Source organism: Papaver somniferum, chromosome 8 (assembly GCF_003573695.1).
Source record: "Papaver somniferum cultivar HN1 chromosome 8, ASM357369v1, whole genome shotgun sequence".
Classification (NCBI taxonomy): Eukaryota; Viridiplantae; Streptophyta; class Magnoliopsida; order Ranunculales; family Papaveraceae; genus Papaver; species Papaver somniferum.
Window position 1 is genome coordinate 10,646,557 of NC_039365.1, and position 72,089 is coordinate 10,718,645.

Below are 72,089 nucleotides of genomic sequence, written 5' to 3' on the forward strand. Positions count from 1 at the left end.
TTCTTTCATTCGAACTACATACTTGCATAAATCATAAGAAACCCAGAAAAATTCTACCAAAATTTAGAGAGAAATCAATAAACAAGAATCTCAAAACGCCAGAAAATGTATCAAAAATACAACGAAAGAATGACCTGGACTCTGTAAATCGAGATTGATACCTGAAGCGAACAAGGAGATGTGAGACTCCTTCTTCACATAGTCTCTAGACTCTCTCCTCCATCTGTTGAAGTGAAGAAGCACCAAAGTTGAGAATCGCATATTTCAGTCTCATGGTCCTATATAGGTTCCAAGATAACGCTTCAAAAAAAAAAAAAATAAAAAAAAATAAAAAGAATTTTAAACGCTAGAAACAGGGATGGAACCAGTTGACCTTGTGGTTAACAGCCACACGCTCTAACCAGCTGAGCTATTCCAGCTTTGTCGTACCGTTTGGACGGTGGAGATACATTTTAACCAAACAACACCGGGTTACAGTCCGATGTAACTTTTTCTACTGTCAGCTGTAACTACATTTCAATGTAAATATGTTACCATTTGGGTGTGCCAAATGGCAATGTCATTCATCTGCCATCAGATACAGATAATCTGGTTGATCATAGCTAGACTACATATTGATATTCATGCCGAGTCTGAGAATGAGAGCCATTGTCCGATTATTTTTGCCAAATCTAACATAATGGATAACAAACTAAAAACATTGTGATTCCGTGCAATTTCGCTAAATTAATCCCCAATCAGAAAGAAATGTATGCCATCCTCTATTCCTGTTTAACTTGTCCTAACTAAATTGTGCAAAACGGATGCAACTAGCAACTCTTGACCAATGAAGATACATGAAATACCATGGATAAGTATCTACGAAGAAGCTTTAGAATCAAAAAAATATTAAAGTGAACTCATCTGGATGTATATTTTTGCTCAGTGACCGAGCCGATGTGATATATTTTATTCAGTGAATTCATTTGGATGTATTGTTTCCTGTTCTACAGGCTTTAAAAGGTAACAGACAAGTGGCCACAACTCAATTTTCTGATTGACCTTCATCAAGTGGGGTAATTTCGTTAGTGCGAGCCTTCTTACTCACGGAGAGTGGCAAATGACAGGTGGTAACCCTTGTTTGCTGGAAACTGATGGAATAGATACCATTACTCCTCCATTGATGAAGAAGGGGATAATGCTGAAACAGAAGCAACGAACCAGATCACATTAAAAGGTGAATAAACACAAGTTGAGAGATTAATTGGAGTAGAAAAGGAGCTAGAAACGAATTATCACTGATGCACGCCACAGTGCATGCATAAACCAAATGCCAAACTGATGTAGGACATCCGAATTAATATTTGTTTTCTTATTATTTTTAGAATTTAATTATTTTAGAGTAGTATTTCAAATTTTTAGAATTACTTATTTCTAAAAGTTATTTAATTCTATAACGCCATTTATTTTAGGGATTTCTTATTTTCCAAGTTTGACTATTAGAGTTATATAAATAGGGAACAAGTCCCTTGTATTACAATATTTTCAATCAATATTGAGTTTTCTCAACTATTCTTTTACCTTACTACCAAAATTCTTTATTCACGCTTAGTACAAGAATTCTTTATAAACTAACAAAATTCTTTTACCTTACTACCAAAATTCTTTATAAACTAACAAAAGCAAACATAAAACCAGTAAAGTAGATGCAGATGGGACAAAAGTTCACAAATGTATTCGTCAATCAAGCAAGGATTAGAAGCAACAAGGATTATTACTTAGTACAAGAATTTTGGTAGACGTGAGATCTAGGGTTTAGTCGCGCCTCTCACATTTCGGTAAATTCTACCTCACAATAGCTAATTCAAAATTTTCTTCTTCTGCTTAAACACATAATTCACCGAGCTTTTTTTGAATTTCTTTCTGAAAGCTTTTAAATCTCGGTCATGTAACGACCGTCGGCGGCAGTATTATTGCTAACGTTGTAACTGACTGAAATCTTGAAGGTATTAGTTCCATCCATAACTCAAGACATCAAGAGACTCACTTGGGGTTTTAAAGATGATCTGGAAAACCTTAAGAAGAAATTTATCTACATTCAGGCAGTATTGAAGGAATCTGAGAATATCCAAATAACTGAGACTGTGCAAGTTTGGTTAGAAGATCTCAGAGATATTGTTTATGATCATCTCATGCGCAAAGAAACAATCAAAGGCTTTAAAAACAAGGTTCGTGATTCCTTTTCAGTATCATCCAGCAATAACCCGGTACGTTTGCGTTTTAAGATTTCTGGCAAAATTCTAGCTATCAATGAAAGATTAAAAGTAATTCTTCAAAATAAGAAAATGTTTAAGCTCCCAAATAATACTGCTTCTACTAGTACAACTCAGCAAAGGAAAAGTAGTGCCGACATTCGAAAAACTACCTGCTTTGTTGAACTTGCCGATGCATCAAACTTCGTCGGGAGAAACAGAGACAGGTTTAGAATTGTACAAATATTAACGAGCTCGTCGTCTCAATCTGAAAAGCTTCCAGTCTTGCCCATAGTTGGCATGGGAGGGACTGGGAAGACAACTCTGGCACAGTTTGTCTGTAAAGACGAGTTAGTTGTGAAATGCTTTGAACTAATAATTTGGGTCTATGTATCTGAAAACTTTGATGTCGATAGGATTGTTAAAGAAATTCTTGATCAAGTAACAATAAATAACAAGAAGTCCGATAGTTCATCCAGCAGGGAACTGATGGGACGTGAATTATGTGAGAGTCTAAGCGGCAAGAAGTTCTTACTGGTACTAGACGATTTGTGGAATGAGGACAAACATAAATGGAGACGCTTAAAACTGCGTTATCTGTTGGTGCAAATGGAAGCAAAATCTTAGTCACTACTCGTAACGACACAGTTGTATCAACGGTTCGTGGGACGATTGATTGCTACTCTTTAGCTCAGCTAACTAAGCAAGAGTGTTGGTCTATCATCATGAAGAAAGCATTTGCTGCAGGTGGTGCAAAAGAGACTCCGCCGATGGTTGAAATTGGAAAACAAATAGCGAAAAAATGTGGTGGTTTACCACTTGTTGCAAGAACTCTTGGAAGTCTTATGTACACAAAGAATGCAATAGGTGATTGGGAGTCGATCAAGGCAAATGAAGTATTCAAGATGACCGATGATGAAAGTAAAATTAAATTGATACTGAAGCTCAGTTATGATAATCTACCCTCACATATCAAGCGATGCTTTTCCTATTGCTGAATGTTCCCTAAAGGTTTTGAGATTATGGATGGCAGAGGGATTCCTCCAACAGTCTGACGAAGGAAATGGAAACACAATGGAGTATATTGGAAATGAATGTTTCAACCATTTGGTGCAGAACTCTTTATTTCAAGATTTAAAAGAGTATTCTTTCAGTTGGCCAACTGTGACATTCAAGGTGCACGATTTAATGCATGATCTTGCAAGGATGGTCCTCGATACTTCTGAATGCTCAGTTTGGAAGACAAATGAGAAAAACTATAATTCAAAAGTACGTCGTGTACAAGTGGCTCTTGATGATAAGGAGTGGGTTGAAATGTTTACCGGAAGAAATTGGACCTCTCAAACATCTAAAATGTCTTGACCTTGGTAGTACCGCAATTTTGGAATTACCAGAGTGGATCACAGATTGCTGTCATTTCGAATTTCTGAATCTTATGAGTTGCATGCATTTAGAGTTCTTCCAAGAAATATCGGTGATCTGAAATATCTAAAGCATCTTGATTTATCTGGTACATGTATAAAAGATCTACCAGTCTCTATCTGTAATTTCGTTAATCTGACCTGGTTGAAACTCAAACACTGTCTTTCTGTTAGAGAAAAGGAAAGTTAAGCTATTCATGGTGCCCTTTCCCTGTTGTATTCAATCTTTCCTTTTTCTATTAGCTTTTGTTTTGTAAATTACTTGTAACCCAAGAGTGGTTTCTTGTATAAATAAATCGTTTCTCCTTTGGTTTTCTCAAGTCGAGAAACCAAGCATTCACTGAATTCTCTCTTGGTATCATCTTGGTCGACCTCATTAGGACCTGATTAGGGTTTCCAGATTTATCTTTATATATATTTTTTTTCAATTCATCTTTTACTTTGTCATTATGTCAACCGAATCCACCCTTTCTTCGTCAACCTCATCATTGACTTCTTCTACATCATCTACTATTGGTTCTCCTAGCATCATGGCTTCTTTATCTTCTTTCCAGGTACCGTTTGAGCGGTTACATGGTGCTGTAACGGAGAAACTTGCTGGTCACAATTTTTTGTTATGGAAGGCTCAATTTACGCCTTATTTGCAGGGTTATGATTTGGAAAAATTTATTGATGGTACCTACCAGTGTCCACCGGCTTTTGTTAATGAAGCCCCTAATCCATTATTTTCATCTTGGCGACGCACAGATAAACTCTTACTTGGATGGATCATGTCTTCTCTTACTTCCCCAGTTCTTGCCAAAGTCAAATCTTGTGAAACATCTCATTCTATCTGGACGAAACTAGATGGTCTTTTTGCATCTAGGACTGATGCATATCTTATACATCTGAAAGAGTCCCTTTCTTCAATTAAGAAGGGAAACTCAACTATGTCTGATTATATACAGTCGGTTAAAAATATCGTCGATTCGCTGACTGCCAGCGCAATAGAAGTTTCTGACAGGGAATTTCGTCATTACGTCATTAAGGGTCTTGATTCTGCATATGAGTCGATTGTTAGCTCTTTAATTACTACTATGGGTGTCATCAACTCGGATGAGTTTGAAGCTATGTTATTATCTTATGATCTTCGCGTGGCTTCCCAAAATTAGATTATTGCCTCTCAACCACAAGCTAATGCTGTCTCTACGAGTCGTGGTCGTGATGTTCCTCTCACAAGGGACGGGAAACCAGCTATCATCTGTCAAATATGTGAGAAGCCGTTTCACCAGGCTAGGGATTGCCGTAAAAGATTTGATACGGTAGACTACCCTTCCCGTGATCAGCGTAAACCAGTTAAGGGTAATAACAACAATAACAAGGGTGCTAAGTTTTCGTCGTGCACTAACTCATCTCCTCCTACTGCCTATGCTACGAATCATCACCAACCAAACTACACCTATGATTGACTTGCTGATAGTGGGCCGAACAACCATATGACGAATAATCTTAATAATTTGCAGAGTTATTATGAGTACACGGGACCTGATCAAGTCCGCACCGCTGCTGGATCTAACATGACAATATCTCATATTGGTAATGCTATCTTGCCAACTCCACCCCGTAAGTTCCTTCTTTCTAATGTCCTTCATGTCCCACATATTTCTAATAATCTTCTTTCCGTCTCTCAATTCTGTCATGGTAATAATGTGCTATTTGAATTTCATGATAATGGTTGTCTTGTGAAGGAACGTCGCACGGGGAAGGTAGTACTTGTGGGAACACTTAAGGATAGACTTTATACCCTTTCTCCTGCCTCATCTATCCGTGCATATGTTGGAGAACGCACATCTCTTCAAAACTGGCACCACCGTTTAGGGTATCCTACACTTAAAACAGTCAAAGCAATTGTTTCGAAATATCATCTACCTGTTTCTACTTCTAGTTTTTCTATGTGTCAGTCGTATTTAGCAAATAAGAGTCATAAACTTCAATTTCATTCCATTACTACTGTCTATGACAGTCCCTTAGATTTGATTGTTTCAGACGTTTGGGGTCTGACTCATATTTTATCTAATGAAGGTTTTCGGTATTATATAATTTTTGTTGACGTGTATAGTCGACTTACTTGGATATATCCTATGCATGTCAAATCAGATGCTGTGTCTATTTTTGAAATATTCTACAATCATCTTCATAACCTTTTTAGTCGGAAAATTAAAATTTTTCAATCACATAATGGCACTGAATATTGTAAATTCACCAAAATCCTTGAACTCAATGGCACACATCATCGTTTTACCTGCCCCCACACATCTGCACAAAACGGCCTTGCGGAACGACGACACCGTCACATTGTTGAAACAGGTCTTACTCTTCTCTCAATGGCTTCCATTCTTTCTAGTTTTTGGTATGATGCATTTTTTACCGCAACCTTTCTTATGAATCGAGTTCCTTCCGTCCCTACTGGTGCTCGTTCTCCATATGAGATATTATTCAACAAAATTCCTGATTATTTGTCTCTTCGAAATTTTGGATGTCTTGGTTTTCCTCATCTTCGAGATTATCGGACAAATAAACTGGAATCTCGGTCTTCTCCATATGTCTTTCTAGGATATTGTGCAAATCGAAAGGGTTATAAATGTTTTCATATACCGTCAGGCCGTGTTTACTAGTCACGTCACGTTGTTTTCGACGAATCTACATTTCCTTTTGCAGCTGCACCCCCCGTACTACCCCCTCCGTCGACGCCTTCATAGGTAATTTCTTATCCCTCTTTTATATCTTCACTGCCTATTTCATCTCCATCTCATAATTCCGCTGCCTCCTCGACCACTTTTCCTTCTCTGAGCAACCATGAGTCCACCTCTTACTCAATCCCAGTAACCCCACCTTCAAGTCCACTTTCTACAGGATCAATACCCACAACGTCATCATCCACCTCAAGTTCACTTTCCAATAAACTACCCACAATGTCATCACCTACTTCAAGTCCACTTTCTAATACACCAATTGCAACATCTTCACCTACTTCCTCCTCCATGTCAGACTCTACTCAATCCCATATATTGGATACCGCTCCAATTCCTTTTGAGTTACCTCCAATTGATCCTCTTCGTGCACTTCTCCCTGCTGTTCCTACAACACCTAGAACTGATCTACCAACTGTTCCTAATCCTCACCCAGCAACTATCAATTTTCCTAACCCAGTAGTTCATAATGATCATGCTATGGTCACTAGGGGAAAGGATGGTATTATCCAGAAAAAGGTGTTGTTAGCATCTAAACATACAAAAAATACTGATTCTTTGTTTGAGTCTACTTGTTACTCAGTCGCAAAGAACAATCCTAATTGGCGCAAACCTATGGATGAAGAGCATTATGCTCTGCTTAAGAATGGCACTTGGTCTTACGTTCCGAGGACTCCTAATATGAATTTGGTAGGTTGCAAGTGGGTGTTCCGTAAAAAATGACGTGCGGATGGAACTGTTGAGCGGCGTAAAGCACGTCTTGTGGATAAAGGTTTTAATCAGCAAGAAGGTATTGACTACGGAGGAACCTTTAGTCCGGTTATTAAGCCATGCACAATTCGGGTTGTTCTAACTTTAGCACTCTCATATTCTTGACCAATTCGTCAATTGGATATTCAAAATGCTTTCCTCAATGGTTTTCTTACGGAAGAAGTCTATATGAAACAGCCCCTGGCTACACTGATCCTCAATTTCCAGATCATGTTTGTCGCTTAAATAAATTCCTATATGGACTAAAACAAGCACCCAGGGCTTGGTATACTCATTTGAATGTTTTTCTTCAAAAACTTGGATTTGTTATTTCTCGGGATGATTCCTCCCTATTTATGCGTCGTACATCTGATGGTGTTATTCACTTGCTTGTCTATGTAGACGATATTATTTTAACAGACTCCAACTTAGGATGCTTGCAAAATTTGATTGCCACTCTCCATAAAGAATTTGCTCTAAAAGATCTTGCTGAATTATCATTCTTCCTTGGTGTCACACGAACTCCTGCTGGCTTGTTTCTCTCCCAGCGACGCTATATTGAAGACTTGTTAGAACGTGCTAATATGCATGGTGCAAAGCCTGTGAGTACCCCTTTTACAACTTCTACTGGATTGAACCCAGTGGGTGGAACTCCTTTATCGAACCCTACTGTTTATAGAAGTCTCGTCGGCGGTTTACAATATTTGTTGATCACACGCCCAGAGCTTGCATTTGCTGTCAACAAGGTTTGCGAATTTATGCAAAACCCAACGGACAAGAATTTACTTCTTGTCAAGCGAATTTTGCGTTATCTACAAGGTACTTTCTGTTATGGTATTACTCTTCGTGGTTCTCCGACATTGAAGCTAAACTTTCAAGCATATACAGATGCCGACTGGGCTGGTGATCAAACTGATAGACGTTCTACGAGTGGATATTGTGTTTTCTTGGGATCAAATATCATTTCTTGGAGTGCTCGGAAGCACAAAACAGTTTCGAAATCAAGTACCGAAGCCGAATATAGAGGTCTTGCGATTGCTACTGCTGAACTTATGTGGATTGAATCTTTGCTGAAAGAACTCCAGGTTCAAGTTTGCACTCCACCAGTTTTATGGTGTGATAATCTCGGTGATACTTATCTAACTATGAACCCCGTTTTTCATGGTCGTACAAAACATATAAAGATTGATTACCACTTTATACGAGAACGAGTTCAACGTGGCCAGTTGGATGTCAGATTTGTCTCTTCTCAAGACCAAATTGCTGATATATTTACTAAGAGAACACCGAAACAACGTTTCACTTCTCTTCGCTCTAAGCTTACTGTCTCCGACCACCCGCTTAGATCGAGGGGGAGTGTTAGAGAAAAAGAAAGTTAAGCTATTCATGGTGCCCTTTCCCTGTTGTATTCAATCTTTCCTTTTTCTATTAGCTTTTGTTTTGTAAATTACTTGTAACCCAAGAGTGGTTTCTTATATAAATAAATCGTTTCTCCTTTGGTTTTCTCAAGTCGAGAAACCAAGCATTCACTGAATTCTCTCTCTTTCGCTTAATAAACTGCCGACTGCCTCCGAATCTTAAATAGACTAAGATGCTTGGATTTCTCTTCCACAAAAATCAATGAATTACCAGAGTCCTGCTATAACGGCTTCCATAGCTTGGAAACATTGGTGGTAACTAGAGATTGTGTGTTTTCCAAAGAAGATAAGAATTGGATCAGTTTGAAACATCTCACATCAGCGGATTCATATTATAATATTGGGAAAATTGGGAAAATGCCCCAATTTGGAATGCAATGTTGGAAATCGCCCCAACATTTAAAAGTTTGGAAAAATGCCCGTTTCGTTAAAACCCAGTGAAATCACATGTGTGAGCCAACCTGTTCAGAATTCAGGGTGCAGGGTTCAAAATTCTAGATTCGGGGTTTAGGTTCAGGTTTTAAGGTTCAGATGGTGGATGCTGCGGTTTGGTGGTGATTCTGGTGGCGACGGTGGCGTTACACATGTTACTTAACTGAGTTGGATGGCAAAGATAACGGAATGAGGCATTTTTCCAACTATTTTTAACGTTGGGCAGATCTCCAACATGGCACCCCGTATTGGGGCATTTCTTTTTTTTTCTTTTTTGTTTTTGATCAGTAAAAAGTTTGGTGCTGGCCAGTTTCAAACTCAGGTCATTGGTATCATCACCCAGTAACTTTACCATTATACTGCAATGACACCGGCATAATATTAGAGGCATTAGAAGACTTACTTCTCCTTAGAACCCTGGAGATATATTGCGTGGGGGAAAACAGAGGTAATGATGATGATGATGAAGGCAACCGTATTGGAGATTTGAGAGAGCTCAATCTCCTCCGAGGAGTGCTAGAAATTCGAGATATACAAAATTTGGGAGGTGGAATAAAAGAAGCCCGGCAAGCAAATCTACAACTGAAGAAAAACATCAGCCATTTGAAGCTACATTGGTGTAAGAGAGTAATAAAAGATGCTTTGATTGATAGAATCACTGAGATAGAGGAAGAGCATGAGTGTTCGAGGGTCGAAGAGGGTGAGGTGCTGAGGGACGAAGAGGTGTTAGAAGGACTGCAACCTCACATTAATTTGAGAGAGTTGTTGAAAACTTCTTAGGTAAAAAGCTCCCTTCATGGCTGATGAGTAATGATGTTCTCCTGTCCCTTCCATTTGGTGGACATCCGGCTTTATGATTGTTCAAGATGTGAACAAATTTTAGGGTTTGGGTTACTTCCTTGCTTAAAAGTACTCACTCTACGGGGATTGGAGAAGTTAGAAAAATGAATAGAGCCATCGCAGACAGCAGACTCACAGGGAACTTGTTTATACCCTCGTCTCCAGCGATTGGAAATCATGTTTTGCCAGAACTTGCCAGTGGTACCGTCTTCTTCGATGTTTCCTTCTCTTACTTACTTGTTTGTTCACGACATAAATGCCATTGGGTTGAGTTCATTGCTGCGGAACAACTTAACCTCTCTCACCGTGGTTGAGGTTTGTGCCATTCCTGGCCTCAAGTTTTTTCCAGTAGAGATGTTTCAACCTAGTCTCAAATTGCTGCAGATTGCCTCGTGCCGTGAGCTTCAAGGTTTTGTTTCGGACGAAGAAAAGCATGGCTTAGACTTTAGTAAAATGACTTCCCTTTCCAAAGTGGTGATTGGGTATTCCGAAAAATGGAAGCCCTTGTTGGATCTTCAACGTCTTCCCAACCTCAAGCACATGGATCTTTATTGTCAAAGTGGTACAAATGATTCATCCGTAGCAGTGGCCAGGGCCGGCCTCCAAGGGGAATCAGGGAAAGGCCCACTTTGGGGCAGCAAGGCCCAGGGGGCAGCAAAAGCCTTGTTTGATATTGGGGGTATTCGTAAAAAAATAGTATACTTAGGGACTTATTTGAGAAACTGCATAAATATTTGGGGCAAACATTTCAATTAATTTAAATATGGACTTAATGATGAATATTGGTTAATCTCGTCAAAAATTTTCGACTTCTTCAGAGAGAACTCTTTTTCACTTTTGCCTTTTCTTTTTGAGCCTAAAACGAAAAGAGCAAGGTAATTATATGTCCTTTTGTATTCTATGAGTCTTAAATCATTGATTGAGAATCATATGATCTGATTATTCAATAATATGATTTCATTTTCCCTTTATCTGATTCTAAAACACATATAAATAGAGAAAGTTAGGGTTTATAAAAGATGTTGGTTTTTTTTTTGAATCTGATGGATCTAATTATATTGACACGCTTAATTCAACAATTATTTAGTGCTTGGCTTTATTGAGGGTGTTCAATAGTTGATTCCAGTGTTGTTGTTTTTTTGTTTGAAATTGTTAAACCTAGGGTTTTGAAATTTGGGGGTTTTGGTATAATTGTAATTTAATTTTATGATTAATTGATTTCGGTTGTTTGAATTAGGGTCTGCACCATAATTATGATTGATTTTATATTTTTACTGTCCATTTTTTCTCATGGTTATTGCACCATATTCAGTAGCTATTACCTGTATTCAAATTGCAAGCACAACTAAGTTGTATTCTTTCATTTATAAGGAAATTCATTAATCTTGGTTCTTTCATTTATAATTTAATAATTATCTTTCATTGTTACAGTTGTGTACAAAAAATAAATAAATTGGGGGGCATAAATTTTTTTTTTTGCTTCGGGGCAAAAAAAGTTCAGGAACGGCCCTGCAGTGGCACCACCATCAGAAAACGAAGCAGATCTAGAGGGTATCCAACACCTCATCTCTCTTTGTGATTTAAATATTTTTGGATGGTCCAAGCCTTCTCTGCCTCACCGACTTCAGAACCTCACAAATTTAAAAGGCTTATGGATAGTAGAGTTTGATGGTTTGGAGGATTTTCCTGAGTGGCTGGGAAACTTTTCATCTCTTCGAGTGTTGTGCATTTCTAAGTGCAAGAACCTTAGGCGACTGCCTTTCAAGGAAGCCTTCCCCAAACTCACTTCACTTACTCTATGCCTTTCATTGCCCTCCCCTGGTGGAAGGATATGCAGACAAGGAAGGGGAAGAGTTTCAAAAGATATCTCATATCAATACCATGCAAGTAAATGCTACCTATTTATTTACTTCTATATTTTATCACTTGCTGCTTAGAGCATCTCCAATGGCACATCCGCGTCCTTAATGTGTGGATGGGCTAGTTTACTCCTTTTTACTAATTTTTTCCTTTGTTTAGGAAGTTCATGAATTTCATCTCCAACCGTAAACAATGTGAAGAAGTAAAATTTACGGTTGTCATATATTGACTGGTTGAGAGCTTTTTTCCCTAAATTTTAGGGATTAAATACATATGAAATCCTCTAAGAAATCCTCTGAAATCAGAGGATGGGTTAGAGGATGTGAATACAATCGTCTTTCACATAAACTTCACATCCTCTCTTAATGTTCCCGTTGGAGATGATTTTTTTAGAAAAAGTACCATAATCCATTAAAAGAGATCATCACATCCTCCCATTGGAGATGCTCCTAGTATTGATAGGTTGGACTTTGGATTTTCTTTTTTTAGAAAAAGTACCATAATCCATTAAAAGAGATCATCACATCCTCCCATTGGAGATGCTCCTAGTATTGATAGGTTGGACTTTGGATTTTCTTTTAACCTTATGATTGCTTTCTTCCACCCACGTTGTTTGTACTGTACATATATATATGACAAGATTTGTATTGATAGAAGAGAAGTCTAAACATCTTTGTCTTCTTCATTCATTGATGTGTTATTGTTTCAGTGCTGGCTTGGGTGGAAGACAAGACTGGAGATGGTGGCATCCACATGAGCCATGGTGTCTATGCTATTATTGTACCTCTACCGTGCGCGACTTGGAGTTGACTGAAATCTAAGATATGATATCTTAACGCTTAACCTCAGAGGCAGTAGAACAGACATGGAAAATGATCCGATTCAACCATACCTGCTCTTTTTCATTTGCAAACATTAGTTGTAAATTATTTGTGTTGCGATGCAGCGGAATATTAAATTAATCTTGAATCCGTAAGATTTGGTGCTCCGAATCCACGAGTGCAAGTTATCTATTTCCCGATAGAAGTCCGAGTAAATTATGATTGTTTACCGTCGTCTACCTATTAATATCTAATCCTACATATGCTCAAGTATCCGTATTGGTTTATCATCTTATAAAATTGTCCTTAAAACCAAGCAAACAGCATTATGAATCCCATTCACAGTTGACTGGCATTATCCTGGAGTGGCAAGCGAAAATAAAAAGGTACCCCATGGAACGGTTGAGATATATTTCCAACATACAACAGCACTACCATTTGCAACAACATAGAAATTGCAAAACTAACCTAAATCAAACACACCTCTAGCTCAAATGATTACTAAAGCAAACAGTACACCCTTAGAACCATGCAAGCTTAGAACCAGTTACACTCGGCGACTTTACAGGTACTTGTTTGTTTGATGGTGGTGACCCAAAGTCGGATAAGTCGTTCCTGGTGTGGTAGTGGGCGTAGTAGTACCCGCTGTAGTCAAGTGATGGTGCCCATGTCCATGGTGCTCACCATGTACCCCAACAAGTGGTACTTCACGATGCCCATATGTATCAGTATGGCCCGTGATCGGATTATGATGATGCCCATGGGTATCATGGCCCGTAATCGGATTATGGTGCCCATATGTATCAGTGTGGCCGGTGATCGGATTGTGATGGTGGTCATATTTGGCATCAAGTGTTTCGGCCTTGTGCTCAGCTTTAGCTGCATGAAATTCCATCTTTGCTTCTGCTTCTTTAGCTTTCCTTCTTTGATGTGCTATCTCTTTCTGTTCTGGTGTCGTTGCTGCTGCCTTCTCTGCCTGTGAAACGAATTCGAGAAACTCTACTAAATAAATAACGAAGCAGAATGCGAAATACATAGTTATATTTAGCGATCACTTATTACCTTCTCATCGACTTTGGCTTTGTAAATTTTGGCATTCTCTTTGGCAGCACTAGCTACATTACTCAGCTTCTCCTTAGCAGTTTGCATTCTCGCTTTTGACGAACTTCCGAATTGAACAAAAAGACCAGTAGGACTACGAGTGCGAATTACAAGTTTTGGCTGTACTGTTTGGATACCGTTGTGGATTTCACTCCGTTCACGGATTTATATATACTGTATACAAGTAACAGGCGCCACGTAAAATGCCACGTGCCCACCATGCTATACTTTTGCCATTTTTTGGTCGACACGTACATTCGAGTTGACGTTTCAGTCTTCTTATGGTTATATATATATATACTAGTCCCACTGCTTATAGGATGATCATCCCATTGTGATGTATTTCTTGACGTCTAATGTCCAGCGGTTTCTATCTAAACCATTATTTTTTTTATATTTTTTAAGCAAATAAGGAAAAGAACAAAACTATCTTCTGATCGGTACACAGAGCCGGTATAAGCCAAATTGGTGGGACAGACCATACCGTATGGTCTAAGGGTGCACGGTACGGTTCGTCTCGGTTCTTGCCGAGGCCGAGTACCTGTATCCCAGAGGTCGGTACTGAAATTTTGGGACCGGTACCGTGTACCTCGGTTCCGGTACCATTCGGTTCCGGTCCGGGATCAGTACGGGACCGGTACCAGTCGGTACCTTTTCAGCAAAAAACTATCTGCCACTCTGCCTTTTATTTTACCTGTTTTTTACCTATTTTTTCTAAATAAAAAATTCTCATTCAAAGCAACAACTAATAAGTAGCAATATTACTAACAAACCAAACAAACAATGTCTTGAAAATATGGAAAAAAAAGTAGCAGTAGCCACACTAAGTCTTGAAAATGAGAAAATCTGGAAAAATCAACGAGCAGTGCAGCTAGTGCTGCAGTAGTCTTGAATCTTGATCTTCTAATCCATGTCAGCAGCACTTGTGGTGTCATCAGTGTTGATAGGACCAAGTAACGCTGCAAAAACAAATAATAGCAGTTAGTAACTATTAGACTATATCTATTACTGCCAAACACAAGTAATAATGTAATATGTTACCTTCTTCAACTTCAACATCATCATCTGGTATATAATCAGATAGAAGATCAAGTTGTATTGGCTTCCTTAGCCAGCTTTGTGTGCAAAGCAATGCCTCAACTGTCCTTGTAGATAAAGAGCTTCTACAAGGACTTAAGACTCGCTTTCCTGTGCTAAAAGCAGACTCAGAGGCAACAGAAAACACAGGAATGGATAATATGTCCTTAGCCATATGTCCAAGTATCTTATACTTTGTACCGTTGGTCTTCCACCAACCCAGAACTGTTATAAAAAATATGTACTGTTATAAAAAACATATTAGCTACTTGGACATATGGCTAAGCATCGAGCTCTGTTATAAAAAATAAGAACTGGACATTGTTCTAAGCATAACTGCATAAGTTCTAAGCAGAACTGGACATTGTTCTAAACAAAAAACATTATTTATTTAAATTATTTTCAACTTTTAACCATTATAGATGAATGATAAAAAGTAGATAACGGACTAGGATTTACCAAACACAATAGGATTTGAACCCTCAGTTCAGTACCCAACCAAACAGCAGGGATAAGCCCTCACCTGAAAAAACCTAAGACCAACAAAATCAATACCCAGACAGAACAGGTGAACAAAGAAAAAACTGCGAGAAATATCTATGCTGAAACCTTTGTGTTGCATCCATATATTAGCCCCTGCAATACAACAAAGAAGAAAAAGAAATCAATAGGAATCAGTACAGGAGAATGAAGAACCAACATGGAGATGAAAGGATGCGGCGGAAAGAGAAAGAGAATCTTAGATTGCATGACTTTATGCGTCAGCCCCTGAATATTCACCACCCACGTATATCTGCCTCTTTATAATGCTAATCATTTCAAGTGACAGCTAACATTGGTCGATTGAGGTATAGACCAGGTAGTTGAAACCTTAAAAATATGATCAATATAATGAGGTTTTAAAGTATAGCCAAGGCAGGAGCAGGAGAAAAGCATGACTCAGATTTCATGGAAGGACAATATTTATCACAAGCCAAATTATAAGTATGACTTAAGGCAGGAACTCCATATTGCTAGTGTAAACTGAGCATCCGATGCCACAACCATTGATAACCTCCATATTGCTTAAGATGGCTTATCTAATGATCATGAAAAAAATGTACATTAGCAGCTTGCCTACTGAATTTATGGCAAGCAAGTTTAGCTAGAGCAGAGCAACGCCTCTCCAAAATACCCATTAAAATCTAGTATTAAACAACAAACTACTCTATCAGTGACCTGGAGCATCATGTAAACATATGATAAATTCAAGTAAAATGAAATTTCTATACTTACAAAAGCACCACCCAATTTATCAAGCCTCCAATGCTTAGGGGCGTTAAGCCTCTTCAAATGTTTCTTCGATCCCTTCGCCTAAAATCAAATGAACCAATCAAAAAGTTCAAAAGGTTAGTAGATACACCCTATTCAAAACTTTCAAAAACCAGATACAGGTAAATTAATCATGACAGTTCCTCATAAAGAATAAAGCACAAATAAATTCTCTTAACATAAATAATACTTGATTATCTCCAATTTGCCATTATCAAATTCAGAAACAACAAAACTAATTAAAAAAATTAATCAAATCATTGCAATAAACTACCAAAGATCAACATAACTATTTCAGAAACTCCATCTTCATGTCTTCCAATTCTAACTAGCATCAGTTCTCAGCTAAACCCTAATTCCTCCTTGAATTCAAATAACAGATAACTCAATTAAAATCCACGAACCCTAATTTCTAATTTACGGAAGAACATGATGAACCCTATTTCTCAATCTCACAATTAAGCACAAATTAAATCTCCATATAACCGATTCAACTTCAATACAACAAACCCATATAAGATTCGTCAGTTCTTATTCAGTTTTACTCAAAATAAATTCAAACTACGGGAACCCAAAAATTACCTTTCTCTGATTCTTCACCAAAACAACTTCAGAACTTCAGTTCAACCCTAACTCTTTTGTTCTTCATCAAACAACAAAATTAATCAAATCATTGAAATCACTGACTTTTTCTTCTGGATCGAGAGGTGTTGTTCTTGTTCGGTGTTCCGTGTTCACTGATTAATGGAGTTCACTTTCAGACTTCAGAGAATCAGAGACTCAAGAACTATATCAGTCTCTCAGAGGGAAGACCGGAAGAGTCGAAGACGAAGAAGGAAAAGAAAAACGAAAATGAGAAACCCTATCGTTAAGGTAGTATATATACCCCCCTTAATCTAACGGTTGTATTTGTTCAGTACCCCTAAATCTAATGGCTACGAATGGTCGGTTCTTTCGGTCCGGACGGTACGGGACTTATACAGGACCGTGTACCTGTACCTCATCAGCCTCGGTTCCTATTTTATGGACCGGTACCTGTACCCCGTTCCTCGGTTCGGGACAAATATCGGCTCGGTTCCGCCGGTTCCGGGACGATTCCTCGGTCCAGGTCGGTTCCTGTGCACCCTTAGTATGACCCTATTATTTTAGACTATTACACTAGTTCGTGAGCCACATTATTAGCACGATAATTTATATATGTAAAGGAGAAAAAAATCAAATTTCAGAGTTAGGGTTCTGCTATCTTAAAAGCTTGAATGTGTTTGCTGATCTTCCAGGTAAATCTTTTTATTGATCTGTTCGATAATTCTTGCGGCATCACTCTCCACGATAATTTTCTTCTCCTTCCTCTACAAAGCTATCCTTATAGCTTCTCTAATTGGCTTTACTTCTGCTTCTTCTGCTGAGTAACATGTTAGATTTTTTGATTCAGCACAGATGAAAGGGTTTTTCGAGTCTCTGATGATAATACTCATTCCACTATTACTTGAGTTTGGATTCCATGCTCCGTCGGTATAAATTTCGTCCATCTATCAGGCGGAGGTATCCAAGAAGAGATTCCTTGATTATTTATGTTCATTGCTACAATTCAATTGAGGGGATTCACGGAATTGGGGGTCAGCATCATTGATTTAGCCCTATCTAGGATTGCTGCTGGTTCTTCTTATGCACCATCTCGTTTATACTCTCCCATATCGACCATATGAGGCAAGCAATCATGGCGAAGCTTTCCGATCTGCCTGAATCGTCTTTGTAGGGATTTAATTGAATCCAAAATCTTGTCCACTGCTGAAAGATAAGATTCTGGAACTGTTGATTATCCACATTAATCATGAACCAAGCACCAGTTAATTTCCTGCAAGTAACAAGAGCATGCATAATTGATTCTGATTTCAACTTGCACTTCAGGCAAGTGAATTCAGAGATATGAATGCGTGAATGTAGAATTTCCTAAACCGGCAAAGCCCTTTTTAGTGCTTTCCACACAAAGAGTTGCACTCTTGCTGGAACTTTTTGTTTTTAGACTGACTTCAATAGATATGTATTAGTGTTATCACCCCTTACACTAAGGGCATTATATGCTGATTTCGTTGAGAAATTACCGTCTTTCGAAGGTGTCCAGATTCTTCTGTCACTAGAAGTTTCTATGGTTAAAGGGACTTGTTCTATCAACACTTTACAATGTTGATCAAACACATCACTCAGTTTTGCTATATCCCAAGTTCTTGTTTCCTGATTGATTAGATCTTTTACTTTCAGATTATTATCAGGTATTGTATTAGCTTTAGGATTGGCCTTCCCTATTCCAGGAATCCAATTATCACACCATGGATTCATGAAGTTACCTTCCCCTAACACCCAAGAAATAAATGGGTGTATCCTGGTCATGGTTTGATGAAGGCACTTCCATACCCAGGATGATGTACCAGGACAATTAGAGTTGGTTATTTCAGTATTCTCAAAATATTTTGTTTTTAGCATAGATGCTAGGAGATAATCTGGTTTTTCGACTAACCTCCATACACTCCTTAACATCATAGCTAGATTATTAGTTTCACTTTTCCTGAAACCTAATCCTCCTTCTTCCTTTGGTTTACAAAGATTTTCTATAACTACTAGATGCAGATTTTTTTTTTTTTTTGATTCTGGATCTTCTCCCCACCAATATTTATTCAGGTGAGATTCAATTTTATGACATAAACTTTTAGGGATTAGAAAAGTGGCCATTTGGTATAGCGACATTGCCTGACCAACATGTTTCACTAGTATAGTTTTCCCTGTCTGTGCTATGAATTGAGTTAGCCACCCATTTACTCTTTTCTCCACAGAGCTTAAGAGAGAAATACGGATTTGAGTCTTTGGTCTTAGAATTGTTAATGGTGCACCTAGATATTTTTCTCCTATACTCATGTTAGAGATATTCAAGATTCTTGCAAGCATTTTTGTGTGTTTAGGTTGTACTTTCCTACTAAAAAGTACACCAGATTTTGTATAGTTGATTTCCTGACCACTTGCCTAAACTTGCAATATTTGATGGCTATGAAATATGGGATCGTGGCATAGGTGAAGAGGAGTCTGTCATCAGCAAAAAGCAGATGAATAATATTTGGTGCTGATTTGGCACATTTTATTCCTTTCACCAGGTTAGTATCTACCAAGTGATTCATATAAGATGAAAAAGCTTTTGCACATATAATATAGAGGTATGGGGACATGGGATCCCCTTGTCTCAATCCTATCTCCGGCTTAAAGAAACCCATAGGACTCCCATTAAAAAGAATAGAGAATCAGACTGTACTTATGCAATTCATTATGAGCTTAATCCAGTTGTTATGAAAACCCAACATTTTCATGGCTTTCGCTAGGAAAGACCAATTCACTCTGTCGTAAGCCTTGGACATATCCAGTTTGATGGCTGCATAGTCCTTTTTACTTTTGTTGTTCTTAATTGTATGTGTGAGCTTATGTGCTAAGATCACATTATCTGCTATTTGTCTTTTAGGGATAAATACACTTTGATTTAGAGAGATCACCCTATCCATCAAAGGCTTCATTCGGTTTTCCAAAGTCTTGAAAATTACTTTGTACACAAAGTTACATAACCCAATAGGTCGAAACTGGTCAACAGAGTCAGCCATTGGGTTTTTAGATATAAACGCAATATTTGTATGATTATATTGAGTTAGGAGGAATTACATTTGGCCCGACCACATCCCAGTAAGTTTGGTAGAAAACACCTGTAAAGCCATCCGGGCACGAGGCTTTATTTGCCCCCATTTGGAAAGCTGCAACCTTAATCTCTTCATCTGTAACATGAGCTAAAAGGGCTTCGTTATCACTTTCCGAAAGTTTTGGCTTTATTGTATCAATTATAATATCTTGGTCATTAGACCCTGATGTGCTATATAGTTATTGGAAGTAAGAAATAAATTCTTCTCTTATTTCTTTTCTAGTTGTTAGCCAAGCACCATTACGAGCCTTAATCCAGGAGATATGATTTCTTTTTCTCCTGAACATAGTAGATTTATGAAAATACCGCGTATTTTTATCTCATTCATTTAGCCAGAGCTCTCTGAACTTATCTTTCCACAGTATCTCTTTTAGATAATAGAGATAGGTTAGTTTATCACTTATTTAAGCAATTTTCCAAGTGTTTCCTTGAGAGATTTTTTTTTAGATCATGATTCCTAAAGAAAACACCACTCCCCCACACTTAAAAATTACATTGTCCTCAATGTAATTGAGTCATCCAACGTAGAAATTAAGGTGGGAATTCTAAGATACGATATGCAAAAACTACACAAATAAAAATAAAAGATAAAGAGAGGGATCAAATATGATGGGTTTACTCCCATGAAGCGAAAGTTATTTGTTTCCATGCTTGCTAGTACCACGTCTTCAAAAAAAATTGAGGTTGGTACCCCAAAGTAAATTGCCGCTCATATATATAGAGTCTGAAAAGTTGGGGATCAACCCAACTAGTCCGGTCGGCTGAAAATATGCACCTGCAAACACTATATTCATTCAAAAATATATGTGAAATCATTACCCTTATAAGATAATCTTTGGTAATCAACCCATGCATTGTCGGGATAATCATTCACACAATGAGATAAAAACTGTTCAATAGATTCTTGCTGAGGTGCGTGCCCTAAATCAGGTTATAAATCAACGGAAATAACTTCCACGGATATTGGTTCAAATTCAACAAAATGAGACACACGAACAAATGTTAGCTCAAATTCATCTGCGGAACAAGGGCTCAATGGAGCAATAATATCATGACTAATAGATCCATTCTCATCCACACCGGTTTCATTATTAATATCACCAAGATGAAAACAATCATAACTTGATAGATTAAGGGTCAAAGTCGGAGCTTTCTTGACCGATGGAACTCGTCGAAGCTCGGGCAAAACTAGAGGTTCTAGTTTGGGCTTCCATTTATTAGTGTCTAGCAGTGCTGTGGAGTCTAATAAGGCGTTGACTTCACAAATAACACTATCATCATCAAAATCATACCCAAAATGATCTAAGCAAACCTCTAGTGGATCTTCCAAGTGGTCCTTGCAAAATCTTTGCGAGTGCATCTTTTCGTCTGTAGCACTTCATACTAAGGTACCTGGAAAATATTCAAATAAACTGCGTAAAAAGAACTAAAAGAAATCTAAAAGAAAAATAAAAATAAATTATATACAAAAAATAAAAATAAGCTATATACAAAAATTGATATCAATCAGAGTGTATTATGCAACCACTCCCCGACAACGGCGCCAAAAACTTGATAGGCTCGGAAACTTACAATAAAAGACTGCAAGTGCACAGAGTCTAACTAGTAGACAATGGCAAGTACAGGTCGTTCCCACGAGGAGTATGTAAATACTACTATCAACTAATACCAAAAACTAACCAATCGGATTCAATATTTTAGAAGTTTATGAAACAATGAAAGCAAAATAAGAATAAAAACATAACCAAGGATGTGAAAGTGTTAAGGATTCGGAAATCCGTTATAGGTGAGTTACTTGCATTCAATCACAAAGGGTCTCAATTTTTACTCATGTAGAATCGCAAACCTAGCTACTCATACATGGAAGATATTTCGTTAAAATATCGTTGATAAGAATTATCAAAACAATTGTTTGTTCTCACGTTAGAGTAGAATTCTTAAGCACTAGATATACATGGCATACCTTGTCAAATGAAATTCATAATATAATTATTGCTAAGGTTCAATGAGTTCTTCTACTAATCTAACTATGGACTATACATGGCTTAGAACATGAAAAATATAGCTAGAAGGTAAAACATTGATAGAGAGACAAAACCATAATCATTACGCTCATATTATAGAAAACCCTTGTTTCAAAAACACAAATAAATCAAACTACAAGTTCATCCTTTCACCCTAACATGGATTAGCTCGACAAGGCTTTCACAAAAACCATAAACAAATAAAAAATCAATAGCTAATTAAAATGAGAAATAAACTCAAACCCTAGTCTTCTCTAGGGCAGTGCACCCGCCACTTCCTTATCGTCTCCCAAAACGGCCCTCCCCCTGTTCTTCTCGTCTTTTCGATTGTTATAGCTGCTGCCAGAGTCTAACAAGAGCTAGCAGGATTTCTTAATGGGCCCAAATCCAATACTGATCCAGTTCCTTCAAAATCCGGGCTCTTATTAAACCATCTGACCACCAGCTCCCAAAGTCCGGCGAGATCACCCATTCTCACTTGTCTCCGTGACATTCAGGACACCATCTTCGCTCAGCTTGCTCGACCGGTTCTCAAAGGTCATACAAATCACAGCTGAGATACAAAATCATCTCATTCTCTGACATCTCAGCTGATTCAAACCAGCCTCGTACAGTACAAAACCAAGGTAGTTGATCACCTATTCTTCCATTTTACATCTACAAGTCTATGTACGGCCACCATCTAACATCTGCCAACCAAACTCCGTCGCAGTCGAGAACTACTTCATTTCAGACGACGAAACCCATTCAACTACTTCTAATTCGAAGCTAACTTCATCTTCTTATCACTGATTTATTTTCGCTCTATCTTCCAAGATGCAACATGAACGAACCACAGACCCATCGATTTGCAAAGGTAAACACATGGAAAACCAGGCCAAACACATCATCACTTCATTGTCCGGCATAAAATCAGAACACAACTCTTGACCTCAGCCTCTTTATACAGTCACGTTCTTCCATTGTTGTTGCTGCCAATAAACTGAGACGACAAGAGTTCCTTCGCTTAAAATCAACCCCATCTGATTTCGACAACGATACTCTCCAACCAACATACAGACCTTAACTCGGCACCATCTCCATTATCATCTTTACCAAAATCAACCATTTTCCATCCCGGATACAAAAGCTGACGATGATTGATTCCAGCATGCATTAAGAGCGTCTTCATTCTCGTCTTCAAATCTTTATACAACTGCCAAGAGCATCACCAGTATGAGAATGTAAAACCATCCCATTCATTATTCCGACCCAGTCAAGATTCTCGAGAACTACGAGCTGCTAATTGAACTCAGTGCCAGACCACTGCCGACTGCAGACTCCGAGCAACACTATTTTACAGTACTACAGCCCTATATAAAGTACTACAGCCCTATATAAAGTACCAGTGAACGTTATCGCCTGCACTGTATTCATAATGAAATTCCATCCAGCAAACATCTCCACTTTGCAGGCATCTCGCAACCATTAGCATAATCTCGATGTTTGTCTCTTGATACCCCAAACGAAATCCATCACCAGGCTTTTTTGGTTGTTGCCAAAGCTTTTCTCAATCGAGTACTACAGCTCCAACTTGCATATCCTTTAAGCACCTTCCTCCACTGAACTTCTTAGATTGAAATTAATCCCCTTGGCTAGACATCTGTATAGTACCACGAGAAAGATATTTGTTTGAAGTGTGTGGGCTTCCAACTCAAAACCAATTGGTAATGAGTGGAGTGGATTCACACCTTATATATTAAGATCTAGGTTAAGGAGTTAGCTATGTGGGACTATCTTATAGTCAATTCCTTAACCTAGATCTTAATATATAAGGTGTGAATCCACTCCACTCATTACCAATTCGTTTTGAGTTGGAAGCCCACACACTTCAAACAAATATCTTTCTCGTGGTACTATAATATATAAGATAGTCCCACATAGCTAATTCCTTATCCTAGATCTTAATATATAAGGTGTAGATCCACTCCACTCAATGCCACGAGAAAGATCTAGGTTAAGGAGTTAGCTATGTGGGACTATCTTATAGCCCACATGAAACTATAAGATAGTCTCATATAGCTAACTCCTTAACCTAGATCTTAATATATAAGGTGTGGAGCCACTCCACTCATTACCAATTGGTTTTGAGTTGGAAGCCCACACACTTCTATCTAGGCCCGTGTGAGAGTGGAATGAGAAGTAGATCCAAAGGGCGTCCGTCCACCCGTACAGAGGTCCACGTTGTAGTGGTTTAATCTCCACCCTACACGTGGAGGGGGAGCATGTTGGAGAAACTATAAGATAGTCCCACATAGCTAAATCTTTAGCTTAGATCTTAATATATAAGGTGTGGAGCCACTCCACTCATTGCCAATTGGTTTTGAGTTGTAATCCCACATACTTCTAACATGGTATTAGAGTTAGGCATGTATGAGAGTGGAATGAGAAGTATGTCCAAAGGGCTGCCCGTCCACTTGTACAGAGGTCCACGTTGTAGTGGCTTAATCTCCTCCGCCCTACACGTGGAGGGGTAGCCTGTTGGAGAAACTATAAGATAGTCCCACATAGCTAATTCCTTATCCTAGATCTTAATATATAAGGTGTAGATCCACTCCACTCAATGCCAATTGGTTTTGAGTTGGAAGCCCACACACTTCAAACAATATTTCTCCATTCACATCTGTATCAGCTGCTGCACAGAAATTAGCCATTGTTGCTGCCATCACTTCCACCATCTGTAGTCGAGACAATCACCACTCATTTGACTCAACATGGGCCAGCTGGCACGGTTGAACAGGCCACGACAATTCGAGAATATGTGTGAGATGTCTTAAGTGGTAAAGCTCGAGTGATGCTGATATATAGAAATACCAGGCCATCACATTCAAGGTTCTTTCCGTGGATAACAGCATGAGTAACTCCTATCGCAAATGCCATTCTACACTCTAATTAGCTGTATCTTTCTGTGATCGAATTCGCGGGTGCTTTCTACAAAAAGCACTAAAATAATCTCATTAGCCAAAATATCGAGTCCTAACTAATATGAATATGAGTATAAAATGTAGCATTTACATGCTTATCAAACTTGTTTGCGTATCATTAATAATAGATTTTGTCTCTATAATAGAGTGGTTAATATTTCCAAAAGACTGTCTATTCCATTTGTTGAGGTTTTTCTTGACGTGCAGCAGTTTTTGTTTCAGTTGATAAGCTTTGGAACAACTTACTCGAATTGACCAGGCTTTCTCTATCAGGATTTTGAAGGAATCGTCTTTGATCCACATCGACATAAAATGGTACGGCTTATGCAAATTTTCTATACCAGGGCTTAATAATACCAATTTGGGTGCATGGTCAGAACTTATGCGAGAAAAACGCATGGTGTGGGTTTGTGGAAAAGCTTCTTCCCACACCTCATTTACCAAAGCACGATCAATTCTTTCAAGCACCAACTTGTCGCCTTCTTGTTTGTTTGTCCAGGTGAAATTCAGACCTGAGAATGGCATATCTTTAAGATTCCATCCTTCCATAGGTACTCCAAAAGCTTTGTGTCACTTTCTTTTACAGGAATTTCTCCCCATTTTTCTTGTGGAAGCGGAATACAGTTTAGGTCTCCTACTATAAGGGAAGGAGTAGTAGAATCATACGGTTGTGCTCTAAATTTTTCCCAGCTATTTGCCCAGCTATTTTCCCTCAGAGCTCTGGTTGGCTCCCCATAGACAAAGTACAAGTTGCATTTGATGTTAGATTTAACAGAATTAGATGAGAAGGCTAGATATTGTTGGATATTCATTTATTGTTTAATCAAATCCGTCTTTCCAAGCTAGACCCAATCCTCCCTTTCTACCGATAGATGGTAGAACAAAGAAATTATGGTAACCCAGGGATCTAAATTTTCTGGTTCTGGCATTAACATTACTCAAAGTTTCACATAAGAATATGATATCTGGTGATTTTAGTTTAATAATTTCCCTCAGTTCACGACTTGCCTATGGTTTGCCGAAACCCCTACGATTCCCGCTTAGCATGCTCATAATGACTTCAGATTAGCTTCCCATCACAAGAACAAAAAGCAGTAAACTATACCCTTTCAGAACTTATACACTTCGGAGGATTTTTGGACCTTTGAGTCTTTACTTCGTAAATTGTCTTTTGTGACTTGTAAACAGAAGTAGCAACACCACTGTCAGAAACAGAGATCGGAGCAAAAGAGAGACGAAGCCGATATCTGCTGTAATTAAATTTTTTCCATCACCAGATGAGAGAAACAAAGGTTGATGAAAGCTTCCAGGGAAAAACACACTTGGCTAAATCAAAAACTACAAGGATATCTTCAAAAACCAGAGAAGGAAACAGAGCTCAGAGATTGAAGATAAACTGTATAAACAGAAACAGAGGTCAGTGGTACCGTCTTTTGAAAGCTGAAACTGTAGTCTTCTGGTGTCTTTGTAACTTGTATCTAGTGTCTTTGTGACTTGGTGTCTTGATCTCACTGTCTTCTATGAATCAAAAATGAACTGAAGCATTAAAGAATATGAAAAGAAAACAGAGTTTGTTCTCGAATGTTTCTTTTCTCATCAATGATAGCTTATATTGATGGCCTATAGATCTGAAGCATTATGTGCTAAAGATTTACGATTAGATTTCAAGTTGCCTCGTCTCACGGTCTAGTTAAGGCGTTAGGCTGTAGTACTTCTCGTAGTACTTTCAAATTCGATAAATGATGATTGATCGTATATTTCACAAGGGACGGCAGTATGTGCCAATTCCAATCAATCATGGCTCATCAAGGAACAAAACCGTACGACTTCTCCATGAAGACAAAAAAACTACAATATAGTGCCAGTTTGGATACACATCCAGAAGTACTTTTTTGACTTCTAGAAATCAAAAAGCAAGAAATCAATTTGGCTGTAGAATTTCAGAACGATTTATAGAAATAGAAAAATCAATTTTTTGTGAATCAAAATATCCGTACTTCTAACTTCTGCTTCTAGAAAAACAGAAATTATAAGCAGAATTGTATCCAAACACGCTAATAATTAATATTAGAGGTGAAGGCAATTGTGATTTATGGTCTTGAGTCTCGACGATACCTTCCACATGGTACCTACCCAATATACTACACTGACTCCTGATAATGTGTGTTTGGGGAAATTGGGGTGGACGAAGGAACTGTAGTCGTTTTCTGCTAGTTTAAATGTCAAATCCAAGAACCACTACTCATAATTGTTTATTTATTTATCTCTGTGTATCTTTGGCGCATTGACCATTTTTCGTCATCATTGGGCCGACCGATTGGAGAGTCTGAAGGAAGAGAGTCCCTTTTATGACCATCTTTTTGTAAAATGAAGCCTCACATAAATGTGCAATTTTGTAAAAAGATTGGAAAATTTTGATGTCCATGGTTACTTTTTCACTTGACACAATTGTCCTTTCCTTTTGGTCCAATTACTATAACTATGTATCTTATTTGTTATGGGTAGAATTGGAAAGCAAACTTTAATGTTACATATTTAAAAATTCGTGCTTTAGAATTTTACAAATTTTATCTCGTTGGAAAGGTTATAAAAAATTCTATGCAAGGAGTACAAACAACAATATCAAATTTAGAGTTTTTGCGAAAAATTCGGAAGTGTTTATCATTTTAGGCACAATTTTAGAAAATTAAACGATACATGATACTTTATGTAGCCATATTTTGGTTTGTGCATCAACTAATTTTCCGTTGCAACTAATAAAACGATGTACTCCCTCCGTTTGAAGAAAAGTGATGCTTTCACGTTAGGCACAGTTCTCGAAAATTGAATGCATGCCATTATGCAAACCACCACAAAGGATGCATAACACATCATGCAACCATATTTTGGTTTATGGATCGACAAATTTCCTGTTTCAGAAAAATTGATACTTTCACATTCTGTTTTCGGGAAAAGTGATACTTTCGCTCCGTTTCGGGAAAAGTGATACTTTCGCTCCGTTTCAGGAAAAGTGATACTTTCACACCGTTTCCCGAAAGTATCACTTTTCCCGAAACGTAGCGAAAGTATCACTTTTCTAAAACGGGGTGAAAATATCACTTTTTCTGAAACGGGCGAAAATATCACTTTTTATGAAACGGGACGAAAGTAATGGTAGGCAAACCCCATCATCAAATTCTTCTTCGGACGTCCCTAGCCTCCCACCATGGTAACAGTTGTACTAGTATCTTTTGCTGGTGACATCCTACTTTCTTAGGCAACGACAAATGCTTTAAGTCATGTGACATAGTGGCCCAACAAAGTTGCAAATCTTTTTTGATTTCTACCGGCCACCGATATGTAATGTTACAAAATTTTCATTTTGCGAATGTTGTTATAACATGATGGTAATATTATTGGGTGATGATATCAGCGATGTGACTTTGAAACTCGTTCATACAAGATCTTACAAATACTTTCTAGTCGTATCATGATGTGTACAGATACATACAATAAAATTGCAATCCTTTTTCGACTCCTTCCGATTGTCAATATGTTCCGTTATAAAATTGACATTTTGGCAATATCACGTGGATATGTTACATTATAAAATTGTCATTTTGGCAATATCATTGATGTACAATGATAATATTATTAGGTAACTACAATGATAAAATTACTAGGTAATTATATCAGCGATCTAACTCTTAAACTCATTAGCGCCAACTTTTTTATCGATTAGGTCAAAATAAAACTTGTCAGTTTTGTCCAATCCCTAATATTCACGTGTATATATTTCGTTGGTGTCTTCCCTTCGGAAACTTCGGATGAAATTGGAACAACACATAGAAGATTAGCATGACCATTGCGCAAATCGATATGCACAAACTGAGAAATGGTCCAAATTTTCTACCTTGCCAAAAAAAAAGAGAATATTTTTTTGTTGTTCTTGGGTTATAAATTGGTGGAATACTAGGCAGCCCAAAATGTGAATGATATCAAGGTTGACAATCTATAATATAAATATATAAATTTATTTGAGTGTTTAAATAAACGTTTTCCATTGTTGATACATGAAAAATAACACCCCTTAGCGGGTTGGGGATGCCCAAAAGAGTAGGGATAAACTTGGGTCAAGAAATAAGGACAGGGTGGAAGGACAAAGTAGGAATTAACAAAGTAGGAAGAGGTTATGTTAAGAAATGGCATTAGTGGTAATTATGAAGGTTTAGGACATGTGGCATGATGTCATGAAAAGAGTGGTTTTTAGAAAAGCCTATATAAGGAAGGACAAGGTACAATGGAAAGGCAACTCTCTCTCTCTTACTACTGTTGGTATTGTGAGGTCATGTGTAATAGGTAGGACGGGTAGGACCTAAACCGAAATTTGGGTATTAACATTTGGCGACCACACCCGGAGGCTCGTGCCTAGTTCACAATGACCCATACAAAAGGCGCTAACTCAGGCGCAGCCGGAAATCCGAACACATCCATGCTTAACCTAGAAGGAGAGAGATTTGGTATAGTGACAGATCCGATTACGCAAGCAAAGAAATCAAGTGCTCCACGCGAAGGAGATAAACAACACGAGAGCAAGGAAGCATCACCCACTCATCCCTCTCTCGAGGAGATGCAAAAATAATTAGAAGAGCATGTACGAAGGGAGCGAGAGCTGAAAAATTCATGAAGATGGCTAGCGCGGAAAAAAACGTCAAAGAAACAACACAAGACGCGGAATAAGAAGTAGAAGACGAACCAATGGCTATGACGCAAGGGGCGATTGCGAGATACCTAAAAGAGAATTACAGAATTGTGAAGCAAGACAATTACAACTTCATGGCGATCCCTTACTCCTCGAAAATCATAGAATACCAGTACCCGGAGCATTATACTTCACCAAAATTCAAAGTCTACAATGGACAAGGTAACGCGAGAGAGCACCTAAGTCGATTCCTGTCTACAATGAATGATCGCGTGACAGATGGAAAGCTATGTCTGAGAGAGTTTCTGAAGTCATTGACTGATACGGCATTCACTTGGTATGACAACCTCAATCCGGGAAGCGTCACTAGTGGCAATCAGCAGTTTTGCGACAGACAAAGCAAGTCATTTAACTCGTATCTATGACTTGGTTTGTTAGTCAAAGAAAGGGTCGTTGTTTGAGCGTCTTTTTCAACTATGACGTGTCTCTCGGGGTCGTTGAAAATCTTATATCAACGACCGATTTTAACGGTCAATTTTTTATGACTGACTTTAATCAGTCATAGATATAAATCTTGATATAAAAAAAAAGATTCAGATTGGCTGTCTGGCCTGACTGAATCTGACTAAATCTGAAATCTAACCCAATTGAAACTCAAATGAAAACCAAATTCAAACCAAATTCAAATGAAACTCAATTTAGAATTCAAATGAGAATCAAATGAAACTCAAATTAGAATTCAAATGAGAATCAAATAAAAATGAGAATCAAATTAAACTTGCACACAAATAATCATTCAATTTAACATTCATTGATTCGTTGGTTTTAAATTACACAAAGGACTAAAATATGTAGTTCTGACCAGTGTAATCTGAAGTTCTAGGATTCGATTACAAAACGATGAACTAAAAAACTATTGATTAAACATCAAAATTAAAAACTCCGACGATGATGAAGAACTTATTCCTACTTCATAATGGTGTACCTGCACAACAAAAGTCATTTGCTGATTAATGTGGGGGGGTCACAATACTCAAGAAAATGCTTATAAAAACAATAACTATGCACATGAGAGGACAATAATCTATAAAGGTACCATCCTAACCAATATGATGTCAATCTCTTTACCTGCCTCTGTCCAACATCGACACAAGCGTAACTAGTTCATTAATTCACGAACTTGACATATCTCGAGCACAAGATACAAAATTGGTTATACATGAAATCCTAATTTAAGAACGATAACAGGTATTGCAGGTAAGGTTGTAGAGATGCCCCAAGATGAATAACAAAAAAAACTCAATAGTTTTGCTCTTCCTACTGATAAACCAGTTGTTATTTGCGCATTGATTGAGAAAAGCACGAGGAAAAAAAGAAACCTATTTGTTGAATCAATGGCTATAAATGGGAAATAGGTTTCTTTAAGCAAATTTATCATTCATCAATTGATAATATGAAACATTAATGAATCACACTTATGGGAATAGATAGAAAGATATACTTGTGAAGTAATCTTCATGTGTGGTCGTCTTGTAAAGAAGGGCACCAGTAACTTCAACAAAAACAAAAACAAAAATCAATAAATCATATTCCAGTACACAAACAAACGTCAAAACCTAGATTATACACCAGCAGCTAAGATGAAATGCTGCACTAACATAAGAAATAAACCTGAGAGTTATTCCTACTATAAGTGATTAATAAATACGACAGACGAACAAACTAATATATGAGATTAGTAATCAATCATATCACAAATTCCTCGTAGATCAGTTAAGCATATATTGTTAGCATGTTTGGTTTCATTATCACAATAAATACGACAGAAAAACAAACTAACATATGAGAGAATGCAAAAAAAACATGTGTCAGATTAAATATTGTAACTCTTTAACAGGAATTAAGATCTGCCAATATATTGATCGAGTTTTACGAAGACAAGCAAGAAGCAAGAACAATATATTGATATAGACAAATTGTAATACCATGTCCCTTGTACTGAGCTAGGAGCAAGGTTAGGGGTCTCTTTAGACAACTAACATCTCTTTTCAACATGATTAGAAGTTTCCCTCAGTAAACCCATGTCTTCGTTCATTTCTATATAGATGGATAAAATCAGTTTATTGGTTCTTTGACTTTTATAAATACAAGATCATTAGGTGTAACTGTGTACAAGGTAATGAGTCAACAAGACCAGAAGCAGGCCTGGATTCAGTCTAATAATATCCGAATTATCTAATTGCTAGAGAATACCTCTAAGCTTTACTAGCAAAAATGCCTAACATAAGCACAATCATTCCAGAAAGGGATCACCAGTTTATGAATTAATAGACGCATCCCCAGTCTTGGCTTTAGCTTGCAAAACTGGTCTTCGAGTGGCGAAAAAATCGATCATTGTTGAAGAAGATGCAGAACTACCGGAAGGCATCGCAGAAAATATATCAACACTGGCCTGCATAAATGGTACAAATAGATCTTTCTTAGTCAAGAGGCCAAACAAATCTACAAAGAGCATCAACATTGGGACTTGGTTTGGGAAAAATCCACTTTGGTGGGCAATGCAAAACGGGATTCTGAATGGCAAGTCATTTAGGCCACATGAAATTTCCAGCATGAATATGTAAATATTTATCCAAAAAATATTGTTGTACAGGACATGATGAATATAACTCGCCCGAAAAAACATAAAACCATCACAAGAAAAATCCGAGGAGGCTTTGCTACTTTAGTTCAGCCATGCACTAGAATCCGGAGAGAAGCATAATATGTGTACAAGACTAGAAGTCCAAGAGTTCTGTACCAAAAATGAAACAGGGATAGTTTCACTTCTCTCTATTATATTCAAATATGATCAGCTGTGCTGAGCCTGGGAGGAAACTCCAGAAACAACATGCGGTGTTGCTGATAGAGAAATTGTTTCCTCAAACAGATCAACCTCAGAGAAATGATTATAGGTGTAGGGTTGTTGGTCCTCCTTTCTTCAAGACTCCAATTTTATTACATAACCATATATAAAGAGGAAACATATATCCAGACCAAAAAAGTATAACATTTTAAATAAAAACTTGTTCATGGTTAATATTTTTCAGTCAGTGTACTAAGATTATTTGCCATACCAAGTTCCTTGAGAAGCCCAAGAGACCAACAAGTGCAAACAGGAACTGAACATATTTAGATATCCAGCATCATGTAATTTTTTTCACGGAGCATCTCGGATTCTATCAGGAAAATGTGAAAATATCATTAGCTATTACTTACTAGCAGTTGAAGTTTTCCCGGGGATCAAAGTCATCAAAATCATCTTCAGCGACAGCTGTTGCAGATAAGACTTGGCAGAGACTACAATTGGAAGAAAAGGCCTCTCGAGAGCTGGATGACAAAGCAGTGTTATCCCTGAGACAAATCCAGTGTACAAGAATATAAATATCAACCAACACTATTTATAGGCAAAAGAAGTTATCCATTATCTCAATTCCAACACCTAATTATTCTTCAAGTAAAGCAGACAAAGGTCCACTTAATGTTAAATCAAGGCCAACTGAACTTATAATACACTCAGGAATCGGCACCATAGATGGTTCAGATCCTTTCTTTTAAGTGGCAACCCAACTAAAAGAACAACCGATACAAATTACTCCCAACTTATTGTCATTGAATATAATAGCACAAACCTCCCATTCTGTGCAGGCACATCCTTAGTAAGATACAATTCACAATTACACTACTTTATACAACAATGAAGAACTTGAACTATAAAAACATATTATACTTAGATATGAAAGTTTTATTTACATTCGTCTAGCATTCAGACCATACTTTGCAAATTGAACCGTATTATCTCTTCCATCAGATTCCTTCCTACAAGTACACAAAAACAAACCCTACGAAATAAAGCTTTTAAAACTAAACAAAGCTCTAAGCTACACAAGGATACAATAAACTCACCATCAAGCTTTTAAACAACTTTTAAAGGTGCATGCTTGGATAAAGATAATCCAGTAGATTTAAAACCATATGATACCACCAGGACAGACCACGCAAACACTCGAACCTATAAACGACAAGCATCATCACAAAAATAACAACTACTTAATACAAAACCTCAATCAATTCAAGAAAAATCCTAAATGAAAAGGATAATAAAAGTTGAAAACCCATATCTCAGATCTCTTAAACAAAATCCGTAAATTTGAGTTCTATTTGAACCTTCAAATCAAAAAATTCCCAAATCAAGGAAGAACAATAAATATATCCTTAAGAAAAACAAATTAGTGCAACTAATCTACAATAAATCAGAAATTACTTGTTGATGTTCTTGTTTAGAGTATATCAAGATTGACAAAACTTAAAATGAAACAATAAATAAATTGATAGAAAATTTGCTTCAAAAGCCATTAAATCAGTTACAAAATATTATTTGAAAACCCTTAGCAAAAATCCCCAAAATTTGTGCTAACCCATATCCAAAACCCCCAAATTCCGAAATTGAAATATTTAAAAATAAATAAATTAAACCTACAATACAAAAAACCGAAATTGAAACCAGGTGATGCTCAAGATAGTAACGAGAATGATGATTTAAAGAAGAAAAGTGTTGAAATAGGCAGCAAAAAAGAGTGATTGGTTCTTCTTACTTAGGTCTTTGAAATCGGTATAAGAAACAAAGTTAGAGTTTGGTCGTTATTCTGTGATGAGGGTAAGGAAGAACGAATCCTAGTTTTGTATTGAATAATAATAACCATGAGTTGATCATCATTATCTTCAAGAAAATTGGTACTGGTTTTAGTGAGAGGGAGATTGGATGTGAGGTGCGGCATGAAATAAGATGGCTAGGTTTTTTGTTTTTGCTTCTAGGAGTGAGCGGTAATAACAGGAGAGACTGGTTGTTTTCAAACCCGCTTACTTTAGTCTACTTAATCGAAAGTGTGGGACCCAGAAAATCCGAACCATAGATCATCAGTCCCTGAATGGGTCCTTAAGTGAGGGACAAAATAGTAAATATTCAACGACGGGTATTAACGCTTGATTATAGCCTTGACTGTCTTGATCGGTACAGGGTCAATTGACCATCGATAGTGGTCGTGGATGTGGGTTGAAAATACCCCCTTTTCCACTAGTGCGTACATTCATGGTCCGCCATGTCGACACTTTTCCTCAGGAAGTTCTATTCGGAAAAAAGGAAGATCACAACCATAGACTTGAGCAAGTGCAATCAGCGCCTAGGTGAAGAGATAGGAAAGTACATCGCCCGGTTCCGCCTTCTCACTCTCGATTTCCATGAAGATGTTAAAGAGGAACAGCTAGTAGAAATTTGCGTTCGAGGAATGACCCTATCCTTCAAAAAGCATCTGGTGAATTTCCGCTTCCCCACGTTCGTAGATTTGGAGGAGGCAACGACAAGGATCGCCGACTGCATTGAAGAACCAAAATCGGACTATGTTTGGCGGAATTCAGTTAATATCGTATCAACTACACCAAGAAATACTCACCCAAACAATAGTTGCGAGGGCTGGGGAGCACAAGCACTTCCACCACCTCTACCTTGCAGCAAGGAACAGATTGTTGGACTGCTAGAACAATGGATAAAAAACAAGGAAACGCAGTTGCCTCCAAAAAAAGTGGATCCTAGCACCCTCGATAAAAATGATGCGCGCTATTGTCACTTCCATCGAAGGATACAACACCCTACAGTTGACTGCTTTAACCTGCAAAGGATGTTTCAAAGGAAAATGGAAATAGGGGAAATCGAAATGAACAAGGCGGAGGACAGCAAAGCAACCCAACATAATGTGATGATACTGTCTCATGACCCAAGTGGGGATGTTTAGAGACCCTGGATTGAAGACGAGGAAGTATGTGAGTTGGATGGGGAAAACCCCGCTTTCGCTAACACAGATGTTTGGAGACCTTGGATTGAAGACGAGGAAGCATGCTGGCTCATGAAAAGCGGGTGATTCCCACCCAAGCCCTAAAATAATTTTTGATGATTCAAGGAGCGTTGTACTACCGGACGGCCGGAGGATCCCTTGAGAGATGCATAAATAAAAGGGAAGCAGAGAAGTCGCTGCAAGGATTACACGCGGAGACTTGTGGACAGACCGGCGCTGTCCACTTATACAGAAAGCTTCAGAGGATGGGCGTATATTGGCCAAGCATCTCAGCCCAAGAAGCAGCACTGCAGGATAGTTGTGACGATTTTCAAGCACCGCCACAACCTGCGGAAGTCTGCATGGTCGATGAAGTAGACGGGAGACAACCTTACATTGATTTCATCCAGCACATGAAACTGCCTAGTGACAGACAAACGACTCTAAAAATATAGAAGAAGGAGCTGGTGTGTTTTCAAAGTTGTTGTAGTAGTATGATTCGTTCAAGACTTGTGAAAGAGGATTTTTATAATTTTTGTTTAATAAATAAAAATAGCGAACTAATTTAAAAATATGTTGTGAAAATTATGGAGAGAATAGAGCTAGGATTCCACCATTGGTTGATATTGGTGATTTAATAAAACAATAATTATGCAACTCAACATTCAAAATGATTATAATAGTATTTCCTAGACATGTAGATTTCCAAAAGAATAGATGTTAATCCAAGCATAGAATATCAAAAACCTGAAGCAAGCATATTCTATCAAGAGAAAATACACCTAACTAATCAAAATCATATAAACAATTTTTAGTTCAATGCAAAAATCATAATAGAGTTGTTGTAATTAAGTAATAGAAATATATCACTTTTACCGAAACAACGGCTTCCTCCATAGCCCCAAGGATTGGGTTTAGCTCATCATAGTGTAAACACGCTCAAAATATTTGTTCATTACTTCAAAAATTGTTTACAAAGATAAAATGGAGAGAAAATGATGAAAATCGGGTGTTTAAAACTCTTCCCCTAATCACTTCCTAATCACTCACCCCCCTTCTCTTACATCTCAGGAGATATTTATAACCCAGCAGTAACCACAAATATCTCCAATTACTCCTCAAAATCTTCACAGTGAAGGAATATTATTTTCGGGAATAATTTCTTATTTTTTTCTTTTCTGCAGCATGAATGAGCTGTAAAATATCTCCAATTACTCCTCAAAATCTTCACAGTGAAGGAATATTATTCTCGGGAATACTTTTCTATTTTTTTTCTTTTCTGCACGCATGAATGAGCTGTAAAATATCTCCAATTACTCCTCAAAATCTTCACAGTGAAGGAATATTATTCTCGGGAATAGTTTCCTATTTTTTCCTTTTCTGCACGTATATTTCCCACAGTAACACCAACAGTAAGTGAAACGAAAATATATTTGTTCCCTGTTTTAGCTTATCACGCGTATGTTTAGTGTTGACGTGTTCCAACATGCATATTTCTCGAAATATATTGATTCTAACTCGTGACAGGATAATCTCTCAACGTAGCTCCGAATAGTAAATGTTCTCCGGGTTGCCTTTAACACTTTTTCGAGCCAATTTTTCCGAAAATGTTTATTTCCTAAAAATACATAAAAACACAATATTAGTACAAAAATCGAGTACCATCAATACATGAAATTAAGGACAACGTATACACAAAAATGTGTCTATCCAATACCCCCAAACTTATTATTTTCTAGTCCTCGAGAAAAACTAATCTAGAAAATAAAATGACTACACTTAGCACGTGCAACAAGCCGTTAAACCGCTAGGTGGCCCTAGCGGCGGAGTGTTGTCTCCGGAGGGTTTACCAGAGGTGTACCCACAAAACCATTACTCCATACCCTAGATATATACGCAGAACCTTGGAAGGCACTAAAGAATCTCCTTGGTTGGCATACAATCATTGACTATAGGAGGAAGTACCCTGATGCGAAATTCCAATTGTTGTACACGAGTTTGCACTCAGCATACTAAAATTCATACATAAGTGACAGAGCTCTACTCAGATAGTTTCTGTACATCATAATCGGAGTCAACCAATCACATGGAAAGATTAAGAAGATGGATAAAGAGATGGTTAAAAGTGAACAGTGTTTCCCATATCTGTCTAAAGGCCTCTGACAAGGTGAACCTATCCTAATGGACTGAGATACCGGTCTGACTAATATCAACACAACTGGCATATACAAGGGGACCAGTGGTCGATAAACCTAACTCTAGGTCAACACAACTGGCATATACAAGGGCACCAGTGGTCGACTTTATTGAATTTATTCCGGTTGGTCTAATGGCCTGGTCTCTTATTTATTTATTTATTTATTTATTTTTTGTTTTATTTTATTTTATTTTTTTTTTGGTTTCTCAATCACTCTATTCCACCCTAGCAAAGGTAACAACTTGAATCTTGTGCCCCACCAAATCACTTAAAAAATAAAAACAGAAGGATTAGGATTCAACGAGATATGGCGAAACTACCATGTTTTTTTTTTAATTCTAACACCTGAGCTATGTTCTTTTATGAATAGACTCTTTAGATGTTTCCATCTAATCAGATTGGTTCCTCAACTCCTACAACCAAGATGTTCCCATCCACTTAGATTGGTTAGTGCCAACCTTAATAAGCATAAATTTCTAGGCTCTGGAGTTTATTTGTTGCAGCTAAGAGCTAACAAAAAGTTTCTTCCCCACTCCCAAACTTAAACTAACATTGTACTCAATGTTCTAAAGATGAAATTAAAAGCATGAACAATAAGAAACTGTTACCACTTGATGGATGGAAAAATAAATAAGGAAGGATATTACCGTATGCATGAGTACCTCCCAGGAAATGCTAAATTTAAAGTATTTAGCTAGACATCAAATACCTCAAAAAGGATTGTCACCTTCCAAAGTCATATATCAATAGTCGAAACAATTGTGGGTCCATAAGACCAAATAGAGCTGACACCAGTATGAGACAAATGCACTGATTTAGAAAAATGAAAAGAAGGAGCACGTCCTCATATAAGACTTCTGTCAAGACAACTGGGTTTATCTGCGGCGCGTAATTGAACTTCATATGTGTGTCTCGATAAATAGATTCATCCGAAAAACGGGTCTCTAATACCTGGGTTACCTCCTGGACATTATCAGGAGGATCGGGTTGCGGAGTCTGAAAAGACTCAAGTAATATCTCAGATGTACAAGGCTCAAGTCCCAAGTTAGGGACTCTAATAAGGGATACGATACAATAACAAGAACCATCACTACCCCCGAACTTAGGGTTCACAGACAAACCTATAACTATTTCTTGAATTTTTGGATCTTCAGAGTCCTTAAAATACTCAAGAGATTCTTCTAGTTCTCTACCCCCAAACTTAGGGTCATCATTATTCTCAGAAAAACCTAAAACTATTGCCTGAATTTCTGGGTCCATAGAATCTTTAAAATACTCAAGAGATTCTTCTAAAGATTGATCAAATATCTGATCTAAGAGAATGGTTTCCTCAAAATCATCTAAAGAATTTACCAGTAAAGTGTCAAGCCAATTATCCTGAACCAAATCCTGAACTAAAGTGCTAATCATATTCACTTCTTCTAAATCATCATTCTCAGAAGGTTGTCTAGTAACATTAAAGACATTTAGTTCAGTGATCATATTACCAAAGGATATGTTCATAAGCCCAGTCCTACAGTTGATGACAGCGTTAGCTGTGGATAAAAATGGGTGACCTAAAATCACTGGGATTTTACGACTTGGGTCCTGAACAGGCTGGGTGTCTAGAACAACGAAATCCACAGGATAAATAAACTTATCAACCTCAATCAGAACATCCTCTATGACACCACGAGGGACTTTGACAGACCTATCAGCTAATTGTAGTGTCATTTTAGTTGGTTTCAACTTACCAAGACCTAGATGGGTGTATACATGATACATGAGTAAGTTAACACTAGCTCCTAAGTCAAGTAAAGCTTTATCGACCATGTGATTACCAATCGCACAACATACGGTGAGGCAAAATATGCCATAGTGTCGGATTGGGTTCTGATTTATTGGGCTTTCTGTGCCAACTTATGATCTAGTCCAGGATCCTTATACTTAGGGGGTGTTTGGTTCTTATGGACATTAAGCTTACGCTTTCGTGTACAAAGATCTTTAAGGAACTTGGAATAAGCAGGCATCTTCCTAATTGCTTCTAATAGCAGAATGTTGATGTTCACCTGCTTAAATGTTTCCATTATCTCGTTGAAAGTCGACTCCTTCTTTGTTGGGGCTAACAAATGTGGATATGGGGCTCTAGGCACAAAGGTAGACCTATCAGGAATTTCTTGGGAATCCTTAGAGACTGTTTCAGTTTCCTCGTCTACGGGCTCCTCTTGGGAAGTAGAAGGTGGAACTACAGTATGTCCACTAGGCATGGATACCTTATTGTTTACCGTTTTACCACTCCTAAGGGTTGTTATCGAGTTCACATAGTTTGATGATTTCTCACCAGCTGAATATATTTGATGGACTCCCCTAGGGTTGGGTTGTGGTTGACTAGGAAACTTTCATTTTTCTCTCAATGTCTCATTTATCTGACTAACCTGGGCTTTCAACTCGGAAATAGCCTGAGAGTTAGCCTGACCTATTCTCTTATTTTCTTTTAAACCTTGAGCAACAGATTGCTGAAACTGCACAGTGTTACGAGTTAACAAAGCAAGAGACTATTCTAAACTCATAATTCTTCTTATCCGAAGGGTTCTGAAACTGTGCCGGAGCTGAAGGATTCTTAGTATATCCAAAACCTGGGGGAAACTGAGCATTACTAGACTGACCTTGATTCTGGCCCTTGGACCAAGAAAGGTTTGGATGATTTCTCCAGCCAGGGTTATAGGTTTCTGAATACGGGTCAAACTTCTGTTGGTTATCAAACCTAGTTTTATTATAAAGAGCATTGGCTTGCTCTTCAACAAAATAACCTTTTGGCTATAGCTGCTATTTTGGCATCTGACTCATAAGATCCTTCTACCCTATTAACATTTCCTTTACTTAGAAGAATTGTTTTCTGGGGTTCCCTACTATTTTCCCATTGTTGGGTCTTATCGGCGATTTCATTCAAAAATGTCATCGCTTCATCAACAGTTTTATTCTCAAACCCACTTGTGCATAAGGACTCAACCAAGGTTGTTGTTGAATAATCTAAACCCTCATAGAGGATCTGAACTAACCTAACCTTCTCCAAACCATGATGAGGACATTGAGATATCAAGTCATTGAACCTTTCTAAGTACCCATATAAAGATTCTCCCTCTTGTTGGGCAAAAGTACATATTTGTGTCCTAATAGACGATGTTTTATGCCTTGGGAAAAACTTATATATAAAGGCAGAAGTAAGTTGGTCATAGGTTTCAATTGACTCAGAATCCAAACTATACAGCCAAGATTTGGCTTTATCTTTTAAGGAAAAGGGGAATAACCTAAGTTTCAACGCATCATCACTTAGGTTTTTAATTTTCAGAGTACTAGAAACTTCCTCAAATTCCCTAACATGAAAATAGGGGATCTCATTCTCCTTCCCTAAAAACATTGGGAGCATCTGTAAAGTCCCAGGTTTCAGTTCATAATTTGCCTCGGTTTCATCTAACTTGATACAAGACGGACGAGAGGTCCTAGTTGGGTTTAGCAAAGCTTTCAAAGTTGCCATTTCTGGCACTACCAAAGGAATAGGAGTACTAGGGGTACTTTCCTCACGAAGAGACTGATTCTCAAAACTGAAGTTTCCAAAAACGGGGATCTCAAAAGAAGAGTCTTCGAGCTCCCCGCCTTCACAAGAAGAACTACTAGGTTTTTCACTAATCAAACGACCTAGAGTGTTTCTTTTCCAAGCCCGTTTAAAAACTTCGGGAATACACTAGAAAAACAAAATCAAAAAGAAAATCCCTAAAAAGGAAGGGATGTTCTATGCAAACACAAACAAGAATGACTCCACCACAGCAAACCCGCTAATTTCTAGCAAACAAAAATCATGATGGCTCCACTTAGATTTTTTGTAGACCAGCTTCTAATCCTTCGAACGGGAATTCGTTACAATTTAAGAAAACCCCTATGGAATCAATCCGAGTTAAAGTAAGTTGAATATAGGAGAGGGAAGCTCGGTGGAGCTTTGATACCCAAGGCCTAACCGGTATTACAAGGCGGCACAATCACGCATTCAACTTACAGAAACCGTCAAGAACTTCGAAGTATGCTTAAAAGAGTAACCAATATTTTTCGAATGACTTTCCTGTTAATCTCGTTACCTATCGGTCTCGTTCTAGTCAAAATTTTAGGCTTAGGTTCGCGTTTGGTGTCGTTTTCCTAAGGTGGGCAAGAAGAGAACGGTGATGAAATCCGAACTCTTATCATGTATGGTCAGTCCTTGCCCTTTACTAGGAAATTAAAGCAGCCGTTTTCAAGTCCTCAACATATATGCATACGAAGAAAGACAGTAACTCGCTGACAGGGGATTCACGAGTGTTTTGACAAACTTACCTCCCGTACCAGGCGGGGGATGAACCTTTGTAGTCGACTCGGGCCACGACTCCTATATCATGTACGAACCCAAGGGGCCGAGGTGATATTGTAATCACCGTTCTTCTCTGCAAACAGTTTATATTTAAACTACCCTTCCGTAGGGTTTAAAAAAAATAATGTCCCAAAATTTAAAGTCCAAAGTCCAAAAATATAAAGTGCAAAAGAAAAAGAAAGTATAAAAAATATAAAAATCTACAAAAATAAAAATGTCTCTCTTTTTTCTATAAAAAAAAAATCTTCTTCTTTCGCTCCTTTCGCTTTGCCTTTTACTCCAGTCTTTAAGTATTCACCAAAAGCTTTGGCAAAATTTTCTTTCGCTCCAAATTCCAAAATATGAAAGAAAAAGACAAAAACCCAAAAACGTAAAGAAGAACAAATAAAAAAAACCTAAAAAAAAAAAACCTCTAGCCTAAAGACAAATCCGCGTCGGCGGCGCCAAAAGTTTGGTGTGTTTTCAAAGTTGTTGTAGTAGTATGATTCGTTCAAGACTTGTGAAAGCGTATTTTTAGATTTTTTTTTAATAAATAAAAATAGCGAACTAGTTTAAAAAGATGTTGTGAAAATTATGGAGAGAATAGAGCTAGGATTCCACCATTGATTGATATTAGTGATTTAATAAAACAATAATTATGCAACTCAACATTCAAATTGATTATAGTAGTATTTCCTAGACATGTATATTTCCAAAAGAATAGATGTTAATCCAAGCATAGAATACCAAAACCCTGAAGCAAGCATATTCAATCAAGAGAAAATACACCTAACTAATCAAAATCATATAAACAATTATTAGTTCAATGCAAAAATCACAATAGAGTTGTTGTAATTAATTAATAGAAATATATCACTTTTACCGAAACAACGGCTTCCTCCATAGCCCCAAGGATTGGGTTTAGCTCATCATAGTGTAAACACGCTCAAAATATTTGTTCATTACTTCAAAAATTGTTTACAAAGATAAAATGGAGAGAAAATGATGAAAATCGGGTGTTTAAAACTCTTCCCCTAATCACTTCTTAATCACTCACCCCCCTTCTCTTACATCTCAGGAACTATTTATAACCCAGCAGTAACCACAAATATCTCCAATTACTCCTCAAAATCTTCACAGTGAAAGAATATTATTCTCGGGAATAATTTCCTTTTTTTTTTTTTCTGCATGCATGAATGAGCTGTAAAATATCTCCAATTACTCCCCAAAATCTTCACATTGAAGGAATATTATTCTCGGGAATAATTTCCTATTCTTTTCTTTTCTGCACGCATGAATGAGCTGTAAAATATCTCCAATTACTCCTCAAAATCTTCACAGTGAAGGAATATTATTCTCGGGAATAGTTTCCTATTTTTTCCTTTTCTGCACGTATATTTCCCACAGTAACACCAACAGTAAGTGAAACGAAAATATATTTGTTCCCTGTTTTAGCTTATCACGCGTCTGTTTAGTGTTGCGGTGTTCCAACATGCATATTTTTCGAAATATATTGATTCTAACTCGTGAAAGGATAATCTCTCAACGCGCTCCGAATAGTAAATGTCCTCCGGGTTGCCTTTAACACTTTTTCGAGCCAATTTTCCCGAAAATGTTTATTTCCTAAAAATACATAAAAACACAATATTAGTACAAAAATCGAGTACCATTAATACATGAAATTAAGTACAACGTATACACAAAAATGTGTATATCACGCGTTTCTTCATCCTTGAAGGCGTGCTCTACCGTAAAAGTTATGGTAATTCCGCGTTGCGATGCCTGTCGAATCAAGAAGCAATAGAAGTCATGACCCGATCTCACGACGCAGAACACCAAGGGATGCGAAGTTGTTCCTTCAATTTTATGAAGGAGGGTTTTACTGGCCTACCATGGAAAACGACACCGCGGAATACGCTCGAAGATGCCTGCAGTGCCAGAAACATGGGAATTTAATCCAGGTGCCTCACGCACTATTTCATAGCATAGTAACGCCGTGGCCATTTCATAGTTGGGGGCTCAATCTCATAGGTCCTATCAACCCGACATCCTCGAGATGACACAAGTACATAATCACCGCCACTGAATACGCGTCGAAATTGGTTGAGTCTATACCCCTCAAAGACTACGCTGGAGCTATAATAGCCGCGTTCATCAAAGAGCACATCATTTACAGATTCGGTGCACCTATGATAATCATGGAAGATAATGCAAAATCATTTGTGAACAAGGATGTAATCGATCTATTCCGCCAATACAATGTAAGACTTCACACGTCTACCCCTTATTACTCCAAAGGAAATGGGCAGGCGGAGTCGAAAAACAAAACACTTATCCGCATCCTCAGTAGGCTAGTACATGACCACCATAGGGAATACAACGAACAACTGTCATTGGCACTTTGGGCATATAGAATCTCTAAACGAAGTTTCACCGGTGCATCCCCTTATTCATTGGTCTACGGAGAAGACGCAATTCTACCTGCAGAGATAGCAATCCCATCCGCGAGAGTAGCAATGGCTAGCCATACCACACCATATGAAGTGAGCCACTTTTCCCATTTAGATACAATAGAGGAAAGAAGAATGCAGGAAGAAAGGTTCGCGGAAGCTTACAGAAAGCGCGCAGCTAACTTTTACAACCAGAGCGTAAAAGAGATGACATTCAAGGTCGGTGAACTAGTCTTGAAAATCGCCCCGAACGTACAAAGGAATGCCAGCGCTGGAAAATTCACGGAAAATTGGGAAGGCCCTTTTACAATAAGAAAGGCAACAGAAAGCGGATACTACAAGCTTCGACGCATGAACGGAACTAAAGTTAAGACGCCTATCAATGGAAAATGGTCGAAGAAATTTTACGCATAAGTCATGCCATGTAAACGCCCTCCTCGATAAATAAAGTAAGTTGCAAAAAAACAACAACATGCTTTCGATTAACTGAAATTCTACAAAAGGTCTCAGGACATCCAATGGCGCCTGATGGACTGACAAACTTAACAAAAGGTCTCAGGAAAGCCAAAGGCGCCTGATCGACTAACAAATTCTACAAAAGGTCTCAGGGCAGCTAAAGACGCCTGATTGACTGACAAACATTTATAAAAGGTCTCAGGACAGCCAAAGGCGCCTGATCGACTGACAAATTCTACAAAAGGTCTCAGGGCAGCCAAAGGTGCCTGATTGACTGAAAAACTTTACAAAAGGTCTCAGGACAGCCAAAGGCGCCTGATCGACTGAAAAATTCTACAAAAGGTCTCAGGGAAGCCAAAGGCGCCTGATTGACTGACAAACTTTACAAAAGGTCTCAAGCCAGCCAAGGGCGTCTGTTGACTGACAAATTCTACAAAAGGTCTCAGGGAAGCCAAGGGCGCTTGATCGAATGACAAACTTTACAAAAGGTCTCAAGACAGCCAAAGGCGCCTGATTGACTAACAAATTCTACAAAAGGTCTCAGGGCATCCAAAGACGCCTGATTGACTGACAAACTTTACCAAAGGTCTCAGGACAACCAAAGGTGCCTGATTGACTGACAAATTTTACAAAAGGTCTCAGGGCATCCAAGGGTGCCTGATCGACTGACAAACTTTACCAAAAGTCTTAGGGAAGCCAAGGGCGCCTGATCGAATGACAAATTCTACAAAAGGTTTCAGGGCAGCCAAGGGCGCCTGATTGACTGATAAATTTTACAAAAGATCTCAGGGCATCCGAGAGCTCCTGATTGACTGAAACTTTACAAAAGGTCTCAGGGCAGCCATGGGTCCCCTGGTCGACTGACAAATTCTACAAAAGTTCTCAGGGAAGCCAAAGGCGCCTGATAGACTAACACATTATACAAAGCTGCGGGATAGCTGAAAGCTCCCGATTGACTGAAAACCTTCAAAAGAGCCTCAGGGCAGCCAAAGGCGCCTGATCGACTGGAAAATCCTTCAAAAGTCTCAAATCCTTCAAAAGAGTCTCCGGGAAAAACCCAAAATCCTTGAAAAAAGGAGGGGAGTAGGCGCATTTAACCAACGACTGCCCCACCCAAAGACCCTTGAAACAAATGGACAAAAGGGGGGGGGGAGGAGTAGGCGCGTTTAACCAACGCCCGCCAAACCCAGTATCCTTGAAACAAAAGAACAAAAAGGGGGGGAGGGAGTAGGCGCGTTTAACCAACACCCACCCCACCTAGTACCCTTGAAAAAGGAGGGGGAGTAGGCGCGTTTAACCAACGCCTGCCGCACCCAATATCCTTGAAACAAAAGAAAAAAAAAGGGAGGAGTAGGCGCGTTTAACCAACGCCTGCCCCACCTAAACCCTTGAAACAAAAGGACAAGGGGAGGGGGGGGGGGGGGGGGGGGGGAGTAGGCGCGTTTAAAACCAATGACCCCCTACCCAGTATCCTTGAAAAAAAAACAAAAAAAAATGGGGGGGGGGGGGGGGGGAGTATGCGCGTTTAACCAACGCCCGCCCCGCCCAATACCCTTGGAACAAAAGAATTAAAACAAAAAGGGGGAGCAGGCGCGTTTAACCAACGCCTGCCCCACCCAGTATCCTTGAAACAAAAGAAACAAAAGAGGGGGGGGGGGGGGGGGAGTAGGCGCGTTTAATCAACGCCCGCCTCACCTAAAAACCTTGAAACAAAAGGACAAAAGGGGGAGGAGGAGTAATCGCGCTTAACCAATACCCACCTCACCCAGCATCCTTGAAATAAGTGAATCCGTGCATAAAAAGGAGGGGAAACAGGCGCGTTTAGAAAACGTCCACCTCACCATCCTCACAAAAAAAATAGAGGGGGTAGAGGGGAAGGAGTAAGTGCTTTCAGCAAACGTCCACTCCACCCAATAACCCCTTGCTATACAAACGGATAACAATACTTTCAAATTAAAAAGCGAAGACCAGTTACACCACAAAAAAATAAATAAAAAACTAGATAACTAAAGACATCCCACAAAGGGACACAAAACCTAACCAGCTATCAATGCCCGACAACGAGCGATGTCCGTGTCCAAATCTTCCACCATCAAGCGACTATCGTCGCATTGCGCAGTAGCCAAACGGAGACCCTGATCAGCTTCATTCACCAGATTAAGGATGTCCCGAATAACATCACTCTCAGCCCCGTGCCCATGGGCGACGGAAAGAGTATCCTCATGATCGTCGTAATCCTTGCGCACCTTATCCTGATGAATCAACCTGAGCGTCCACAATAGGCCCGATTCCTCCTTCAGGATCAATAAACGAGCCAACTCGTACTCGAGATAAGAGTAAGATACAAGCGTGGATGCATCTTCTAAGGTCAGGGTATGTCCAAGATGTGGTAATCCCCCCTGATGAGAGATCCAAAGATGGCAATCCGAGATGGCGCGATCCATAGTAGCTACCATCATCAGGGAATCCGCGAACAATTGACCGGCTGCATCACGAGCAGTGACAGCCTCATCCAATGCCCTCGGGATCTCCAACGACACCCGACCGGACGATTCGGTTTGCCGAGCAGCTTGGTACACCTCATACTGTGCCCCGAAATTCGCGCGTTTAGCGTCCCTATTCACCTTTCTCTGGCCCCGAAGCTCTTCAATCTCGGCTTTTATGAGCATAAGTCGTTTCAGCTCGTCCCACTTAAACGTTTCCGAGACTAACATGGGAATGGGTTCCAAGGGTAGAATATACCTATGTAGAGAATTGGCCATGCTGGAGATTTGTTGATCAGAAAAGGTAGAGATGGATATGATGGCTTAAACCAAGAAAAAAGACCACATACGAAGACACATATATAAGAGGCTGGCGTGGATTACCATGCAATTAATCACCACCACCCCCTTTTTTATACACGACTAAACACGTGTCGACTCGTATTGAGGAAAATGTGGCAATCCCAATATACACCGGATGTAAACACCAGGGACTCGAGAACTAAAGCTCATAGCCAGCAGGACAGTATTCACAAGGTCAAAACAAGCAATTAACTAAATAATAACAATCCAATACAAACGACGGAGGGGGGGGGGGGACATGAGAATCAAGAAAGAAAAGGACTCAAAAGGAAAGTGCGTAAAAAGAACAATAAACAAGGAAAACTGAAAGAACAAAGCGTAGTTCAACCGTTCGTCAACGCACGGCAATGAGTAATGTCCGTATCCACGGCTGTCGCCATGAACCTACCCTCATCACATTGGATATTTGCTCGAGATAGTTCCCAATCGGCATTACTCAATAGTTTATGGATATCTCGAATGATCTTCCCCTTAGCCTTGCCCCCGCGAGCCAATGCAAGAGTTCCCTCATTCTCATCACGATCCCGACGTGCCACGTCCAGATGTGCTTGTCTGAAATCACGCAACAAGCCTATCTCTTCCCGCAGTATCAATAAACGTGCAAGCTCATCCCTGAGATAAGACGGATTCACAACCGCAGAAACAACATCCAAAGACAGAGTATCCCCGAGGAGGCGCGGAGCCGCATGACCAGAGATGTGCGAGCGGCAATCATCAATGGCTTACCCGATGGTTGCTTTCATTTTCAGAGATTCAGTAAGTAACAAGGCGGCAGCATTACGCGCTGCAAAAGCATCGTTTAAGGCATGCTGGAGCGTGGATGTCAACCGTCCAGTTTCATCAGCGTCCTGGAATGCCGCAAGGCACTCCGCAAGATGAGTGAGCGTGGAAGCCCTACTAGCCGGCCTATGACTACAAAGCATCTCGATCTCAGCCTCCACTAGTAACAGGCGCATTAATTCCACATCTTTGAACATCGAGACTAACGCGGGAACTGGTGATAAAGTTAACACGTACCCGTGAAGATTGTGAGCCATCTGTGTGAAGTGTCAGGCAACAAATACAAAGGCAAGGACTGAAATTGATTAGTTTGTAAGTTCGGTGTTGCTATATAAAGAAGAAAACGCCATAAATGCTCTGAAAAACCGTCCTTCCCTCAACGACACGAGGTACCTAAAGAATAATAATAAATAAATGATATAATGCATGAAAAGAGTCGGCTATTGGATCGTCCGACGACTAACCCAATAGCCAAGGGACTAATGTTGATACATGAAAAATAACACACCTTAGTGGGTTGGGGATGCCCCAAAAGAGTAGGGATAAACTTGGGTCAAGAAATAAGGACTTGGGGACTAAACCCAAGCCCACATAAAAGATACCCATAAAGGGTGGAAGGACAAAGGAGGAATTAACAAAAAAGGAAGGTTATTTTAAGAAATGACATTAGTGGTAATTAAGAAGGTTTAGGACATGTGCCATGATGTCATGAAAAGATGGGTTTTTAGAAAAGCCTATACAAGGAAGGACAAGTTACAATGGAAAGGCAACTCTCTCTCTTACTATTATTGGTATTGTGAGGTCATGTGTAATAGCTAGGACGGGTAGGACCTAAACCGAAATTTGGATATTAACACCTACCAAAAATTTATAATTCTTACTGATGTTATATCTAATTAAACAACCATTAAATATTAAATAAATAATTAAAGCTTTAATTTGTTATAATATGGTCAGCGTATCTAATTTAATGATCAAATTATAGATAGTCATTAACAGCGAGTAAACCCAGTCATTTTATCTCTAGTACTTAAATAAATCCAAAGTTTTCTAGGTCATTATCTCTCCTTACTTACTTTTCTACAGTACAACAAGGTAAGTCTTTTCCTCTTTCTCTTTCTGTAAAAACCTTCCCACTCTCTAAACCCTTTCTCTTCCTCTTTATTTGAAGTTTGTTCGGCACTGATCAACAAGTTATTCTCATCCTAAGGAAAGCTCCGTATCAAAGACTCCGTAAAAATGTCAGGACCATCAGCAAAGGAGATCTGAAATTTATGAAGAAGAAAAGACTTGGAGATTTCAGTCAAAGACAAGTTATCTTTGTCACGAAGCTGCAGTCTCTGGATCTCATAATGGGGTGAAGGAGGAGGAAGAACCTCAGCAAAAACCTCTCCAGCATTAGGGTGCACAATAGCCTCAGGTACCGCATCCACCTAAGTACCCTCAGCAACCTCAGTTTCCTCAGGAGGAGGAGAAGACGTAGCATCAGGATGATCCATGCGCGGAGGAGGCTCAGCAGACGATCTAGGCCTCGTATTCTTGCGCGTAGGTTTCTTCGGAAGCCTCATAATCCCTAACACCAGCATGAAGAACATCTCATCAGCAAAGGCGGATTGAAATTACATGCAACTCAAGAGTAAAATGGAGGAAAAATAAGCATACTTTGGGCATGAGTTTAATTAAACCAACCAGGGGAAGCAATTTAAACCCACCATAAGACGAAATCAAAGGTTATTCACTACCATAAGAAAGATTGCATGCGAAGAACAATCATGGAAAAATCAACACCAAAATACGAAATGGGAGCAAACCCAAGTTCTCATACAACATGAACGAATTAAAAGAGAATCAAAATTCACACATGAAAGTACAATAACATTCTCCAACAAATCGAATAAGGGAAGACAGAATTAAGCATGGAGAAGTACAAAAAGCAACAACAAAAGACAAAGTATCACTTACTTATATATAATGTTCGAGTATTGAACCACAAAGTTTTGTCAAATCGAAGGAAAGATCAACAGTTGGTGGTGGAAGAAAATTTCTGAGAAAGAGACAGAGAACGACAGTTCGAAGGAAGAAAAGGAGCTAATGAAAATTCCTACTCTTTATTCTCTTCTTATAGGCGGCTAAAGAATCCAAAAACCTGGACGTCCCGAAATTCAAGGGAAGTTATTGCATGAAAGGACATATGGGGCCACCCAATTGGTACGTGCAAAAATGGCGGCGTTACGAGAGTTTTCTTCCAATCCTACCAAACGGTAGAATATGAAAGAAAAGGGGTAAACTGTGAATACGATTATTCTACAGCGCAGTATTACGATCTCAGTGGTCACATACAAGATAACTGTGTAGACCTCGCTATACAGAGGAACCCAAGTGACAGAGGATACCTTCGTAGATCTACTTGATCTCGTCCCAAGAAAGGATTCCTCGTCGACTAAGATCAAAGAAATAAAAGCCTAGTTTGTGAGGAGGCATCTGGTGAAGGGACAGAGGTAGATGACATATCTAATCATCATTAAATTCACAAATCTCTTATCTACACACATAATCAAAGAACGTGGAGAGAGATGATTTGGCAGAACCAGATTGGCAGAGGCTAGCGGTGGATGAAGGTACAATATGTACTGAGGTTGGGGAGTTCCCGAAGGAACGTGGGTCAGCTGAGGTGGCAGAGCTTTACTGGAGGAAGCACGCGGCGAGCGAATGTACCATCTGTACGAAAGGTATATCTGGAAACGATGGACCTAGAGGAAACAAAGAGATACCCGGAGCAGAAAGGGCTATAAATACCAAACCTCACCAACAAACTAAAGGCATTCAATTTCTAGGAGAAGAAGATCTAGTCTTAAGATTATACCTCTTTAATGTTTAGAACTTAAGTAATAAATTCAACTTGAGTTATCTCTATTATTTTGGGAAGCATTTAAGATCTTTTATAACCACTACAACTTAATACAAACAAATCACTCTTTACCCCGTGGACGTAAACGAAAGTCGAACCACGTAATATCTTGTATCTCATGATAACTTAGTAGCATTTACTTTATATTTGTGTTCTTTGTTATTATTGTGATCTTTGATATATTTTATTACTTAGCATCATCAGTTCAACTGAGCCATCGATACTACTTAGTATCTGATTTTCCGAACTGTATACATTACGTAGACTACGGAAAAACGAGTAGTCACAGTACATTCACATTAACAAAAAAAAAATGTTTTTTAATATCTCAAAAAACATTGATCCACTGCACTCTGTACACGATAATTTTTTTTAGAAGAAATAATAATTTTTATCTGCTATTAGATACTTTACATTTATAATTTCACAAATTTCTATTATCTAAGGGAATAGTTCACTAACTAAGAAAGCCTAGGATCTTGAGTTGATAATGAAATGCATAGAATGAGTCGTTTGAAACAGGAAAAATTGTATATAACTTTAATCTCAAGTTCTGAAAACATATACTACATAAGTAACACTAATTCTCTGATGCAGTCATAAATTCCTTTGTCTTTAAGTTAAAAGGAGTAAAATTTTAACTACATACTTTAATCTTCCTTCCATATGGATGTGATGTGTCGAGGGAAGTGGAGGTTAAATTAGTTATGAACGATGATGTGTTAATAGATGTGTGTAGGAATTTTCTTTCATAAAAATATTATGGGTGGGCATAAAAAGAACTCGTGAATGCTTAGCATTGAAAGTATAGGTGGAAACTCAGAAGGTAATCCAAGTATAGTTAAGCTAAATAACATCTCTTTGTGAATAAACAAAGAGAACAATTACCAAAAAGTTAGGATACTTTTGTCCATCTATTTTCGAAAACCGAAACTAACAAGCATATCATAAATGTATTAACATGTTTAAAATATGTCAGAATCGGTCCTAGGATCATCCTTAGTTGAAATCCGTCCTTGGATTAGTCCTAAATTTAGGGTAATGCAAAATGCATGGTTTTTGAAAATTTTACCCATTTGTATAATATAATAAATTTTGATATCGCATTTGGTTATTTTACTACTTTCAAATTTTATACTTGTTGGATTCAAATTTTATACTCATTGGAATATGAAGATTTCAGGTTCCAGTTTTTGTTAAAATTGCTAATACTTCCTTAAAAACATGTTATAGTATTTCACATCATTAAATTAATCCACCAACCATAAGATGATATACTATCGTCGATTTTCCACGATAAAGTATTTCATTACCGAGGCAATTATCATAGTCATCGTCAAAACATGCTTAAATGTTAAAACATGGGTTAAATATTAACTTTCAATGTTAATGTTAGCTAAAGTGTAGAGTAAATTATTGTATATAAGCTCTATAAAACGTTACTGAGATGCTTTAAATGCAAGTTGAAATAAGCTTTTATATAGACAATTATATCTTAGTAAATTATATCACAATAACTACCAAGTGAAAAAAATTCTCTAATCGATTTGATAAATATATATGCAAAACAAGGCCGTAAACTACCCCCTCAATGAATTACTAGAGTTTTTTAGTGTGTATAATTGTTTTATATCAATCAAGAGGTTGAAAGTTTAAAACTAATCATTGTCGCTGAAGTAAATGAACATAAAGTGAATCTTATCAACTCGTACGAATTGATTGCGCAAACTTATAAGCACTCCAACCCGATCGTTCACGTTTTGATGGACATCAGCATAAGAAATATCAATGTCATAGAACAACTGAATAATGTGAGCGATTTGATCTACAGTGGATCCCCTATCGTTCAGTGGTTCCAAATGGAACAACGAATGAATTATCATCTGTAACAAAGTGTTTCAGTTAGATTGAAGTGGTCTATTTGTTTTTGCTCAATAAGGAATGAATTATCTTACCGCAACTAATATAAGTCATAGGATCAAAATCTAGCAAGGAGGGAGATAGCTCAATTATTACGATATTAAAATGGACATGGTGATGAAATACTGTTTTTATAGCTACAAGTCCCACATCTGGTTAAACTGAAATATTGTTTTGGTTAGTTTTCATAGTAGCCCATTAACAAACTTTAGATAAATTGGTAAGAAAAAAAGATAAACACGTAATGAAGTAAAACTGCAACTCTTTATTTATTTTTGAAATGAATTCCTAAATGGCGATTATATTAATAAAATGAAAAAAAAATCTAGTGGATGATGAAAGCCTGATTTCCAAGATAAAAGAGAAAAACATAAATAAATAAAAAATCAATTTTGGGAGTAACAAATCGTACTTCTAAAAAGATATAAATTTCTTAAGTATAGAAAACCTACAAATCAAGATAAAATATTTTCCGGAAGGAGAAATAATACTAAACCAAGATTACAAATCCGCATCCAAGCTGATGCACACATTTGACAGTTATGATTGTATGGATATTGAAAGTTGTTGTACAACTAATGGAACAACCAGAAAAACCTAGTTAAATGCTTGTACATATTGACAACTGCAAATGATCTTGGATCTAAGTGCATATCAAAGCATTCTCTCAACGAATCTCTCCACGAATTATGTTTACTTTAGCCAAGATTGTATGAATGGTGCTCAACAGCAATGCAAAATATCGAGGGAAACATATTTCAGAAATTTAAAGAACAACAATGAACCTATACAATCGTGATGCGAGCGAATTGAGTGTTTGCTTCATTGTAACCAATAAGGAAGTAAGTTTATATGTTTTTTGGGTAGTGCGAGCTGGTCGAAACATAAAGAATGGTGAAAAACTGATGGACGTTAAAGAAAGCTGACGTCCGAAGTGGCTCCACATGAACGGAAAGATTGGAAGTTGTTACGAGATCTTAAAAGTATTTTCTAGGTATAATCCAATCTTGTTATTTTAATTTCTTACTTTTCAATTTATTTTCAAATGTAAGATATAATTTTTTTAAGTTTTTTAATTAAATTTAAGTATATTTAAATGAAACCTTTAATTAAGTATCAATCAATAAAAAATATAAGGCTAATTTTCAGCAACGCCTCTTATTTTAATAAGTAAAAATTTCAAATTCATTAACAACTGCGCCTTTTTAGAAGATATAAGTCAAATTTTCAATTTCCATAAGTGATTAATAATAGTAGGTCATTTACAAGATATAAACTTGGACACTAAAAATTTAAATAAAGACTTCAATAATCTTTGACCTCCTGATTTTGTTCATTTGTTGAAGCTTAGATTCAATGCGATGTTGAGGAGATTTTCCTTTGTTCTTCTGACTGGTATGATTAACTTTTCAAATTTATTTGTTTTTGACTTGAACTCTTCTTTTCCCTTCTAGATACAGGTTTGACTTGGATAATATCCAAAACTTGAAGACTTCATTGTGTTTTACCTATTTCTTTATAACTATCGCATATCTTGTTAACAACGACTTCAAGTACTACTCCATAAAATCAAGTTGGGTTTAAAATTCTATCATTAAAAAAAATTCGAAATTGAGAAAGAGAGAAATATTTTATAAAAAGATTTGGTGTAAAAAATCAAGTTTGAAAATTACCTATATAAGGACAATTTCTATAGGAAAGAAAATCATCAATATCTTTGTGATGATCCGCATTCCTCAGCTTATGGACTAAAAGACACTACTGTGGATGAATTGATCATCCATATGTTTGTGGAGTCCATATGCTACTCCACAAATTTGAGGGACCGGTATGGAGTAATCCATGCAGACATTAAGTGTCTGGATGTATTTTTTTTTTGTTGCTTTTTTTCCATCATCGGGTCACCTAATGACCGGATGCAATAAATCATCTTTTCCATCCGGCTACTTGACAATTGGACGTGACTTTTGGTTTTTGGAATGGTAATTATATATCCACTCATATGTTATGGCACCGATTCCTTTTTAAACTAGAACACTTACAAGTGTTGCTAATATCAAACATTTGAAATCAACCTAAATTTCTTTTCATCTGATCTTGGAATAGGACGAGTATTTTGTGACTTTTTTTTTTTTGGAAAATCCGGACTGTAAGGGACCAGATGGACTAACTTTCTGGTGTATCTTCGCAGTGGGTTTTAACTCCACGAAGCAAACGAGACAGCGGTTGAGGATAGGGTTTTTACCGATCGTTGAAGATAGAGTTCCTAAACTCTACACTACCTGGATTAGGAAACCGACCTCAATATAAAACTTAAAGTGGATGCCTATGCTTATGCCTCTAATAAAACATAAATAGAGCTAGTTTAGACCACACAATAAGAAAAGACTGGAAACATAGTTGCAACGTTTGATCAACGTTCTTACCCTAATAACAATAACTTGGCTCCAAAATAATGTGCCAAAGCCTTGGAAAACATTTGTTGCTAAAGTTCTTCACATGACACAGATTTAGTCAGCTTCACAAAATCTCATAACCGTAACCAAAAAGCCAGAAGAGACAAAAGACATGCTCTAGAAAACGTACCAACAGGTCCTGGTAGCAAAATTGCCCGACTTCCATTCCAGGTGACAGATTACGAGTGCAGTTAAAGAACTCAGCCTGTTTCAGATGAACGTAAGCAGCACTCGTCAACGTAAGCAAAACTTAGAGAGAAATCAGTAAACAAGAATCCAAAACTCAAGACGCCAGAAATTTAAGAAAAAAAATACAACGAAAGAATGACCCGACTGTGTATACAAACAGAACCAAAATTGACATTGATGAGATTGATACCTAAAGCGGACAAGGAGATGTGACACTCCTCTTTCGCATAGTCTCTAGATTCTCTATTCCATCTTGTGAAGGGAAGAAGCAGTAAAGTTGAGAATCGCATATTTATGGTCATATATAGGCTCCAAGATACAAGGAAAGAAAGAAAAAAAAATCAACGCTAGAAACAGGGATTGAACCTGTGACCTTGTCGTTAAGGGCCACACACTCTAACCAGCTGACCTATTCCAGCTTTGTTGTAGTTTCTGTGCGGTCAAACCTACTAAAATTCAGATTAAACCAAACGACACTGGGTTGCTGTCGGATGTAACTTTTTCTACCGTCAGCTGTATGCCTGTAACTACTTTTACGTCTCAGTAAATGTAAAAACCATTCGGTGTGCCAAATGGTAGTGTCATTCATATGTCATCAGATACAAATAATCTGGTTGATCATATCTAGACTACATATTGATATTCATGCAGAGAGCCATTGTCTGATCATTTTTGCCAAATCTAACATAATGGGTAACAAACTAAAACTATTGATATTCATGTTTAACCTGTCCTAACTAAATTGCGCAAAACGAATTAATGTGTGCAACTAGTAACTCTCGAACCAATGATGATATATTAAATACAATAGCAAATGGATAAGTATCCATGAAGAAGCTTTAGAATCCAAAAGATTATTTTTTTTCGAAATGAAAAGGTTATATTAAGAAAAAGAACCAATTAAACAAAACAGATTAGTCATGGCAGATTGGGTCACATACAAATAACAGTTTCTCAGTTTTACAAAATTTACGTACTGTCGATAAATCTACAAATATCCTTTTCATAGATCCATAGAATTAGAGTCTGCTTGATATGAAAGATAAGCTCATAAACAGATAAATATATTCCTCCAAACACTATTGTTTCTTTCATCCCAAATGTTCCAGAGGAGTGCACAATGCATGATATTTCACTGCTCTTTACATCTTCCGTCAATACATTCCAGTCCCAAGATTCAAATAACTGCAATACAGTAGCAGGTAAAGGACAAGAGACATGAAAAGCTCTAATAAAGTAGTTTCAGACTTCAAAAGTTGTCTGACAATGAAGAAACAAGTGATCCACAATCTCCTCTACCAAGTTGTAAATTACACAAGTTGTGTTGTCTATATTCACCCATCCATGTCTCAACATATCTCTTGTAGACAGAGAATTGTTGAAAGCTAACTTTAGGGGGAAAGATTTCTTCTTTAAGAATTTGCTGAAACTGCAATCCTCCATAGTACCTGACAAAATATCATAACAAGCTTTAGTTGAGAAATTATCAAAACGTTTCACCTCATCCTCTTCATCAACCAGAATAGGAACTGCCACCAAATTTCTTTTCAAAAGATCCCATTAAAGATGTTCATTTGCATTCATAGGATATTTAAAACACACCAGAACATCTTCCTTGTTGAATCATTTCAGTCGCCGAGGCTTCTTTATTAAGAGTAGCATTGAAGATAACTGGAAAAATATCTTTAATACATCCATTAAGAAGCAATTTATCATATCAGAACCTTATTTCTTTGCATTTCCCATCTTAAAACTCATAGAATCTTGAATTTCTGTAACCATTCTTGATACATTCCTCCATAAGCTTTTACCTTGAATAGCACCATCATCCGTTGGCAGAATCACATCTTTTGAAGCTTTCATCTTTGGTTGAACTATCCTCCGAAGATTTCTTTTTCTTAGAATATTTCCAAGCCCATCTCACTAGAAGAGCTTTATTAGTTAATCTCATACTTCTAACACTCGGTCCACCACTTTGTTTAAATACTTTGAGTAGAGCCCCATAAAAAGTTTCTCATTAATGCCGTCATTTTGTTCTCTACACACAGTAAAATTAAACAAATATAAGTAATAAATAGGTAAACTAGAAAAACAATGTTTAATAAACATTAGTCTCCTGCTTTATTTAAGTACTTTCTCTTTCAAGTACCCAGCTTTAACTCCATCTTCTTTAAAATCGAATTTGAAAATGCGGCGATACCAAAATACACCGCCAATTTTTATTTAGGAAACCTGTATAGACAAATCCAAATATAATTCTGAGAGTTCAACTTAATGAATCTCAATCAAGAAAGAATATTCAGAGTTAGATTTGTTTCTCTCACAATCAGAAAGTTTACAGAGGCAAGTCCGTGAACCTGATTTGCGGGTGAGAGTACTTGGTGATTCAAAAGATCAATTTCCAAGTATCAATCAACTCTTATCCAACAAACAAGAATGGAAGTATCTACTTTGATTGATTAGCGCACAACCTGTGATATTTCAATTATAAAGATAAACAATATAATGCGGAAAAAAATAACACAGACACCAGAAGTTTTGTTAACGAGGAAACTGCAAATGCAGAAAACCCCCGGGACCTAGTCCAGATTGAACACCAAACTTTATTAAGCCGCTACAGACACTAGCCTACAACCAATTAACTTTGGACTGGAATATAATTGAGACCGAATTAACAGTTCCTGTTTAGTACGCGTACTGATATGCGTTACAATCCGGATTATCAAGTTCCCAGACTTTTAAAGGTGTGCATACGAATATGCGTACCAAAAATATGTTTGTCGGAAGATAGCTACTCCGCTACGTGTAATAAGTACATGCATTACGGCTTCAAACTTAAAACAATTTTCTCATTTTGTAAGACTGATATGTACACTGTCTTACATATGAATTTACAGTAGTTCTATATTTCTCTCTAAATTGATTCAAAACACTCTCGAATAACATCAATGACACATATCACTGTTCCAGGCTATTTTCAAATGATAATCGCTGACTCATGATTTTGATTGCGAACAATAAATCGTCCTTAACCAAAATTCATCAAGTATGAATAATGTTCGTTAATCTTAGTCATATTTCGAGAACTAATTACAAGATGAATCTTGACTCGAAATTCTTGATATAATTATGATAATCTAATTAGTTATGCAACATTGTTGATAGACACATTTTTGTGACCGAATTGTCCTCAATTTTCAGTATTGTTGGTACTCGATTTTCTACTTATTATGGTGTTTTATGTGTTTGTAGGTATTTTTGGAAAATAAACATTTTTGGAAAATTCGGCTCGAAAAGTTGGTATAGGCACCCGGAGGACACATGTTATTCGGACTATCAGTTTTGGATAAGGGGCACCCCAGGGAGCCAACTGCTAATCGCACCCCATTACTGGTTAAGGGGGATCCATCTTCTTCCTTGATTTGAAAAGAAAAATTGGCGGGAAATTTGGTTTCGACGGTAAAGGATTTATTATCTTTAAGATAAGAATATCTTCTTGCCTTACAAACATGAAGTTTTGAAGAAAAATGAAGTTATCTTGTATTAAACAAGAAAGATATCCTTAGAAGATTTTATCTTGGATTTTATTCTGCAAATTAAAGAAGATATGGGTTTAGTAAAGACATATATAGAATAAAGAGAAGGAAAAATTCCTGAAGATATTTTTAATTAAAAAGAAGAAGATTTTGGAGTTATGGAAGAATATATTTGAGTGATGTGTATTTGTGTGTATAAATAGAGAGCCAGAGAGCACATTTGGGGGGAGTTTGGGAGAGAAAAGAAAATCACTGCTTTAATAATTTTCTCATATTTTCATCATTTGTAAACCACTTTTTGAGCCATGAATAAATATTTTAAATGTGTTCTCGACGTGATGAACTAATCCCCAACACTGGGACGACGGAGGAAGACGAGTGTCATACATGGGTAAAAATATTTAATTCTTTTTAAGACTTTTGCATTGACTTTAATTGAAATATGATTTGAATTAATTGGTTTTCATTTTTTGATGAAGTATGCTTAGCTTAAATATTTTGATACATCATGCTTAGGATTTACAACTAATCTTTTGAGAATCTACCTTAGAAAAGTCAGAGTCCATGTTAATTTTATTTATTGAGCTTTAATTGTTGTGACAATATTTTATATATATTTTTGTTTTATTTTAGTTTATTAATTCTTAAATTCAATCATCAAGTCCGAGTGAATGATAACTCTATTTACCACTATATAAAATTTGATCAATCGTCTCATAGATAGAAGGATGAATATAACTTTAGAAATAGGTGGCTGAGTCTTCACTTACCTTTTGTTGAAGAAGTTCTCCAAAAGCTTCGGTTGATCTTCGCCTTCAAACGGTAGAACACAATGATGACTGTCGTGACGTTTCTCAAATACACTTTTATCCTAATCCGAGAATTAACTAATTGTAGACTAGAAATCAAGATATAGTTTTGAAAACTAAATTTGACAACAAGCTTGAGATAGCAACACTTGTGAGTTTGACCGAGTAATGATCTAACAATCTCCCCCTTTGTCAATTTTAGTGACAAACTATCAATACATATGGATAAAAAAATAAATATATAAAAACTCTTCGAATCCATCATGCTTGATTCTTTGGTTTCTTAAACTCCTTGAATTTTTCGTTACTTCAAAATGCAATGATTCTGAACATGTTCAACTCAGCACCGTCGTTGTTGAAGATCCGCTGGGATAACAACATTGAAAAAAATAATTCTCAATCGTCATTATACATAAACATAGTATTATTATCTTCTCCAATGTTCAAATGTACCCAACTCTGAAGTAATACTACAGTGATATGTTTATCTCCCTTAATCAATACTTACGTATTTTGCATAATAGGTGAAACCTATAGATTATTGATTCACTCCCCCTTACATAATGATCTGTAAACCATATGTATGTAGTTAAAAACTACTAAGTAATTATCCTCCTTTTTGTCAATAAAATTGGCAAAGATACGAAAATCATGGATCGTAATGAATACAACCAAAAGATACGAGGATTCAAAGGTGGTTACATATTGACTTTATGTAGATGATATCACATAGTAAGAAATACTTAATGCTCATATAGGAGATTTAAGATACAAGCATCCCATTTAAGTTCCATAGCCACACACCCCACAAAGATGTAGTAATTAAGCACAAGTTCATTTGAGAATTCTCCCCCATTTTATGACATTCCCAAGGGAACTACATGAGTGACCTTTCTTTATGAAAAACAAGGATTTTTCGGACATTAACAAATCACATGGATTTGTATCCTGAATATCGACTTAAATTAATATCAGCACCAGTTACGAACAAAGAGATAATTTTAATCGGTATGAATCAACATAAGAATATCTTACAGAGTGTATATTGCAGTAATAACATAAAAGTGTGATCATGAGTAGATCGATACTATAATAAAAAAATTCAAAGTGTTTGTTCTATTTTCAACTTATAAAAAACATAAAAGAATCCTAAGAATTCTAGTTAACAATGGATTTCAGAGAAACGGATTGTTCGAAAAAGGAAAACTTGTATACGAACAATTTTCTCTTAGCAATATTATCTTTTAACTATAAGTTATGAAATTACAGACCACATAAAAAACAAACTAACTAACTTTCCAATGTTGGAATTTGGGATTTTAAACACATTTAAACCTTCAAATACTGAAGAAATGGGGATCCACAACAAAAATACTTTATCTAATTCTGAAATACTAAAAACCTTAAAAAGAATTGACCTGACAATATTAAGCGTTCGATGGATCTAAACTAGAATTAGAAAAATCAAACTAAATACTATAAATGAACTTCCTGGAATTATCTTTCGCCACCATGAACAATATTTGAAAAAAGAACAACCACATGTGCCGTCAAAATAAATTTGAATCACAAATGGGTAAAACTACCTGAAACTATGTTTATACCTATTATTTAAGTTTTATACTGGTGATTGAAAAACCAAACTTTTGAATAATTTTACAGTTGTACTATTTGATAATTATTGTACATTGATTAAATACTAAACTTACAAAATTTTCTATAAGTATACTATTATTGTCGACTTCGCAGCACGTGCCAGTTAGGGATGAGGTTATTCATACACTTGTTTTACCAATAAGTGTATGTTGTTAGTAATGTCAGCAATATAGAGGTAGTAAGAAGAGGTATTTAGATTCCTCTAAGAATTGAGACTCGGTACCGTGAATTATTCTCGTAGCTTGTACGCTGACATGGCGGGGAACATTCATCCAACCACAACCAACAAACAATCATGTCATGGTGAATATCTGTGAGAAGGTGGCACCACAACATCATTTAGAGGAAGTGAAGCTATCTAAAATCGGATGGACATGAGTAAGATAAAAGAAAATATGATCAATATATAACATTGATTAACTAAGGTTAGAGTACCAATATTTTACTATTGTTCTGTTCAAGCTTTCTTACATTATGCTATCACACTCTGCTTTCTTTATTACTCTTAGTTTTTTTTTTTTGGTGCAATGTCTTATATATTTTTGGTGCATAAAATTATATGAAATTAGAATATATAAACAATGATAAATAATTCATATTAGGTCACATTACATAATGCCACTGCTTTGGATCATGTATAAAATATGGATAACACTAAATGCGTATTTTTTAGAAGTCTTACCCATTTGTGTCATAAGATAACTTTGATGTCGCATTTGGTTGTTTTACCAATTTCAAAATTTTACTCGCTGAAGATGAAATCTTAGTATTTTTTCATTGCTAAAATATCACTGAAACATACTTAGTATCTAACACCCCTAGACCAATTCATCGACCCCCAAGGATTTAGACCAATGGTTATCTTCCTTGATAAGGTGGGGCGGGCCGTTGACCATCCCAACATTTACATAGCTCCATCGCTATACGGAAGGAACATGTTGGAAGGAAGATCTTTAAGATCAGTAGTTTTATGGATATGCAATACTCAAACGTATCAGTTGAAAATAGATGGGGTTTAAAAAGGGTGTGATGTAAAAAAGAAGATGTAGATTTGGTTCACATACGTTCGATGTAGGAGAGCCAAAAGAGATGAGATTCAGAAAGAATATTTTTAAGTGTCTGTTAGTATAACTAAAATCAAGATTAATAATCAAAAACAAATGTAAACAAGAGGGATATGTACTCTGTAGAAGATTACTAAGTAAGATTTACCAGCTGAAATGTTTTTAGTAGGGAAAAGGAAAATGAGTAGCTCAGAAAAGGGGATTTTTCTTGTTCATCAATTACTATATTATTCTTTTGAGAGAAAAGTAAGTAGCAATGGGTGAATTAGTTGAAGAACACCCACTAATGGTCGGGTTTCTTTCTTGTGTATGATAATTTTTTGACTGATTCTTCTTCTAAGTGCCCCATTGGCGAGTACTGTTAAAAATACTTCTTGTATATTTATTGTGATCATTATCTGACTTGTTTACCTAGACTTTACCTTCACCTGCAAAATGAGCAGTCTTTCATTGAAGACGTGAAGCCTAATGAGAAGTTTTACATATTTGTCTATGTTTTATATGGCCAAGAATATTGAGTGCTTGAATGAGTGCCAACTTCGATAAAGAATGTCCTTTAGTAGTGTGTTGTACTAAATTTACTTTTAAAATATCCCTTCTTGTGAATCAAACATTATTTACTGAAAGAATCTTTACGTTTGATGATCCAGGTACTGGCTTCTGAAGCTTAACTTCATAATTTCACCTGCGGGGAACTGGGATATAATCCGTCTTTTACAGAGTTTTTGTTATTTATTATGAATATGTTGTTAGAATAATGTCTTAACCGTAGGAAGACTTAACACATATATATTATAGTTGAGAAGAAACATTACACTTTCATTAAGAAATCCCAGTCAGATACTCACAGGAAGGCCTTTTATAAAGTTTAAAAACATAGAAGACTAATCTGCCTTGAAATGAAGCCGTAGGTTATATTATGTTATGGGTTTAAAGTTGATTGATGTTTTTTTTTGGTTGTAATATGGATGGAACGAAGGCTTTGTGGCCCGTTGTATCTGAGTTCTGCTCCATCTTGAGTTGATAGAATTGTTAAAGTTTTTTTTAATGCATTATGTCTAACTGTTGTTTTAACTAACCTATGAAACAGTAGGGAATCCTCATGCTTCTAGGCACACTTGCTTCTTTTATCACATTTATATTTTTACACCATGGTCACGTACTTGGAGCAACTATCAAAGGGGTAAGCTTAATTTTTTTACTTTATGTTAGTAACAATAACTTTTATTACTTTCATACTTTCGAGTTTAATATAAACATAGTAATTACAAAATTGTTTTTATTTTGCAGATTTTACTATATGTATCCATCCCTATGGTGTTCATAGTATAATTTTCTCTGTTCCACCGAGACTAGCTCGCTTTTAGTTCTCCTTCGAAAATTATACGATATAGTGATTCCCAAATTGTTAGTAAGTTATTTCTAGTAAAATTTACATTTTGTTTTGAGTTCAAATATCCCATCTTATTCTCTTGTAACATAATAAAAGCATATACACGGATGTAGTGCACAATGAATCCGTCTGCAGTGAGTATATGCATCCTCTCTTCGTGTTACACTTCCTTTTGTTTAGTTTGATCTTGAGCTCCATTTTTGTTAATTGTGCTTATGTACGGCTCCTTTTTCAAGATTTGCGAATATTTTTCTTTGAGGTATTTATTTATGTTTTTTAGTATCTCATATGCATATAATATACAGTTGTTAACAAATGCTGAGGTGGTGATTTTTTCTGATTATTTGTATGTGTTTGAAGTTTTGCTAGCAATTTATAGTCTAATTATTTAACTATGGTCGCCATTTGGTGATGCTTGGTTTAGCATAATTTATTTTGATATGTAAATAATAGTTTACAAATATAAGCCATTTCCAATTGGTTGTTCTGCCACATGTTACAACATTGATAATTTTGTGAACTCTTTTCAATTTTCACCTTATATATTATGATGCAAAGGCTTTGTATAATAAGTTTTTTTTATTCCTTTCATCATTTAGGAGCCTTCGTTCCATCAAGTATTTCTAAGTGATGTAATCACATCAATGACGAAGGATTGGGCTGTTAACTTATATGAAAAAGCCGGAACCACTGTTTTATATAATATATTGGAACTACTGAGACAACCATCATTCTCATCATTAAGACATGCTTAAATGCTGCAACATGAGTTGTTTAGTAACTAATTATATGTATAAGCTAAAATATAGAGTAAAATATTGTAAATAAGATCTATAAAACGTTCCAGAGATGCTCCAAGTGCACGTTGAAATATGCTTTTACGGAGATGATTTCTTTTAATAAATTACTTCACAATAACTACCAATTGGAAAAGTTTCCCGTATCTATTTGCTGAATGTAGATGTAATAAATAATATTATCAAATCTCTTTACATAATGTATGTTGTTTGTACAACTTACTTAAATATTTCCCATAAAAAATATTCCATCTACCCTATATGTTTCTTAACATGTGTTAAAAATTTAAAAATTCCATCTAAAGTGGTCTGAATGGAATGTAATAAAAAAGAAAAAGCAAATACATAATTTTGTATAATTAATGTTAGAGTACTAATTTTGTTTAAAAATAGTTCAGTTCATCACTTTCTTATACTATGGTATTATTCATTGTTTTCCCTAATTCTCTTAAAATTTTTGTTTCTTTATTATAAAACTTCTACGAGTTATGGTGCGTAAAATTATAAAGATAGAGTATACAAATAAAGGTAGATAATTCATATTATATCACCTTGCCAAATCATACTGCTTTAGATCATGTAAAATCTGGATAATAGTAAATACATAATTTGGCAAGTTTTATCCATTGCTTTACGGTATAAATTTTGGTGTTGCATTTGATTGTTTTACCAGTTTCAATATTTTTACTCATTGATGTATGAAACTTCAAGTTTTCAATATTCATTAAATTTCATTTGAAAGATGTTATGGTATTTAACACCACTAAATTAATTCAACAACCCACAAGGATTTAAATTATGGCATTTTTCCTTGATAACACATTGCATCAATGAGATAATTATCATTCTCATTGTTAAAACACGCTTATATATATATATAAGCTAAAAATGATGCTATATGAGATAAACTAGATACTAAACAAATGAGATCTATAAAACATTCTAGAGATGCTCTGAGTGCAAATAGAAATGGATTTTTACATAGACAATTATCTTTCTAGAAAAATTTCTCAAATCAATTTGCTAAACATATATGCAAATCCAGTGAGATTTTATTAATCAAAGGATAAGAAAAATAGAAGGGAAGAGGTCATAAGATCTAATCTCCAAGAAAATAAAGAAAAAAATATGACAAAATATACATATTTACAAAAAAAAAAAGAATAAGAGAAATCGAAGAAATCATTCCCACAAGCATTTGCACATTATCAAATTAACAACAAGAACAATAATGCGTACTATCTCATAAAACAATGAACCATTGTACTTTGTTCACCACAGGTCAAATCACTCATAGAAGAAATAATAACCGCTACCTACATATAAATACCTTACATGATACAAATTTTTATCATTTAAAGGAATTTCTTACTGACAAAGAAATCCTAAGATTTCGAGTTCATAGTGAAATGGAGAATTGGAATGTTAAAACTAGGAAAACTTGTATAAATTAAAGACGTGAAAATTCAACTGTAAGTTTAATTAGTGACTGGTACCACATAGGAAACAAACCAAATATATCTCTAATACAATCAACAAATTTGTGATTAAAGACACTCCAACATGTAACTATGGGGGTGATAGGGGTTTGCAATAAAAAATAACTTTCTTGAGTACTCTAGCTTTGAATTTCCAACAACTTTAATTGTTTTTTTTATTTACCATTTACGGTTGTTATACGTCTCCAATGGGCGAGTATCCGTGGACATTCTTAGATGACACCATCATACATGATTTGCGTCAATTTCGCCGCAAAATCCAAATGACAATGAATTTAAATCTAATATTTTGGTGATACGTTCTTCGGTACGTTCTTCTTATAAGACTCTACCAAAAATGAGCATAATTCGAGATACCAAACGTCACCATCGATCTATCTTAATTTCAACCGTTAATTTTTAACGGATGATATTTAAAAGGGTAGATGGTGGTGTTATACTCTACCCTTTAAGCATTTTTAAAAATAAATATGACAAAAATTTGATAAAATAAGAATAAATTTGGTCAAAAGTTAACTATAACGGTCAATGTCGGGTGGGAACCAAAGCTAGGTACTAGACATTTGCTGGGTATTAAACGTTAAATAACCCAAAAATTAAAGACATCATGGATTGAGTATCTGGTCCATATTTCCCATAGAATTTTTTTTGTTGCCGTTATTTTCTAGTCATTTTCCTTATGATATATGGGTTTTCCTCCGACTACTTTTGCAACGGCTACAACATCAACTCTGAAATCGGATTGACTAGTAATTGAATAAGTTAACTTTGTTGCTTAAATCGAAAATATTAGTTGGCTCGATGAATTTTTGATAGAGAATTTTCTTCGTTAACAAAAATTTGCAGTAACAAAAAAGATTAACAAAAATAAAAGTTGATTTTTTCCCCTCAAAGTGATATGATTCGGTGGTGATTTTATTGTGTATATTTTGAAAACAATGTAAAAAATCTATTTGGGGTTGAATGACATAAACATAAAATCCAAAGTCCAAAATTCTTGCTCAACCTATCGCAAATCACACTAAAACCCTAAAAATCAGTTCTACCATTTCTCGCAGATTTGGTATTTAGTAATCTTGGGTTGCTTTTGAAGTTCCAGATTCTATCAATCGTAATTTTAAGCTTCAAAATTCTTGCTCAACCTTTCACAACTCACACTAAAACCCTGAAAGTCATTTGTACCACTTCATGCAAATTTAGGTATTTAACAAGTGAAAACTACTATAACCCCATTACTATATGTGTTCAATATATAAAAGCCCCACAAAATGGATCCTTCTCTATCAACTCCATTGTTTCACATTTTGATATTTCTAGGCCCAAAACTTTAGAATTCAGTGCTTGGTAATAAAAACTTTATTTCATAATACCAAGACTTCCCTTTAGTATATATAGTTAATAAAACTAGGTTTCGGTTTCATTTTCGGTTTCACTTTCTCTCTCTCATTTTCTTTTTCTCTCTTTTAGACGGAGAAACTGGTTGAGAACACGATTTCTAATCGAAATTTTAAGTGTCAAATGATTTCAAAACTTAGATCTAATTATCCAAACATAAATTCGAAATCAACATCAGTTGTTCTTCGTAGATTCAATGAAAATCAATGGATAATCATCATCAGCATGAACTGAATATGAAGATTCTCATAGAAAATCAGACCGAACATGTAAAATTTCAATTCAATCGGTTGATTTAATTCTTAGATTTCGATTTTTATTTTCTGAAAAATTATTTGGGAAACTTTAATAGTTTGATTTCAGTTCAAATTTGTTATTGAAATCATAATAAGAGTGATTTCTCTGTTAGTGATATTCTAACTCTCTCTTCTACAGATCTCGGCTCCGGTGAAATTATTCATCGAGTTTTCATCTTTTTAAGCTCAGATTCGTTCATCAGCAATGAAATATCGGGAAGACTTCATCACCGGAAATCATCAGACTTGATTCATGATCGAGGAGATATGTTTTGAATGAGTTCTTTGTTTATGTTAAAGAAGATCGAGAAAATCATCAGCAGTGAAAGATCGAGAAGACTTCATCACCGGAAATGATGAACAGGTAAATTTATTCTGTTGCAATCATTTTAATTCATTCTTTTCTAGGGTTTTCTTTCTTCTTTATAGATTATATCTCAGATCTCCAACATTTTTTTTTTGTTTCTATTGATTTATAGATCAATTATTCGATTAACAACTTTATCTACCGATCGATTTGATTTAAGTCATTTAATCTGGATTTCTCAGTTGATTCAAAGACATCTCATGTATTTGATTGAATTGTTATTGTTTGAAATCGATTTGATTTATTTTTCATCTGCTCTTTTAGATCTGGAAAAACGATAATAAATTTTTCATTAGAAGAAGAAGATGTGTTTGAAGCGATGACAAATCTGAAATTTACTCTGCATTTTTGAATTTTTATGTAGTTATTTAGAGCAGTTTTATCTCAATTTCGTTTTTTTTTTGTCAAAAATGTAGAAGAGAGGAAGAAACGGCTTTCTGCGGGGTTTGTTGGTGTGGCTGTGTGCAGAAGAGAAGGCTGGTAGTGGTTTTTTACAACTGCATTTGCGAATTTTAGATGGATGTTTAGGCATGAGCGAATGAACGGCAGAGTTGAGATGCAACTGCAGTTGAGGTGAAGCTAAAATGATTGTTGTGTCTAGCTAATGGCTTGTGGTACTGGTGGTATGGAAGCAAGAATGGATGTATATGCTGCAACTGAAATGGCTTGACTGAATTACTTGAAGTAGATGTTGGTATGCCTAAGAACTTTCTTTATTGGTTGGTAGACAGTAAAAGAAGTTACACTAGAAGCTGCTAGTTATATACCTTTTAAATTAGTATGTTGCAGTTTCAGTTGATTAAGTGTTATTGAGTAGATTTTACTATTTAAGAATCGCAAGTAGCTCTGTGTGATGTCCCTTTTTCTAGCGCTAATGAAGAATATGCTATGAGTACGCAAGCCATATGGATGTGTAACTTCCGTTTGCACAAGACATTGTATGTACTCTGTAATCATTATCAACTGTTGTGACGCTATTGATCATTTATTTTCTTCATAGTCCTTGGTTTTTATGTACTGTAATTAAAAATATTTGGTATTGGTATAAGTCAGGCTTTTGCTGTTTGCTCTGCGTAGATGATATATATTAGTCATGATGTTACATGAAGCCATATGTGTCTGAAGATCGGTAAAAACAAGTAAATTTTTTCAGTACCATGGTTGTTCTTGAAACACAAGTGATCTTCTAGTTGGGTGGTTTTCATAGTGTTGTAATAGAGATAGCATCAAAAACTTTCATGTTTGAGATTATGATGGTTGGATAGGAAGTAGCTTTGAGTGTCTCCAGATTACAGAATAGTTGGATAGGTAGTAGCTTTTGAGTGTCTCCGGTGTCACTAAGATCTGTGTTGATTCTATGTCTCCTTTATGTGAGCCTATTTGTTGTTTCAATAGCAAATCACCATTCTGTAGAAAGAATTTCTTTCTGAGCTGTTTTTCTAGTTTGCGTTAATCCCCTCCCATGTATATCTTTATAGTTCATCGCATGTATATTTTATTGTAAAAAGGTACGATAATACTGATTATGTAATAGAGTTAGCCTATATATGAAATTTTATATCGTGTAACTGCGGCATACACAAGCCATATGTATGTGTAACTGCGAAGTACACATGCCTATGACATGTGTAATTGTGGCTTACACATGCCATATGCTTGTGTAACTTTAGCTTACACATTTTAGTTAGATGTGTAACTAATGATTACACATGCAGAACTATTGTTTTTGTGGCTTGGTTTAGTTAAAGGTGTAATTGGGGTTAAAGATCATTAATCTTGCTAAGGTACGTTCTTTGGGTTTTATTATTTTTCTTCCACATTTCTTATATTGTCCATAGACTGGTAATTTTCACGGATTTATGATGTTTGTTAGAAAAAAAAGCTTCAAATTTGTTTGGATACAAGATTCCAATATAGTGTGTAAGACCGTCAACAGTATTATGCCAGCTTTATACCATTGCACTGCCATTTTTTAAGATCTAAAACTGAAATGGGGATGTTATCCATTGATGATGTTGTGTCTCAGTGTTTTATTTTTATCTATTGCTTGCATTCTGCTTGGTTTTTTGTATGATGGACTGCTTTCAGTTGAATGATTTCTGAGTTGCTGAATTCTATCTTGTTTATGTTAGTTGATTTGGTTAAATGAATATGAATAGAGGCGTTGTTGGTGACAAATGGTCCATGAGGATTTTTTGGCTCTGTACTATTGGAAGTGTTAGTACGTATTAAGCTGGGAGGTAAAAACTAAACTCCAAGAACTTCGATTCTCTTCTCAATTCTTAATATTCTATGAACATCTGTAACTCTTAGTTACATGAAGAAAATGCATGTGAACTCTTAGTTATACTAGGAAAATGCATGTGTATTACCAATTACACTAGGAAGATTTTGCTAGATTCAGTTATGAAATCTAATGTGATTGTGGTTAGAAAGGAAAAAAGAAGTAGAACCAGAACCAGAACTAGTGGTTGTTTCTGGTGTTGAATTCTAATATGAATATGTTGCATGTGTAACTTCTAGCTACACTAGTAAGATTCATGTAAAACTATACATTGTTGTATGTATTATTTATGTAATCTTATAAAAACTGATTGCTTGTTTTTATATTTCAGGTTTCCAATAACTTCATAAAAGCTAATTGCTCATTTGTGGTATTGGTCTCGCTGGAATTTGAGTTGACGCTGAGTACACAAGTCAGATGCATGTGTGAATCTTAATTACACTAGATAGATGCATATGTAACTCCCAATTACACTAGACATATGCGCGTGTAACTTTTAGTTACACATGCTAAATTATTGTAAATAAATCTTAAAATAATACATGTATATTCTTTTTTATGTTTTCTTTTTTATGTCTATTTTTTTGATGTGTAACTTCTCGTTACAAATGCCATATGGATGTGTAACTTTTGCTTACACATGTCCTACGCATGTGCAACTTCTGAATACACATGCACGTTGCATATGTAACTTCAGATTATACATCCTTATGTTATTGGTGGGAGGCGGTGGTCGGTGGTGGTCAGAGGCTGCTATCGGTTGTTGTGGGCGGCGGCGGTAGTTGGTAGTGATGATCGTCGGTGGTAAAGATGAGTGTGACATCATTTTTACTATATTTTAATAATTTTGGACCTAGATTTAAATTTTATTTAATTATGAATCTTACAATATATACATAAGGATATGATTGTCTTTTAATAATTTAGGATCTAAATTTAAACTTCTTTTAATTAAGGGCCTCATATTATGGGTAATCCATGGATGGAAGCCTTAGCCTAATTGTCCCATTCAACAATCTTGGATTTTTTTTGAAGTTCCAAATTCTATCTATTGTAATTTTAAGCCAGCTACCATAGGATTTTATTCCTTCTCATGTTAATTGTTATATCGTTATATCACGAAACACATAAAAAAAAAGGTTGCTCACACGCATTATCAATCACACCTAAGATATGAAGCT

The 72,089-nt window shown here is 36.6% G+C and overlaps 2 protein-coding genes, 1 long non-coding RNA gene, 2 other non-coding genes and 1 pseudogene across 5 annotated transcripts; 4 read left to right on the forward strand and 2 right to left on the reverse strand.

The window, feature by feature from the left end:
* Positions 1-7,211: 7,211 nt before the first annotated feature.
* On the forward strand, positions 7,212-8,510 carry LOC113305065 (uncharacterized mitochondrial protein AtMg00810-like). The gene has a single exon (XM_026554174.1). The coding sequence runs from the start codon at positions 7,212-7,214 to the stop codon at positions 8,508-8,510; it is 1,299 nt and encodes a 432-aa protein (XP_026409959.1).
* A 2,115-nt stretch (positions 8,511-10,625) lies between these two features.
* LOC113301876 lies at positions 10,626-12,704 on the forward strand. Its single transcript, XR_003336525.1, has 3 exons — positions 10,626-10,696; positions 11,253-11,708; positions 12,391-12,704. It is a non-coding gene; the product is annotated as an uncharacterized LOC113301876 (long non-coding RNA).
* A 360-nt stretch (positions 12,705-13,064) lies between these two features.
* Positions 13,065-13,651, reverse strand: LOC113305066 (late embryogenesis abundant protein 6-like). The gene is made up of 2 exons (XM_026554175.1): positions 13,565-13,651; positions 13,065-13,478 (listed from the first exon to the last, which is right to left on the reverse strand). Exons 1-2 carry the CDS (start codon positions 13,649-13,651, stop codon positions 13,065-13,067), a joined length of 501 nt encoding a protein of 166 aa, XP_026409960.1.
* Positions 13,652-28,490: 14,839 nt separating this feature from the next.
* Positions 28,491-28,597, forward strand: LOC113307038. Its single transcript, XR_003339005.1, has one exon. It is a non-coding gene; the product is annotated as a U6 spliceosomal RNA (small nuclear RNA).
* An 11,906-nt stretch (positions 28,598-40,503) lies between these two features.
* On the forward strand, positions 40,504-40,603 carry LOC113307249 (annotated as a pseudogene).
* Positions 40,604-56,157: 15,554 nt separating this feature from the next.
* TRNAK-CUU lies at positions 56,158-56,231 on the reverse strand. The gene has a single exon. It is a non-coding gene; the product is annotated as a tRNA-Lys (tRNA).
* Positions 56,232-72,089: the final 15,858 nt, after the last annotated feature.

Coding starts and splice junctions, on each gene's coding strand:
- LOC113305065 (XM_026554174.1), top strand. CDS start 7,212: ATGCACAATTCGGGTTGTTCTAACTTTAGCACTCTCATATTCTTGACC.
- LOC113305066 (XM_026554175.1), bottom strand. CDS start 13,651: ATGCAAACTGCTAAGGAGAAGCTGAGTAATGTAGCTAGTGCTGCCAAA. Junction 13,479..13,564: donor AAGCCAAAGTCGATGAGAAG/GTAATAAGTGAT, acceptor TTCGTTTCACAG/GCAGAGAAGGCAGCAGCAAC.